The sequence below is a fragment of the Haemaphysalis longicornis genome, unplaced genomic scaffold (assembly GCF_048455015.1).
Source record: "Haemaphysalis longicornis isolate Haplotype H1 unplaced genomic scaffold, Haemaphysalis longicornis Haplotype H1 scaffold_4, whole genome shotgun sequence".
Classification (NCBI taxonomy): domain Eukaryota; kingdom Metazoa; phylum Arthropoda; class Arachnida; order Ixodida; family Ixodidae; genus Haemaphysalis; species Haemaphysalis longicornis.
In genome coordinates, this window is record NW_027526361.1 from 142073698 (window position 1) to 142145786 (window position 72089).

A 72089-nucleotide genomic window follows, 5' to 3' on the forward strand; every position below is an offset into this window, starting at 1 on the left:
GAAAAAAATTGCCACCCATTTGTGCATCCAAGTTGGTTTGATCGTATAATCGTAATTTGTGCTTTACAACAACCGATATACTATACGTACCGTGTTCAGAAAATTTATAAGGTTAATAGTCGCAGAAAAAACATTGATTGTAAGAGTTGCAGACACCTCAGCGGCATTGTGGTCTGTGGCAAATTTCGTCCTGTGTGTATTTACTTCTGAGTGAGTGAGTATTGAGAATCAGATGGCAAAGAAGTCGGACACAAAAGTCCAAAACAGCTTTTGAAAGATTTACCACTGATTCGTAAGGTTAACGAACTCGTCAAGAAACTTCGAAGTGATTGCTCTTCCAGCGGCAGGTAGAGGATGATGTCTAGACCAAAAAGCGTGAAGATATTGCTAATGGCAAGGCTCTGTCGGTGCCACTAGCACGAAATGAGGAATCCTTACGGCAACTAAAAAAAATCTGCGTTTTTGGAGCCGCCCTTTTCCTTTGGGGCGATTTCCAGTGCAAGCCGGGTGAACTTCCCAAGCGTTGTAGTCCCACGCAAGGGCCGAGTGCCAGGCCGGGGAGTCGCTTGCACCTATTTTACCGGTACGTGCCCGGCGCCACCAAGGCACACGAATGAACATGGTGCCTTCCACAGCCACGATGGACGCTCAACTCACAACCGCCTGTGGCAGGATATTTCCGCCAGAATCTTTCACCCCCGGCAATGGCGCAACGCGGCATGATGGCCGGGGGCCCCGCCAGACGGACAAGGGTCAGGGGACCCTCTCAAGGGTAAAGGCAGCTTTCCAGGCGTGGATTCCCCTTTCAATGGTCCGCACTCGACCAGGGACGCCTGTACCCATTAAAGAAACCGGTGGGTGTCCGGCGGTACCAGGATTCGAACCCAGTACCTCCCGCATACGAGGTGCGTGCTGCACCTCTGAGCCATCGCTGCGGTGCCAATTTGTTTCGCTCTGCATTGTGTAGTGTTACTTGAATTAGTTTTGTTTTGTGCACGCGCAATTTCTTACGCGTGAAATGTATTTAAATTACTGTATTAATCCCGAAATGTATGTACGTGTACAAATTTGTATGTCTGTAGAAATGTGTTAAGTATTTTGTTCTACATTGCTCGAGCCAGCTTGGTAATTTTTTTAAATACCTGCTTGTTTTCATGCTTTTTTACCCTTAAACACACACCCCTCTGTAATGTATTATCCTGAGGGTACCAATAAATAAATAAATAAATAACTGTTGAATACACCGCTGTGGCGATGTGCTGACCAGCGTCTAATGATAGCTTTTGGAGTCATTCGCATTAAAAGAAAGTTTCCATTGCTTGAAATTTACAATAGCACATAATCTATCTGGGGATAAATGACTCTTCACGTAAAAGCGTACCGTCTAGTTTCTGCCCTACCAATGAAAGTTGTTAGCATGCAACGCGGCATATTTTCTGGCATGCGAGAAAGAGTAAAACTTCGCATAACATATGCGAAAAGACCTCTGGGCTTACTTTGTGCTCGGAGCCTTCTAGCAGGCTTTGTTACACTCGGATGAACCGAACTAACAACGCCGTGGAGAGAGCTCCGAACAGCACTAACGAGATAAAACATTATGTCTATCGAAATTTTTATTCCACTGGAGACTTGCAACATTTACAGCGGCATGTGTCAGAAACTTGCAATCTTATTTCAAGAATTGGCGTGCTTAAGAAGCCACAAAGCCTTCGCAAAGAGCAACAAAGAAGCCCCGAGGGAGCCCCGAACACCACTAACAGGATAAAATGATATGTCAATAGAACTTTTTATTCCACTGAAGAGTTGCAACACTTGCAGCGACATGCGTCACAAATTTGCAATCTTATATCAAGAATTGGCGTGCTTAAGAAGCGGCAACATCTTCGCACAGAGCAACAAAGAAGGACTTCGGATGCATATATCGCAGAGCTGGAACGTTTGTGAGCCTGTAGGATTCTTGGAATTGCCTGATCGTTATTCCAAGAATATGGTGACGCTGTGAACAAACTTTTACGACCCCAGTCTATATAATGAAGGCCCAACTACCCGACATGCGGTTTTGCATATTTTCACAAGGTTGCGATTTTCACAAATCTTGCGAATCCAGACGCGTGATACGTCGTTGTCAACGCGTGTTTAATCATCACGGGTGACGAAGGTGTTACGTTATGTCGATGATTTCCTTGTGTTTCTGGATTGTAGTGAAGAATCATTTGACACGTGTGTCGCTGATACCCTTGGTCTGTTTAAGGAATGTTTAGCCCCTTTAGACATTACGCATGATGTTCTGGAGAATGGAGCGATTAGATTTTTGGACTTGTCTATTGCTTTGTGTGTGAGTCATGTGTGTTGGCAGTATGAGCAACCTGCTAACAAGCCGCTTCTTCCATATCACTCCGCACACTCAAAGCTGTTGAAGAGGGGAATTGTTAAATTGTGCATTTCGGACGCCTTGAGCAAGTCGTGCCCTCATGCGGTGCAAACCGCTTTCAAAAAACAAGTTAGTCGGTTCGACGCGGCTGGATACCCCCCACACCTGATCGTATCAGTGACTGAGGGCCTCCTCAGGAAACTGAAATCGTGCCATCGGAAAGATGGGCATGACGAGCCTCCCCGTGAGAGCGAAAAGAAAAAGGTAGCGGTTGTACCGTACATTCACGGCGTGTCGCACGGATTAAAGAAGATTGCTAACCGTGTGAAGGTGAGGGTAGCTCTTAATGCTGCCCACAAGTTTGTGAACATCGCTAAGGCGACTACTAAGACAGGTGTGAATAACTTGGGGTGCCACACAAACCACCGTGTGCCGTACGTTCCGTGCACTGAGCGTGTCGTATATCATATACCGCTAACTTGTGGATCATCCTACGTCGGTCAAACCGGCAGGTGTTTGAAAGACCGGTTGAGGGAGCACAATAACAATGTTCGAAATGGCAACGAGGGTTTTCTGGTCCTTCATTGCAAGGATTGCACACGTGAGTGCAAACCATAGCTTGATAAGTGTACAATAATAGGAAGAAGTGGCAATGAAACTACGCGGGAGATAATTGAAGCACTTGAAATTGGGCGGTTGGGCAGTAAATGTGTCAGCAAAACTTCAATTACGTTGTCACAAAAAGAAACTAGGTTCCTTTCCAACACACGTGGTACTTCGGGTGTGACATGAAGAAGTATCTGTATAGATTGGGGCACGTGCGTGATGTGTGTGAGGTGGCAGGTTGTTGTAACCTATTTATACATATTTGTATGTGTCCGATGTGAATGTTTCGGTTTTGTGGTGCTACATACAAAAGGTGCAAGTTTTCCGGATTAAAATTTCAGTTGGAAGTTAGCGCTCGTCCCGTCGTCTTTCTTGTCTTCGTTCCCGTTCGTGCGCTATAGCATTCTAATGCTGTCCAAGACGTTGAAGGTATTTAACAAGATGCAGGACAAGCACACGACGGTTGCATGAGATACGATGGGGAAAAGCACAACACAGTCTGCCGCTTCACCATATGCTCTGGCCGCTCGGAAGGTCCCAAGGCAATGCCCGTTAGCGATTGCGCTCACATTCCATCGGGGTGCGTTTCTGGCGGCTCTAAAGCAGGAAGGGCAGCGCCCAGCAGCCGGAACGGAGCGTCAGCAATTGGTGCACCAGTGCCGCGATGACGGTGCGTGGCCAGACGCGCTCTCGAGTCTTGGCGGAGGGTAGCAATGGTCTTATTTCGGGTGGCCCGTGGACCAGATGTCCCACGGGGTCTGGCCCACGTAACCGGGCCCTGTTCCGCCGCTTGCCTTACCGCCGTCGTCGTTCGAGCCCTCGCGATCACGGCTGCTGAGCACGAGGTCGCGGGTTCGATTCCCGGCCGCGGCGGCCGCTTTTCTGATGAAGGCGAAAAGCAAAAACGCCCGTGTGTTCGAGATTTTGGAACACGTTAAAGATTCCCTAGGTGGTCAAAATTAATCCGGAGCCCTCCACTACCGCGCGCCTCATCGCCTGCGTTGCGTCGGCGCGTTAAACTCTACAATCACTCAACCTCGCGATCACGACACGACGCGTCTCCTCTTCCTTGTAGTGTTGCTGCAGTTCCTGCTGGTTCAGTTGCGCGGTCAACCGCTAGTGTGGCCATTCATCACAGCTGACAAATATCTCAGGCCGCTATCGTTTTCGTATTATTATTCATACATACATACATGCATACATGCTTAGATGCAGACATACATACATGCAGACATGCATACACTCCCAAATACACACCTACATACATACATACATACGTACATACATACATACACATACGTACACAAATACAAACATGCATGCATATACATACATACTTACCTGCACACAAACATACCTACATACATACATACATATATACATACACACATAAATACACATACGTACACACATCCATACATGCATGCATATACATACATACATACATACATACATACATACATACATACATACATACATACATTAAAAACTAATGTGCTAGGACAGCTGCAGAAAAGCATCCAAACACAAATATCAAAAGAAAAAAAGAAAAAATGGGCGTTTCGCTGCTGTGAACAGTGGAGGTCATCACATTTACTTTGGTAACATATACGCTGCCCAAATGCCAAATAAATTAATCGTGAGCTGAGAATATGCGAAACTGCATGAAGGGGAGTTTAGCTTCCTTTATATATACTGTGGTCGTAAACTTGTGTTCAAACAGCGTCATCATATAGGTAGAAATAACGATCAGACGATTCCACGAATTCTAAACGCTCGCAAACTTTCCAGTCCGGCGAAATATGCTTCGGAAATACTTCTTTGTCGCTGCGTTCGAAGAAGTTGCGGCTTCTTAAGCACGCCAACTCTGAAATAAGATTGCAAGTTTGGGACACGAGTCGCAATGAGTGTTGCAAGTCTTTAGTGGGAGAAAAATTTATATTGACTTGTTACTTTATCCTGTAGGTGGTATTCGAGCTTTCTCCACGGCGTTGTTAGGTCGATTCATCCGAGGGTAACAAAGCCCGCTAGAAGGCACCGAGCCCAACGTAAGTCCAGTGGTCCACTCGCATCTGTTATCCGAAGTTTTATTCCTTCTCTCATGTCAGAAAACATGCAGGGTGACATGATTACAACACGGTGTCGTGAATTATTTTATTGGTAGGCCCCTCTGGTCGCTGTTACGTGAAGAGGTGTTTATGCCGGGATTTATTTTCTGCTATTGTAAATTTCAGGAATAGGAAACTTTGAATTGATGCGAATGACTCCAAAAGCTATCATTAGACGCAGGTCAGCCCATAGCCACAGCTGTTTATTGAACAGTTCCCGTCAGTACTTCTGATTTCAAGCTTGTGGCACAGACAGAGCGCTGCGATTAGCAATAACTTCATGCTTTTTCGCCTACACGTCATTCTCTACCAGTAGCTGGAAGACCAATCAGATGAAAGTTTCTTGAAGAGTTTGTTAGCGTTAACGATCGGTGGTCAATCTTTCAAAAGCTGTATTGGTCAGCAATTGCCGTCGTAGTATGGCTTTCTTGTCATCTGACTGGCAATACTCCCTCAGTGGTAAATACACCCAGGGCGAAATTTTCCTCACATCGCCACACCACTAAGATGTGTCCAACTCTTACAACAGGTTGTTTCTGCAGCGACTTTGAAACTCAATGAGCGTTCAGAACATGGTACGTAAAGTACATTGCTTGTTGTAAAGCACAAATTAGGAATAGGCGATCTAACTACCTTGGAGGCCCCATTTAGTGGCAATTTTCTTTTTCTTGCGTTTCCGAGAAGATCAGGTCAACACCAAATTTGACTTTTAATGAGGGCTCTGCAAGTAAGTGCAGTTGCATACCATTTGCCGACTGCGAACAAGGGCACAAATTTGGTTTACTTATCGTCGCCATGTGTTACATCGTTACTGTACGAGTTAAAGGGAACTTCACTTCTATCTCCAGTTAACCATATCGCTGTCTATGAGTAACGGGTGAGATTTTGCTAATAGATATTTAATGATCTATATTGTTGAGTGCCAAAATCGAAGATGGTGTGAAACCGGACACGATTTAATATGTCCGGTCTTTTCATCGACCACTGAAGTTTATTAGGAGCGGAGCTATTTAAGCTTGAGATCCAGCCTTGCCAGTCGTCGCAAAAAAATTGGCGAAGCAAAGTGAAAAGAGGTAAAATGCTTGACCAAGAGATTTGAGGGGAAGTGGCGAATAGGCAACGACCCGACGAGCAGGTGGGATGAGTGTGCGTCCAGTTTCAGATATTCGGGCAGGCCTTCCTGCGTATAGGATTATCTGCGAGTAGTGAAGTTGAGACTATATAAAAACCAACCTAAAGCCATAGAAAATGTAAAGACAAACCAACAGAAAACACCAAGGTTAAGCTAGTGAAGACGTCCAACTGTACTGTCACCAAGTCTTCGCCTCTCAGTTGCGAATGTGGCCGAATTTTTTTTTAACAGGACGCTCATGTTTATTTTTTACGCACACTGGCTTTCTGAGAGTTCAGAAATGTATTTTGTTGATTGCAGATTTCAGGTTTGTGAGAGCAATCTATGCAGGCACTACAAGTTGCGTAGCATAAAGCCGCTGCTGCCGTATATTTTGGGACCCTCTTAGGTGGTAATAAGAGCCATGGCACAGGGTAGGGTATTACTCTTACTAAATTATGTGTATATCCTATGAAAGGAACCTTTCACATGCAAAAGCAGCGGCTCGGGTTGGTTGGTTACGCAGCTGAGGCGGTAATTTCAGTCTTAAAATGTATTCATATGAAAAAAACACACACACTGCTGGTTAACGGCAGCAGAACGAGGGCACCAGGCAACGAAGCACATTTGCTGTTGTTCACCAATTTATTAAAATACCACAAAACCAAAACATTCAGAACATGGAAATGAGGGCCAGAGTTGACGGTATCTTTTCGGGTACCCACAAGCTAATAAAATGTGCCAGTCAGCAGTCTATTCCTACTACAGACGACGCAGTTCACCACCAAGCACCAAAAGAAATATCTTATACTTGTTGATGGCGTTGTTTATCACACTATTCTGCCATGTGAGTTCCCGTGCATGGACGACACTCAAGGAGCCGTTTAGGTTGTTTTGCGCGAACATGCAAATTATGTATGCTGCAGCATTGTGGGCCACCCAGGTGGCCGGGCAAGAGTTGAGGTTTGCAGATGTAACTTGTCAAGTGTAATCTGCTGTGGAAATCTGCAGACTGGCTTAGCAGGGAGACACTAGGAGCTAATTGTATTCAGCGTGCAAAAAAAACTTTTCTGACAGTGCCACTACAATACGAATCATTACGCACTAAGGAATCATATCACAAGCGCGAGAAGCTCTTCTATTGGGGTGGAAGGTATAAAGCTACTGCGGAAACTTACGTAATTCAAACAAAGTGGAAGGTCCCGCCTTAGTCGGGTTACCCATTTGTTAAATATATATGGACCACAGTAAGGGCTTTAAGATAACTGTTTCGAAGCTGAAAACAGGGCAAGAAGGTGGACGCAGACGAAAGTATATTCCGAAGTAACGAAAAAAAAAACAGAAGTGAATTCGCAGCTCTGAGGAAAGCTATAAAAATTATGGAAGCTCACACTAGCGCGCAAGACTTGAAGGTAGCGAAGCTGCACGCAACCTTCACGACAATCACGAATGTTTAATTTCATGATAGCAGCCGATTTGCTACTTATTCGCCGCCGCAACTTTTTCTACTGCGAACCAAAGTATAATATCTACATGAATGCAGCCGTACGCAAAACATAATTTACCTTGGAGATTTCCCCTAAATCTGGCCGAGTTACGACTCTTACTCAATAAGTGTGCAATAAGTGTGAGCTTCCTTCGTTTTTTAAATGCGGAGCATTTCTTAGGCTCGCCTTGTCCTGCGTCATTGATGGCGACGCCGTCCATACGCTCACTACGCATGCGCTACTCTCCTCCCTACACCCACAGCTCCGCGATAATACACTATAAAAAAAAGAAATAGTTAGCGGCGCCCGGTTTCGATCCCACGACTCTCAGGCCGCAACGGGAGGCACGCGGTGCTCTTCCCACTACGCTACGAATCCGAGATAGGAGCAAGTGCTACGAACGCGCCTTATGTCCTTGATTCATTCAAACTACGTGAAGAAGCTACTGATACAACAAAGGCAAGCAAAGCTGAACGTCAACGGAAACGACGAACTGAAAACTTTAGAGGGGGATGCTGAATTTCCCGTGGGAAAGCTGTGGCGGGAAGCGCCACGCGCCTTGCAGCTCCACCAGCCCCGTCCGCAGCGCCTCTGATGCTGATTGTGGTAGAATGCCGCTGGAGATTGGTCAACCAAAGAATCCATCACGAGATAGGTTCGCGTTCAACCACCTTCGTCATCTTCCCGTAGGGGAACCACCGAAGAAGAAGAAGAACGAGAAGACAAAGCTGCGAAGAGGAGGGCGTGTACATTGCTCTCAGCCGGTGCACCAATGTCAACAAGCTTTACCTCACCAAAGCTGACGGAGACTACCGATTCTACCACAGAGACAACATCGACAAGAACATGATGGACGAGTTTCGGCGCCTCGAGAACCACCGCCTACTCACCGTAACACAACAGCACTTTCGTGTCTTTGCCACCTGTGTGGAACCGGACGCCGAATTCCCTCTGGCGCTAGTAAAAACCAGATCACTCAACATAACGGCAACACAATGAAACCACACGGACCCGCCACGATGCTTCGCATCCTCATCAGGGTTCCCCACGGGAAGATGGTGTAATTTTTTTTGTAACTGATAACAATTGGAAATCACCTTGGAGGGGCGTATTACGGTGAACACTGGAGTTTTTTTTTGCAAATCTTGGTCGTTCATCTAAAGTGATTTTGCGTGGCTTGACAAACATGCGCCGGAGACGCTGGGCGGTTGTCGTGAGGTACACTCACAAGAGCGCTAGGCGTTTTTTTGGTTTTGTTAGCTCCGCGGCGGGAGCCGCGATTCTCGCGCTCACTAGCGCGCGTTGGGCAATTGCTTGAAACGTTTAACTGCGCACACAAAAACTATCGACTTGCTAAACAGCTTCGCTGTTAAAACTAGGAAATCAAATGTGATTCCGACAGAATATTTGAGATCACGTGGTTTTTTTTGCGGTACCATGAAGTGATGCACCACGTTCGCTAAGTATGAAGTGGGTGACATTGCAAAGGCGGAAAATAGGCAGAAAATGAACCTAACAACGTAGGCAAAAGAAACGAGATGCTAGCGAAGTCGATTTCAATTACATGTTTTTGAGCATTGCCAACTCTTAAAACTAACCTTGCAAAAGGATCTATTTTGTCTAACATGAGTTTTGGCTACAAGTCAAGTAGGGCGGAGAAAGAAATATTACTCAGTGACTAGTAATTATAGCGTACACTCTCGTTAACAATTCTGCGTGGCGCCACTTTCAGTCTTGTGTATTCACTATAGCTGGAGGAATACCTGAGGTCGCCTCGAATGAATGATTGCAGTGAGGGTTGTGATATGACCGTCGTATCTCAAATGTTTTTTGAAGCTTTATATCTGCAATAAAACCTGTCGTCCTGTAGTAAAATACACGTGACCAACGTACGGCTGTTGTAGAGAAAACAGCTCCATAGAAGTGCTGCAATACTTGTTGCTGCTTACTGTTCGAAGGGCCAGTATAAAGCCTGCAGTGTTTGCCTCCTTTCTCAGTTCCAGAAAAAGAATACAGCGATTCGTCGAGCACTATTATTCTGTCTGTTTTTCTGGTAATATGAACAGAAGATGGTTCCTGCGTGCTTTTTTGTACCGTTCTTTTCAAACGGGAAATCCCCTTCCAAGGAGTTCCGAAGCCGCCCTCCTACCAGGCCGTGAATCTTTTTTCAATAGACAAGCCAATTTCATGTGTTCCTCTCTTATCTTGTGACCTCGAAGGGAACGTGGGAATGACGGGAAGCCGCTTTACATTTGGAGTTGCGTTCTGGGAAAAGGAAGGGTCACGTAACTCAATACGCTTGTGCTCACGGCGCTTGGCTAGAAATATTCGTCATTGCCAAATATCAGATCTCGTATGTAGCAGCCTACTCGATTTTAAGCTCCTCATTTAATTGGCTTTTTTATTTACCTGCCCAAGCTACCATTGGGTGCTTGCAGTGTTCTAAGACTACCGCGCACTTGGAGAAGTAGCACCAACGTCGGGAAACAAGCAATAGATAGGTGGGTGCTGCCTCTGCTACTGGTTTCCTACCTAATAGATTATCCTTGAGTGGGGTTTTCTAGGGCATTGTAGAACTTGCTTATTCCTGAGAATTGATGGTAAGTACAGCTCTGATTCTCCGTGCTCTTCCTCCAAACTTTAGGCCGAACATAAAAAGTGCCACAATGCGTGTTTTTTTATTACTCCATCGCAGAGAATGCCTCAGTAGTTGTCTGCTTAAGTGCTGGCGTCTTCTACGTATTTATGTTGTTTGTATATGTGGGGATTACAATTCATCTCACTTTTATTGCAATACAAGGAGGGTGTCACATTTCAAGGAAAAAGTATTTTTCTTTCTGCTCCTACGCGTCATTTTAGACCGTTTTTATTGCGTGACTTTGCGTGCATTTAGAATAATGATTGTTAGGAACAGAAGTTGAAGTTATTCATTGAGTATAGTCGACAGCTTATTAGCCACTTGCGCAGTTGAACAAGATTGTCCAAAACAACAAAGATGAACACCAGGAAGAGGTTTGCACGAGGAGTTCCTTTCGCTCGCGTAATGATGTTTTTCTCCGAACAAAATTTGCACCCTTCTACTGAAACTGTGATGCGTCCGTTTATAGCCATGCATTGATAGCGGAGGCTAATTTTTGAATGATTGCAAGTTTTCTGTATACTGGCTATTCACGAGAAGGTAAAGAAACTTGGAGTAATAGCACAGTCCTAGGGGCGTATTTTATTATAATGTTTCGAGATGCTTACCATACATGGAAGGCTTCACAGCGTTCACCAGAAAGTTGTCTTTCCCGCAAGGCTCAAAAATGTATTTCCGCAACCTTCTTCGCAAGCAAAAGAATTTTCACAAACTAGCCAAACGCAGCTTCGCAGTAAAACCTTCATTTCGCATGTGACTCTACGAAAAAAATTTGCCTGAGCAAAAACGTGTGGCTCAATTTCATGTAGGAGCGTGCCGCATAATTTCCTGCGCGTATGTGCGCATGCGCCTTGCAAGGTAATAGGCCGCATTGGCGCGTGAGGAGTAATTATGGTTAACCAGAGCTTGAAATGGGGCTAGTTAGTTTTTTACTCGGAACATTGCTGGCGCTAGGTGGGACAAGGACGACGAATTACACACAAATAAAGCGCACATTTGTGCGCGCTTCATTTGTGTGTAATTCGTCGTCCTTGTCCCGCCTAGGGCCAGCAATGTTCCGAGTAATTATGGTTTCCAGCGCACTCACAAAACACGGCAGAGAACCCGTGCCGCGAGTGCGTAAGATAAATATAGAACAGAGCGCCGTTAGACTATCCGGGGACCGCGATGGAATAATTTTCTCGTCGTAGAAACCGGGGTGCTTAGTCGGTGAAGGAGACGGGAATGTAGTGAGCGGAGAGGCGGGATTAGGAAGCAGAGTGAATTCGAATCTGACACCTCCGGAAGCCTCGCCAATGAACTGGCAAAAATGTGGCTGCAGAAAAAGTAGGAGGTTATAACAATCATTTTATTCCTTTACCGGAAGTTGAAGAGGAAACGAGAGGAGTGCGAAGGCGCCAAAGAAACATAAACCTGGCTATGCAGACCCGTGTTCCTGTTTTGTAATAGAAAAGTAAGGACTCTTCGAGTAGCCCTACGAATGAGAAATCAATGGTGCTCCAATAGAAACAAATAGTAAATTCCATTTTCTGCCCGATTTGGTTAAAATGGTATTTTAAACTCTTAAACCCAAGAGACGTAGTTCTGTAGTGGTGTTCCCTCTCGTGCAACGCTTCGCCCTTTAATGTGAATGCACACTACTTGCACCCACAGACTTATCCTCTTGCTCCGACCCTACCGGTGCGGTGAGCAAAAAAGGAAACGTGGGTGTTTTTCCTCCCGTTCACGACTATTTGATCAATATTTCCAATAAAAAGATGAGACTAATGCTGTTGACACCATTTACGTTGCTTAAATCATTTTCTTTCAGGGACAACACATAGTATGGGTAATTGTTGCAGGATAATGTTTTTTTTTTCGTCTGCGATTCCGTTAATTTATACAGGGCTCCACTACAAAGTGGAGAAATTGATCTCGTATATGAGGAGCTGCCGCCATCAGACGGTGAGGATCTCCCATCATTGACCTGTGACATTAGGAAGCGATGTTAGATGCGCGTTTTCTATTTTCTATTTCAGGGCACGCATTATCTTTACATTAACTTCTACACAAGACGACGCTTTTCCTGAACTCAGGCAGATAAGAAGTTTGGCGTTTTAACCAACTAACGTTATCGCAGAGACGGAAAATGAGAGCTGTTCGGGACTGCAGTGTCATAGCTAAGATTGTCATAGTTACGATTGTTACGGCTGTTGTCATAGCTACCATTCGTTCTGGATAAACTGAAACTCTTAGTATGTAACGGGAACCATTTAAAGCCTAATTATGATTCAGTCTCTACAAAGGTTTGAACGACAAAAATAATAAAGTTGCGCTAGGCATCTCTGCTGATTCTCAGGCTTCTAAGCTTTATAGATTGGTGCCTTGGGTAAATTGCAACAAACATGCTGCTTCCGAGCCGTATTCATTACAAATGTGCCTAAGCTGAGCTTGACCTCATGCACGTGCACTTGGTCGTGTATGAGTGATAATTGTGGAGGCTCCACCATTACAAAATGCTCTATTAAAATCGTGGTAATATTTTGAAATATATTTGACTGCCTGATCTGAGGTCTAGCGTGTTTTTGTAGAATGCAGGAAAACAGCATGAGAATGTTTCGCAACTTTTAACTTAGTAAGCTGATTCATACTCTTGAAGAGATACTAAAAACGCGGCGAATTCCACGCGATCGATACAAGCTTCCATTACTTTTTTTTGAGCCTTCATGCGTTTGAGCAGGCACGTTTTCACAACTGCATAGTTGCAACGAAACACGGCTTTTATTACGGTGGTAATAATGACGCCCAATTCGGGCGCCTATGTGGCGGCGTCTATTTTCTGACGTAGAACAATTTAATAAGAAAGAATGGCAGGGCACGTGTTGAGAGAATTGACGGCAAGCAGAATCTGTATTCTCGCTGCTTCCAGCACTAGCAGCGATTCCTGACAACATCCTGCGCATCACCCGGCGTCCCAGCGGGAGATGGAGTGTAGAACGAGTACAGCTCCGAGTGAACGTAAATAAGAAGGCTTGTAACAAAATACCAGTATCGGTAAACAACAAAGAACAAAATGCAGCCAATTCATGCCACAGTATAGCGAGTAAATGTTACCACTGAAAACGTTTTAATACAGAGCAGAATTCAGACGGTTTCCGAAGGGGAAACCAGAAACGCTGTGTTTCAGGCTTATAAAACGGGATCCTGGCGTGCGCATCGAGTCGAATCTGAAATTCACGAGGACGACGGAATGAGGTACAAACGCATCGTTCAAGATGTTCTAATAAATCTACCACTACTCTTTAAACACTGTCTACGTTATCATACTGGCAGTAGCTAGATAAATACATTTCTGCCAAGGAACTGCCTCCTATGTGAACGCTTGGAGGCCGCCTGAAAGCGCAAACTTTCTAAGGAGCAAACGAGCGCTGCTTGTCACGAAAATCAGCACGCATCGCGCTGTAGTACGCTGTGTTCAGAATGTGAAAGAAGTCATGACTTGCACTGTGAATTGACCGCGCTTGGTTTTGAGAAATAATGAACGAGGTTACTTACGCCAGAGTGGGAATAATTCGAAGTGATATTTTGTACTTTCGTATCGTTAGAACAATATTCGAAGTTTCCGCTGGCCACTTATTGTTTCGCAGCTCCTAAAAGCCGCCTATTATTAACTCCGTAATTAGCGTAATTTGTACTTTATTTGTTTAAGCGAAAAATAGTTGACTCTTTATCGACTATGCGCCACAGATCCCGTTTATATACGACTTAAACATACGCAACTTTAAAATTGAGCCAATCAAGTTTTCACCAAAGAAATTCTCTATGACAAGGAACCAGAGCACACAAACAAGGACAAAAAGAGAAAGGTATCAGTCCTCTCCACAACATGACCAACTTACCATTTTGGTGTACGAAGAATACGCTTTGATAGTAAACGAAGGTTTCAAATGAAGCAACAGCCTATTGGTGACATTACGTATTGTGCTTCTAAAAATTCTTAGGCGTACTCAGTATTAAAAGGATATTCGTATTTACACATTTATTATTCATGAACTCCTTTTTTGGCGTAACTATATTGTTTAAAATGAAAAACATCGGACATTTTGATACCCCTCTCTTTTTGTGAAAGAAAATTTGACATCCACAACAATGCAGCTGTACGAGTACGAAGGAAATCAGAAACGTCATATTTGAAGAACAAATCATGCTGGACAGGATTCGAACCCGGGGCCACCGCCTGTCTAGGGCAGTCGCTCTACCAACTGAGCTAACCAGGAGGCTAGTCACTGGTAGCTCGAGAGGGAGTTAATCGACAACTCCACCTTGCGGATTTCCCCGAGATCTGGTCTAATAACACCTGTCTATCACTTCTAGATGTCGATCAATTCACTCAAGCGCTACAAAAGACTAGCATCCTGATTAAATCAGTTAGTAGAGTGACTTCCGTGGATAGGTGAAGATTGCGTGTTTGAATCCTCGGCTAGGACAAATTGTTCTGGGAGTACAGACTTTCCGATGAAGCTATACAGATTTCCTTTGTAGCCATACGGCTGCATGGATGTGTTCCGTGATGCATTGGGGTGTTACACGTCTGTAACACCATAATAATAACATGGCACAGCAGCCAAAACACTTATGGGCTTCCTGCAAATTTTTAAAGTATCAGGCAGAAACGCCAACACTTGTTTGCCGTACACATGTATAATTTTCTAGCGCGGTCTTAGTGTACCCGTTTTTTGTCACTATATCGCCACCGTTGGTGCAAATCTGTTTCACTGGAGCAGTCACAAAAGCAGGCGCTAAAAATTTGGTGACAGAAAACTTTCTTGTGTTAATACAGGATTTTGTTAGTTTAAAAACATTACCACACAAATATTGACGCTTGTATGCAAATTTCTATAGCAGGTTTCCAAGATTTTTAAAGGACTAAGGATAGGAGACAATCAATTTCTTCGCCTCAAGAGAAAAGACGAAGGATAAACAGTTCCCGCTAGAATGAGAGCCACATGACCAATATATATGGTACAATCAGTAAACTAATTCCTGTAGTGCATGCCAAAAGAGTTTCCTTTGTTAATGTACTTATGCTCTATGAATCTCCTGCAGCTTATACTGTGATTTTTTACGCTACCGATTAAGACTTATTTATGGTTACAAATTACGACTGGAGCAGAGCAATTCAGATCTCAACCGCGTTTAGTCCAAATTGAAGCTGGAAAAACTTATATTTTTTCATGACCGAAATCCCAAATTTGGACATTCCTCACAAACGCATTCTAATAAAAATATACAGTAAAGTCGTGTAGACATTGCACGCATTGAATGAATTGAGTGGCGGATGGATCACTGACCGTATTTTTAAATGTTGGCCATGCATTCAGGTAGCCGTTGTTTATAGGAGAGTTGGAGCCGAACAAATGCGGAAATATCAGGAAGAAAACAATTTCGGGTTAAAATATTACGTGTGAGAAGAGTACGCAGTGACAAACGAAACATTAGTTTTGATCAGCCGGTCTTTTGCAATGCTGGAAATTGAGTGTTGGCAAAAATGCCCGTTCTCTGGGTGGTGGCCTTCTAGTAAAAATTCTTCACGGTACTATAAATAACTTCCCGGTATTGCATACTATGTGGAAGAGGCCAGGCCATATTTTTTTCGGGGTGTGGAACAAAATCAGCATAGATATATAGAGTTCTGGAAACGCCGTGCTTTTGGAGTCGGAGGCCGGCCGCATTTCGTTTAGGATTAACTGTACAAGTACCCTGAAAAGATAAGTCGCGTCTAGAAGTTTTTAGTTGTAAACACTGCGATTCTGTTCAGCAAACAGTACCCACTTTTTTTCTTCCAGAGGCTATATTGTCGTGATGACCACGACTATAGCGCCGCTGCACACTTCCAGTTACTGCAGATACTGAATCCAGAATAGCGAGGGATGAGGGCAAATAAGGAAGCCACTCTTAACGGGAGGCATGAGGCCAGCGTCGACGATGTGATGACGTGGATGCCATCGACGTACTCTTGGAGCATTCCTTAGGAAATATCGACGATAATCAACGGGGCCTGGTTGTCGAGGATTAGCTGATTATCATGCGTACTGCTGCTAAAACAATTTCCAATCCAATCTAATCCAATCAAATTTAATCGAATGCTACCCAATTCAATGCAATCCAATTCAATCCAGTCCAGTCCAGACCAGCCCAGTTCAGTCCAGTCCAATCCTGTCCAGTCCCAGCGGCGGCGGTTCCGGCGCGCCTGCTGTGGGCCGTGAGACGACACTGGTCCTCGCGCATGCCCAGCACGGCTCTCTAGGAGCCACGTGAGACTACTCAACCTCGGCCAGTGTATCGCATGCTACAAAACCCTTGCAGCCGAACGAAATTTAGGTCTTAGAGCTGCCTGAACTAGGCCTCAGTACTTATAGCCAAAATATCGTATGTGCCCCATACCTCCCTGTATGTACAAATCGAGCATATCATTTGCTTTCGTTAAAGACATTTTGTGGAATATGATTCTATGAATGCATGCGAAATAAACACTCTGTCTACATTTCTAAATGTTTCTCTAGTATACTGGTAGCAGAACTGCATTTGGAAAATGCATCTGTAGATAATAAAGTTTGGACAATACCAAAGGTTTGTCACGTGTCGGGATGCAAACGAACTTTATTTTTATTCCAAGATTTGGCATACGCTATATTGAACTCTGTAAAAAGTATATCATATTTCGTTAAGGAATGACTAAGCCATCAAACGGAAATATATCTCGCGTGTAATGTTCGCGTTCTAATTGTTACCGTGGTGTTGTTGGGGGGTTGTTTTATCTGTACCTAGAGCCGGTGTCCTTAGTTCTTCGCTCCATTTTTGTGTTTCCGGAAACTGATGCGTACTTCCGTCTGCGACCACGTGCCTCAAGCTTCCCCACAGCTGGACGCTTGTGTAGTGTGCAGTGATGCAACTGTCTCCTCCATTACCCTCGTCGTGATGTTTTCCCCTTAGAGTTGTTTGGTTCCGTCTGGTGCCTTCACTGAAAAGCTTGGCTCTGTTGTCCTTGAGAGAGGTTTTGCAATAAGGAGTTCTGTTCAGGTGGAAATAAAAGAAGTTACTGGCACCACCAGGAGTCGAGCGTTGGAACTAATATAGTAACGAAGCGTGAGCCGATTCAGCTACGAGTTCACGTGGAAACGGGGTACACAGGCGGTGCACTCACCCAGCACAACTGCGGGTTTACCCCCTGCGTTCTCGCTGAATGCCACGTGATAGCATCAAGCGACCTCTCGTGCCGCTGTGCGCGCCGCCCACGTCACGTGTAGCGGCCGTGTGCGCACCTTGAGCATGCGCTAGGACTTACAAAAATAAAAGGAAGCTCTCAACAACGCATGTAATCTCAGTTCTAGTACGCCAATATGCTAAAGCCTGTGGCCTCCAGTGTTCACCTCAAAATCAAAATTCCTTGTCGTCCGCCCTCACGCCAAACGACACCGAGGAATACACACAAATACTCCTTGATGACCAGGCCATCACTCCAAGCCCCCTCATCAAGTTGCTGCGCCTGCAGATCCAGTACAGTACCAACAATGACGATCCTTGCCGCATCTCAAACACGGCATCAATCAAATCATACAGATTACGAGGCGAGTAGCCAAAGAAGTGAGGCTTCAAGGAAATTAATACCCTGCGATTGTTTCAATGTTTTGTCCTCTCGAGGGTCCCTTACGTCAACCCGCTTTCTTCACAGCGAGGAAATGAAGATGCTTGATATAATGATTATGAATGCGGTTAAGCGGGCCATTGGTCTTCTATTGGTCTTTGGGCTAGTTGAGTATACATGACACCTTAAAAAACAGCGCCAGAAAGCTCGGACATAGAGAAGGTCAACAGACACGAGTTTTCTTCTAGAGAAAAAACTACCCTACGGCTCATACAATCCGGCTCGTTCGCACACCCGACGCGTCCTCAGTTAATGCACCCGAATCGCTACGACGCTGCATGTAAATGTTGCTCAGAAGTAAAACACTTCGCCACATAATTGGGCTATGCGACGTAAGCCCTGAGCACACTGCTCTCTACCCGTCAACTACCAAACAGCAGCGATGGGGGATGTTGCTGTCCAGCCCCTCTCTGCCTACCCAGCTTCAGTTGGTGGACAGAGCACCGACGTGCACTGCATATGGGCTGCAGTGAAAAAGTGACCACTCCCATGGGCCGCCCTCTGGGTAGTTCAGAAATCTGAATAAAAGTATTTCCTCCTCAAGCTCCTCCTCCTCCATCGGTTGCCGATTTTGTCGCCTCTGTTGGCGGCGGCAGAAATGGAGAAGTGACATCGTCTAACACTGGTTTTGAGCCTCCTTTAATTTTATAAAAAAAGGGTTCCCGTTCCTGTGTTTCCCCAATGCAACTTAACCAAATACCGTTCATGAATTATGCAAAGAATATCGCGTTGAAGTAATAAAGGTTGTGGTTAAGTGCATGTTTCACTGTATGTAGAGCCACGTGAGTGAATTTAAGTGATGTCGCATGGGTAATCATTCTGGGTGCAGCTTACAGCTTTCCTTTCCAAGCACATTCACAGGGTGGACTGGCGCGCATTTTTTTTTTTTTTTTGTAGCGCGAAGGCTTTACTCATTCGGACTATGCTGCTTGAAAATATGAAGGGGGTGCCGAAGGCCCGTACGGGTATACACCCAAGGGTTAAGAGTTTGCAGCTTTGGACTTTACGATTTAATTTCTTTGCTGTCTGGGGCTTCAGCGCTTAAAGCGTAGAATCGCGCTTCCGTTTGACATCAAAATACGCGTAGCAGGAGCTGTCTTGGAAACTGTGCACCCCCGGGGTGCCTTTGATAAAGGATGCCACGTGGTTAAAAGCATACATCGAAAGATGATCGTGACGCTGAGAAGGCGACACAATCTTGGAGAGCTCCTGGCACCTCGACTGTAGTTTAGGCTGTTCCACTCTACAACCCCTTTACTACCGTACTCTTGCAGACCACCATCACCTGTAAACAACACACCTTGCAATTGCTGCAGCGTGCGTGTTCCAGTTATCATCGTAGCCTGTAGTTGCGAAGCAGAAGGCGCTGTCCGCGGTTCTTGTAATGAACCTCTGGAAAAGGCGTTTTTTTGCCATTCCCCATTGTCTGCTTCCGTATATTTCTCCAGCGACAACCAGCGATTTTCAGTGGTAGTGGCGACCACGACGTCGAGGATTGGTTGTCGTATGAAAGGGTCAGTGCTGACAACACGTGCAATGGCGCGATGAACCTTACCAATGTAATATTCTACCATACGGACGATACCAACCGCTCGTATCGCAACCACGAAGCCAGTCTACAGTCCCTGTCCACCCTCAACAAGTGTTTTACGGAAATAGGCGGACACCCAGCCACTGAAAATCTCGCCGACCAACAATTGCGAGAGTGGGGAGACCACGTTGGCGAACTCTTATTATTCATATACAAGACGTCATGGACGTATGAAAACGTGTCCCCCCTACTATGAGCGGCGACTCTCCCACGGTCAACAGCTTCGTGAAGGATATCGAAGATGAGGCCTTTCAGATGTTGCTGAGTAGGAATGTCAGAGTGTGCGAGATGGCATAACCCTGTTCTAGAGCTTCGAACCCTACACAAACAGCACCTCTTCAGGCGGCGCTCAACTTCACAGCAGGGAGAGCCACTGACTTGATTTGTCGTCAGCAGAGAACAGCGATGACTAATCGGTCAACTATTTCTTGTATCGTGCGCACTTGCAGCAGTGTCTTAGTAGCCTTTATCTCCTGGACTTCAACGAGTCATCCGGGAACAATCTCCGAAGCTCTTCCTTTAGTCCGACCCTCGGTCCCTGTGGCTGCTTTATTAAGCCGCCTCTGACCAACATGGAAGCATTGCTACGACCTAGATAGATAGCCCCGCCGTCCGCCCCCCAATTTGTCCTCCCCATTCACCGTACCCCACTCCGGCAGCAGCTCATGTGCCAAATATATCATGCGTTTTTCCCGAAATGAGCCAGATCAATAAACCGAAACTGAGTCGGATTAAGTTGCACTGAGAAGAAAAACTTGGCAACTTTCCACTAAAAAAAGGGGTCGCTAGAAAATAGTCGAGATGACGCCCTCAATACATGTGCGGGGACCGTAGTTCATTTAGAAAATTAGCCAGATCCTGCTGTTTCATGGATCAAAATGAGCGAAGTGCATTTGGCAATGGGATTTTGCTTTTGGCATTAGTATTGAGAGTGTTTCGTGGGTGTTTACGGATATTTTTGCTGGCTTATTATGAATTCCATTAGGAGAGCGGCGCAATATCTGTCCTCAGGTGTCAACGCCGAAGTGAACGAAAAAAGCGAATGAAATGAAACATAGATAGGAAACAATAAATTCATTTCGTCTGTCCCGTTCCTACGAAATACCTCTGTTTTTTTTTCTTTAAAACTTATATAGGCGCCGCTTTCAAGCTTTGGAAAATCCCTCCTCTCGCCCTCCTCCCCCCCGCTCCTCCGCTCCGAGAGTACGAACCACGTCATCAAGGTGAAGAATAAGATATGAGCAGCCTCCTTGTATAGGGCTTTTGGAATTTTATGGCAAAGCAATAAAGAGCTTGCTTACTTCTGTAGTGCGTTGAGGCGTGCCCAAAAAAATTATTCTGGGAAAAAACTCGAAAAGAGCAGCTAATGGTGCCAAGAGGACTCACCTGCTCTCCTGGTATATTTTCTAGGGTTCTTGAAGGCCTGTTGCATACTTTTGGTGCCTTTGCCATCAAAACTCAATCGCACAATGTTTGAAAGTCAATTTATGTAACCTTTCCATAAGAATGCAGCATCGAATTGAGGGATTTAATTCAATATCAGCCAAATTCAAACTTATCACCCCAATAGTGCTCAAATTGGCGGCATAGTTGTTCATTACTTGAGGCCATAAACATTTCCTGGCTGTCGTGTAAAATATATCATAAAATAATTTTGACAGCGCTGCATTTATGTTTGGTAACAAATTTTAGCTTGCTTCTGAAATTCTCATTAAGTGGATCGGGCTCATTTCGAAACAAACGCCTCATATGACGAAGGTCTGATAACCGCCTCGCATGGCCACACGGCACGTTGCTGTCCCCGCCGCATTGCTTCATACCGTCAGTCCTTTCGGCCACGGGCACACGGGAGGAATGAGTAGCCAATTCATCAGTAGTCTACCTTTCCGCCCTCGAGCTCGCTACCTGATGACATGCAGACTTTAGGTAGCCGCAGGTCGCTCCTCGCGTCGCCCATCTGCCTCGCCCGTGCGTTCTCGCTTTAACCTAACGCAGGATGAAATATATTTTTGCCGTTGGGAAGGTGAGAACTGCGTCCTCCTCATATCCATAAGACCTAGATTTTTCGCTCGTAGCAACAATACACGCAATGTTAAGGCATCACCCCACCCACACTTGTCGATAACGGAACTTAAGATTCTGTAATCAACAAAAACGTTTCCGCGGAACAAGCAAAGTGTCTACGCCCGCCACTTTGCTCTTGCTTATGGCGCAGACAGCGCGTAACACTTTGATGGGACAGACAACCGGTTTTCGTCGCGTATATGTTCTCTAGCTCATGTGAAAGCCAGCGTTTTATATAGCCCTGGAACCACAAGCAAATTCTAAACAAATCGGCGGAAATAATTTTAATTTGCCACCAAACTTCCTGAAATCAGAAGGTTGGCAGTTCGTAGTGTCGAAACTTGATACTACAATATGTGTCCCTGTAAAGTGACCTGCAAGCCTAGCAGCTACTGTAACTGATGAAACGTTTATTTACGTATTGAAAACATCTTGTAACTCAAGTATTTTTACTAGGTTAAATTGTATATGTATTTCTAAACATTATTTTGAAAATTTTAAAGACACGCCACCCGCCGTCGCTGGGTTGCACTCAGTGTTGCTAACTGAGCCTCCATGCCCACAATCAATGGCAGCGTTCAGTAAACAGACCCAGTGAAAGAGCTTTGACGATTCTGCCTGAGTCAGTGGCGTTTGTTCTGCCAAAATGTATGATTTCAGTTTCCAAATACGCCAACGGCAGCTTAAAAAATGTCGCGCCCAGGAAGAATCGAACTTCCCACCTCTACAACGTGAAGCGACATTCTACCTATCGTCTTTCCCAACCAATGGCGCAGTCGTGCAAAATAAACCGTTGCAATCAAAAAAGACATAAAGGTACAGGAAAGCCGGCAATTCAGACATTTTTAGCTGCGGAGAAGTTTTTAAATATTGTTTTTCATTTCGCAACGCATACAAAAGTATGTTGTCGAGCAACTCTATGTCATGGTTGCTAGCATTATTTTTGGGAGGGACACATACGTCTCGTAGATCTAAAAATTTCGACTTAAAAAGTTCTAGGCCGTTATCAGCAAAACCTTTTCTCGTCAAAGTGCTTTAATTGATGCCCTTTCATTTGGGATAGAGAATTTATACTGGACAAAAATCGGTTGTCTGTCCCTTTAGGCACCTTGCTGCGTACATGGCTCAGGATACCATTCAACTCACCACGTACCTCATTGAAGTTTCGTGCGTCCTTCATGCTCCGCGACGTGATTTTAAGTTTTGGGCTTTTTTGTCAACCCATCATGCCGTCATCGATTCCGCACGAGCTCACTTCCATTTATTTCCTCTGCAGTAAGCCCGTTGCACGTGTAAATCTGCTGTGCTTGTATCAGTTTTCTGCGACTCAGTTACCGACGCCATAGTGATGTGTAGCCCCTCCGATATATTTTACCGTACAAAATGCTTCCAGGTGTCATTCGAATTTCTTGAATTAGAGCATATTTCCAGTTTAATGCGTATTTGTAACGCCGATTTCACTTCGTCTACACTGTTTCATGGTCAGTACCTGTGTCTCACTGATGTGATCAACGCCATGCTCATTACCGCCGTTTCCAGTGACTCAATTGACGTCCACTGGCAGCCTCAGGCCTTTCCATCCGCCCTCTGATGCATCTGTGTTCCTTGTGAGTGACAATCTTAGTACCTATCAACGGAGCCAACTTCTCGTCCTGTTCCCACGTATTCTTGTCGTCTTTTGACTGCCAGGAATCCTCTAGGCCACTCTCCTACTCTTACCGGCCACAGTATTACACGTACTCCTGATGCATTAGACAACGATCCTATCGTGTGTAGGCCAAAAGAACGTCGCCTTATTGATACCCACGTGAACAAAAAACTTCAACGTGGTTTCATACAGCTTTCCAGGAACCCATTGGCGTCGGCGCTGTTCTTTTAACAAAATTGGATCGATTAGCTTCTACGTTGCTAAATCCATGACTCAACATATACAGTAAGGACCTTTACCCTCGCCAAAGGATGGCGATGCACTACGAGTTTTGCAAGCAGCCCAGTTTCCTTCTTTGTATGTGAGATCTGGCTATTAGCAGGTATCTAAATGGAGACGCTGAAGGTAAAAAACGTACTTTTTAATAAGAGAGGGCGCTTCCACGAGTTCAACGTAATGTCGTTTGATATCTGCAATGACCCTGCGCCGCTCGAACGAATGATGGACTGTAGTCGGCGTGACTTGACATGAGAATGCTGCTTTCATTAACTTAACAATAATGTCAAATATACGCAAGAAGAACTAAGAAATGCTTTGAAAGAAATGCAAGGGGCAAACCACCCGCTGAAGATGAGATAACACCAGATCTCTTGAAGCATGGCCGGGAACTTGTACTAGTAAAACTTGCAAACCTCTACACGCAAAGCCTAACGCCCGCAAGTGTACCGGAATATTGTAAGAACGCGAACATCATCCCAATCCATAAGAAAGGCGACATGGAGGACTTCAAAAATTACAGGCCGATCAGCTTCTTGTCAGATATGCACATGGTACTTACTAAGGTAATCGATAACAATCTCTACCACCTGATTTAAGTCAACCTAGTCAACATGCAGGGCTTCGGAAACGCTATTCAACAATGAACCATATTCACATGTTAAATCAAGTGATAGAGAAGTGCGCGCGCTATACTCAACCCCTAAACAAGGCCTTCATAGATTATGAGAAAGCAGTTCACTCGATCGAAACGTTCGCAGTCATTCAGGCATTTCCAAACCTGGGTGTAGACGAACATTAGGCAAGAATACCACAGGGTATCTACGATGGGCCCACAGCTACCAGCGTCCAGAATAAGGCAAGAAGTAAAATACCTATAAAAAGGAGTTCAGACAAGGAGACACAACCTCTACAATGTTATTCACAGCATGTTTACATGAGGTATTCATAACAATTGACGGGGAAAAGGTGCGAGTAAGGGTTTATGTAGAATAGTTCACTAACCTCAGATTTGCTGATGATGTTGCCTTTCTAAGTAAGTCGGGAAAGAATCGCAACGCATGCTTACCACATTGGACAAACATAATAGAATCCTGGGGCTGAAAAGTATAATGCACAAAACTAAAGCAATGATAAATAAACTCGAGAAAGCACAACGGTTTGAGATAGGTGGCGAGGCAGTTGAAGTGGTAAGCAAATATATCAAGTTAGGCTAATTTGTGACCCCAGAAACCAACCACGAGGCAGAGACAATTAGAAGGATAAGAATGGGGTGCAGTGAATTCGGCCGCATTCTCAGATAATAAATAGCAGCCTATCATTATCCCTTAACAAGAAAGTGTATGACAGCTGCATCTTACCGGTACTAACCTACGGGGCAGAAACTTGGAGGCTCACTAGGAAGGTTAAACTTAAATTGAGAACGACTCAGAGGGCAATGGAGCGAAAAATGATAGGTGTAACATTAAGGGGCAAGAAGTTAGCGTTGTAGGTCGGGGAACAAACGCGTGTTAAGGACATATTACTAGAAATTAAGAAGCAAAAATGTACGTGGGCAGGGCATGTCATGTGAAAGCAACATATCCGTTTGTCAATAAGGGTAACACAGTAGATTCCTAGAGAAGGCAAGCATGGCAGGGGGAAGCAGAGCGTTAAATAAGCAAATGAGATCAAGAAGTTTGCGAGGATAAATTGGTCGCACTTAGCCCAGGGCCGGCATATTTGGAAATCCATGGAAATGGCCTGTGCCCTTCAGCGGGCATAAATAGGCTAAAGTTGAATGTCACATGTTCTTTGAATATATTGAGGTCACCAGTTTATTATTAGTTTTGAAATGCCTCTTTTTGACCGCACTTCTTTTTAGGCAATTCAAGTGCCGCTTCGCTTCCCGCAAACTAACCATTTTAGGCCACGTTATATCAAAGCGGGGAGTCAGCCTTCATGCCGACGATCATGCCGTACTCAGCAACGTTCAGAAGATCACAAAAAGAAGTCAACTGAGAAGTTTCATTGGGCTCTGTTCGTACTTTCGAAAGCTCGTCAGATACAGTATTTCAATAACAACATGTTACATACATCTTCGGAACGAACTTAGTAAAACCTCTGATTGTTTTTTATAGTTTCACGCGGTGCCTTCACAAAGAATCGTTCTGTGCGCACCTGTCTGGGAATCCGCCGCCATTCTTACCTGTCGGGATATACAGAACTTCACATTGACGCCAGCGGTGTTGGCATCGGCACCATACTTTCCGAATAGAACCCTGCCTTCAGCGAATACGTCGTTGCTTGACAAACACGACTCTCGAAGAAGTGGAATCAAACTACTAAGTTTTGAAAAATAGTGATTGGCTATTATGTTGGCGTTAACCAAGTTTGACCCCACGTGCACGTCAAATCCTCCGACGTATAGCCGACTGCCACTAAATGTGTTGGCTGTCTTCCACTGAAGGATCCATTTGGCCGTCTAGAAAGGTGCACCTTCGCCTACAAGAGTACAAAATGCGAGTGCTCTAGCGATCTGGCCATAAGCGCAGTGATGCAGGCGCTCTCTCAGGCTCCCCTGTAACCACCGACAGCGCCCTTTTGTAATCCGTTAATATAACTCTCCCATTCCTAACCCTTGAAGGGATACCTGGCAAGAACTGAAAGTATTTCTGATTCAATTGTATTTAAACGTTCTCGCCCACCATGCTCCACCACACGCCCTTCAAGCACTGTGATGACAAGCTGCTCCCATCGCTGCTCGCGACAGGCACCTGTACCGCCGAAAGTACAACGCTGGAGGTCGAAACTGGCACATCGTTTAGTCCCGCCATCTCGTCTGAGCACTGTGGACATGTATATATACGCCGAAGCGAAAAGCGGACATGCTCGTGTTCTCAAGACCTACACACGCCTGTGCATGCAATATTAATGGCGTGGCATGTACACTTCTCTCAATAAGTTTGTCCATTCTCACGGAGAATGTCAACGCCGCTAGTCTCCGTCGCACAAATAGGCGAATAAATTGTAGCCGCTGCTGTGTGCGACATAACCTTTCGACCATGTCGTTACACACCTGCACGGGCTCTCTTTATACGACTCGTGGAAAGCGGTGGGCTATGGTCGCGGTTAAACATCTAACCAGGCACGCCAAAACCGGCACGCTTCCTGTCGGCAATACCCGTCAGCTCACCTCGTTTCTACGAGGCCGTTTCGCCTGTGAAAATATTTCATTACCCCGAATTTGTCACGCACATTTTCCAGAATATTGTCCCGGAATATACGCTGGCGTCAAGTGACCAAATGCACTACAGCAATACCGCACCACAACAAAACTGGCGATAGCGACACCTTCGCTGCCTTCCATCTTCACAAAGTGGAAGAGCTTTCGTTTTGTTTTTTTCTCCTTATGATTTCTTCTTGTTCGACATGTATTGTTTGCGTACACGTCTTTAATGTGTACCAACCACAGGTAACGTGCACTGTATACATTGACAAAGTGTGCGGGAAGATTGTTTACAATACATGGGCGGCCTGACATATAGGATTTTTTCTATGATATTGAAGAGTTTTGCTGGGATACTTTTATTGTCGATTCGCCTACCGTTTTTGTGTTTTTTTGTCAAAGAAATGCTCATCTTGACTACAGGAAATGCTTGAATTGCACAGTGTAGAGTTTAATGTGGCAAAAACAAAAAAATGTCTAACATCATTTAAAATGATTTTGCATATTTCCTTTAAAGTTTAACAATACTGTGTTACTGATACATTTCGCCGGCAGCCGAGTGATGCCATTAAGTTATGATGTGTTTGGTAACGCACTTCCAATATTTTTTTGGCAGGACGTTTACTGCTTGATGTGAAGGGCGAGAGATTGTGTACAACTTATGCCATCTCGAGAATGTTTCCATCGCATTGTTCAAATAACTTATATTGGAAGGGCCGGTTGGTAGAAAGTAGGAAAAATCAGTAACATTCACGAATAGAGTGTTGGCAGCTTCGCAAAAATATCGAGACGTGAAGATGGCATCACAAATTCTTTAAATGAGGTGTTTCTATAAAATATGAACCTTCAAAATTCTGATACAAAACAAACTTTTTTGAAAAGCACAGTTTATATTTGGAAGTAAAAAAACATGACCGCCTCTAATATAATAAGCATGCACGTACTTGTTCATGCAGACGAAGTTAAAGAATTCCATGGATGTTATAATTCTTACTGGAAACGTGGCTTTTACGAAATCCACATTTAAAATGAGAAACCGAGATAAAAGCTGAGGAGGGATTATCGGGGCATAGCAAAATATTACCAGCCCTCGATTTGGCCATCTCATAGCGCTCTGACCCAGCGTGACCTAGATTGTAGACCATGCGAACAGGCAAAAATATCTGCGGCATCTCGGACTCAGAATGGGTCTTAAGCTTGTCCACGCACACTAAAATGAACCGGAGGTAGTTAGGGGCCTCGTAAAGCCAATGGGCAGGGGAGCACTTCCAGCACGGTGGTGAAGGAGCAGGGTTGGGACTAATTAGAAGAGACGACCACCATTTGAGCACCAGCTAATGTTCTGAGCACTAATCTCACTATTTGCTACACTTTTCTTTCAGCAACAGTTCTTTTCGTTGTGAGCCAGGAGCACTACTTTCTTACTTTGTGAAACAAAATTAGCCACCGTAACACTAGCTGGTACACGAACCTACTTGTGGGAGACAATGCATCAGCACAGATGCATGGCCAAGTTATTGTCGGCGTGTAGAAGGCTATACAAGAATCATAAAACTTGTTCGTCTAAGGCTTTGAGAAGAGGCTTTGTTTAAAAGGTTAATTTTGAAAGAAACCCCTAGTAGAAAAATAGGGGTATATCTAAGGGAATGAATACTGCTGCGGCCGTGAGAACACTAAAATACGCGACAAATCGTCCAATCCGTAAAAAAAATGTTATTTTTTAGAGCAAAAAAAAAAACAGGGAGGAAAAACCGTGAACGATATTTCAAAACTACGACGTGCGTGCAAGTCGGATGAACCCAAGCACTCTGCTCAGGCGAAAAATATTAGCCCCTACAGGCAACAATGCATGGTCTTGAATATTCTGATTACGACGGCAACCACACAGCGATGAATGATTTATTTGGTATCTCTTATACTCTATAGCGGAGCCTTTTGTGCCTCGTTGATGGCTGCCGCCGTCGCTCCGAAATACTCTGCAGAAAAGCCAACTTTTTAAAACGAACATGATGATAAGCGAAGGCACACCAAGCACCACAACCGAGAACACGCTTCCTGTGGTTTGAGTCGAACGTGTGAACTTCGCGTTATAAAGCTTCCGTCTATCTCATTACGCCATTTCGACAAGGTTGAAGCAGTTTGGAGCTTAAGCGAAGCTTTTTTGGTCTGACTGAGGGCGACTGCCCAGTCACAAAGCTCTGTGTACCCATACTACCGGAACGACGGTTAGCGAATACCTCAAGAAAACGCTGAGCGATAAAACCATCCTTGTCGTCGGACGAAGGGGAGTTTGCTTTTGTTCACCTTAAACTCCATTTTCTTCTAGTATACATGCCGTTCCAACCAAGATAATTTTTATATCAACTTCTGTCGAGCAAGTATTATTTACTGAGCATATTTTCGCAGATTTTTCAAGCTACAATTCTGCAGTCGTTTGTCCTATTGCCACTGCTGCCAGTTGGAAAAGTGTGATTGTTTATATAAGTTCACGACAAAAGTTTCGAGGATGCGTGAACTTAGCGCGACGATTTTACATACATGATTTACACTTCCCCGGGAAGGTAAAAAATACCGTCCATAAATGTGGGCTCTCACATAACCAAAAAATGCACATCTATTGAGGGGTCCTGTCAGCTATATGGGAAAAGAATTAAACTATTTACCGAATGTTTTTGGTTCGTATGCCACCTGAAGCCAAAGTATTCTTTTGTTTTTTTTGTTTGTTTTTTGTTCAAAAATCCACGCGATTATCCTTACTACTAAGCCACGGCGTAGTTTCGTACTCACTTTTTCGTGGCTTTGACTGTTCGCTTTATGTATGTGTAAATTAACTAAGTCTGATGTTCTTAGTTTTGAACTGATCTGAATACAAAAATTGCTTCATAAGGTTTTAGTGATAATATCAACAATATTGCAAATATCGCTGCTGAAATATTGTTACTTATACGACCCCACACAGCACTATAATGGTGAACGAAGCTGTTTTTTGGCAGGAATTTATTTTGATCACGCTTTCGCTTTTGGATTCTAAACGCCGCTTTTTTAGGGCTATTTTTGGTCACGGATTCTCAACAACGAAAGAAATGCCTTTTCAAAAAGATTTCTATGCAGGCATATTTAGGAATATGTCAAGCAAAGAAATATGTTAAATTGTATCAAGGGCGACTCCGTTGGCTCATGTCCCTGATCGCATTCAGCGCGAGGTGCGAGCACATAACCGCGACCAACAGGGGTTTTTGAAATAAACACAAAGTACGTACTTGCAGATGTCGCTGTTGAAGGGTGGGTGAATTCTCGAGACCCGTGTGTAATCTTTGACAGAGCAATTCTTTTGAATGCATAATGGTAGCTGAAGCAAATTTTATGCCCATAGGGTTTCCACTATGGAGGTACGTTTTGGAGCACCCAGGCAAATTGACGGTATTTGAACCCTCGAAATAATCAACCACTCAATGAATTATTTAATCAATCAATCTATCAATCAATGAGACCGCTCTACGTATTTTGGGAAAAAACAGTATGGGACTGAAAGCTCGAGCAGCTAGACGAGGTCGCTACAACGTTACAAGTTGTCAAACAGCAGTATTACGGTCAATCACGAACAATGAGTACAAAGTAAACTGTCAAGTGTTACATATCATCGAGCAATACAAAATTTTGTAACGTAACGCTGAGCAGTGGGGAGACGTCCACAGGCATACTTATAAAGGCACATGAACATAAAAATCAGCAATCTACAAAAAACAGGAATAAAGAAAGAGGAATAAAGCGAATAAAGCTAGAAGCTTGTAGAACCCTCTGGATCGACCTGGAAGTGGCGGCCTTGCAGGCAGTTTTAATGTATTTTCTTACCGGCTGTTTTTATGCACTGAGAACTTCCGGCCGATTGGATGCGCACGGGTTTGCCTAAGGACTTTCATTCAAGCCAGGGCATTTCTTTTCATGGATTCTCTGCAGCACCCAGATGAATTACATCATTGTTGAAATAAAGGATCAGCTCCGCTAAGAAAATCCAATATTACCAGAAGCAGTTAAAATGCATTTTCAAGGAGACGTGAGAACCCTCGCAAAACAATATCGGGATGGATCGCACAGCGTGGATCACCTCAAATACGTATTTGAGGATAGAGACCTTTTTTTTCACGCCTCATTTTTGGTAGCTGCCATTTTGTCAATTTGCCGTGCTGGGGACCCTACGATTAGCCCAGTCGGAACAGAGATGCAGCTGCGTATGCACAACTAAGCCTGGAAAATTTCGGGATATTATTTTAAAATGCGGATAAGAAGGTTTACAAGTAGAGAGTCTGCTGCTGTCAAGTTTCAAAACGAGGCGCTGAAAGAAGAAAGCAACCGCCTTCACGAATGCCGTGGAGGGTTGCAAAAATGAATTGACATGCGTCTACTGGCCTCGAGGCAATACTCGAGACACGGTAACATCGCAATAAAGGTGGTAACGGGGATAAATGAAAAGGATGTGACCCAAATTGTGCACAAATTCTTGTTTGTCGCGCACGAGCAAGTGACTTAGAAGCTTATCATCTACTCCTCGCTAAAGCAATTCAAGCTGTACAGCCGTACAGCTCGCTTAACAACAACAGTCAGAAGCTCTCCTTCAAAAGGCAAGAAAACGTGCCATAACGGCAGCGACGTTGGATGCGCCTTAAAAAGCCGAATTTGTTTTACGACTGCCCTCTTTCAAACGCCATCGTAGAACGACTGTCTCGAAAAGGCGTCCCTGTAGCGGGTTCTGGAACCGTAACAGGAATATATAGAAATACATTTACGCCCATATTCCCGCGAGGGGAACCCTGATGTGATGCGACGCATCAGGGTGTCCAATTGGCGTTTCCATTGGTTGATTATCTATGGTCGTAACGTTGCCTTGAACGTTTGGGGTGACACTAGTATTGGATTGCGTCAATCCACTCTCTCAAAGGACCGTCGCGTTCATCACGTCTTCATCGGAAGAATCAAGCCAAGCACGAAGTCATCAATCGAAGTCACGCGGAGTCGAAAGAGAGCGAGTACTGACTGAACCGCCGCAGCGCGCTACCCGCTTTATAGTCACAGCGCCTGATGGAGAGGAGACAGCGGAGGGGAGTCGCGAATGCGCACAGATGCGCGACGGGAGCGGAGCGAAGCGAGCCAAGCGCGCGCACGCAGCTGTTGTTTATGATAATGAGACGGAGTGAGAGGGTTGCGCACAGCTGTCGGAGAGAAGAGCGGAGGAGTGTCGCGCATGCGCAGGTGGCGTGCGGACGCCGCCGACGCCGACGCAGGAGGGACATGCCTCAAAGCAAGAGATGCGTCGCATCTAATAATCAGACGAACGTGCTGCTGCTGTTTTTTTGTTAGAATATCCCTGTAAAATATGTGGTATGAGCGGTAGCTGTCCGCCGATAGAGCGAATAGAGTCTCATGGTCAGTGGCCAGTCAGCCCGGCCTCGCGCATACAAGGATACATCCCCACCGCTTAGGGGCACAGCACTGCCGACACTACGCTGTGGCCGTCGTCATTTCGCTGCGGCGCGTTCGGCCGACGGCTTGTCTGGGTAAAAGAATGCGGCGGGAATAATGCCATTTACGAAGGTAGACGCCCACGCCAAGTTCCGAAGATTGTGCGCGTAGCTGAAAACGAAGGGGTAATTGTCGCGGTCTGACCGAACTGCAGCGGCGGCTTTCCCGCGAGATCCGTTTTTCGCGTGCAACCGAAGGGACGGCTGCCTTTTGGTAGCCGGCACTTTTCGGGTAATGTCTACTCCGCGCCGCGTGCTTGCTCGCCTGAGCACAGGCTTTTGACCCGAATGTGGCGGTGCCTAATGAAATATTCGGCAAATGGCTGAGTGACAGCTGTCTACGTGACTTTGGGCACTCTCTTACGCATGTAAGAAAGCTAGAGGGGCGTTCTCAAGAGAGAGTAATACCGAGGTGTTATAAAGCTGAACTTGGTCGTTAAAAACCGTTCGTATCTGAGCTCTCAGCTGGGCAGTTCCCGGTAAGACAAAGAGTCTCGACTGCTGAAGCTAAGTTTGGATTTGTGAGCACCCTAAGCAAGAGGAAGACTGGAGGATGGGGTCAGATGTTTAGGGTTCAGCTGTGCAATGGGCAATTAGGCGGGTCCTGCGGCGGGAAAAGGGTCCTGGCCGCCGTTTCTCGAGTGGTTTGTGTACCCTCCGAGCTTAGCATAGTTAGACGGAGTTGAGGCTCTCGACTTATTTGTGCACACTTGGAGCTATAGCGTCTAACTGCAGTTTGAAGTTTTTCCTTTTTGTCACTCATGCATCAAGTTACCCTGATATAAATAGCTGTTTTTAAACCCTTCGTTTCCCTTAATCAAATAGAAACGCCACGAGTTTCTCAATTCAGCCACTCTCCCCAAGAACTTCAACACGAATCACCCTGCAAGCCTCCGGCCAAATCAACTGGAGCTCGAGCGATTGGGTTCCTTATCGGCACCTGACTTCGGGGAAACGAACATCATCAAACTTTACTGGCGCAGCCTACAGTATTTGGCATAATAAATCACCAGGCCACCTTCAGAGACAGAAAGCGGACGCAAGTCCACTGTCATCGGCACCAACAGAGTTTTGCGCGGAGTGGTGCCTTCAAGCCAAGCAAGCGAAAGCAAATCAGCGGCACGAAGTCAACGACGCAGCAGCCAACTACTGATTTTGCGGGTTGATGATATTTTTTGCGCTTCGTTCTGGCGGTGTAGGCTGAGTAGTAGGGTGTATGGTAGTCCCGAGGAGCATGTTGGCAGACATGGGGCAAGGTGAAGGAGATGGTCAGACACAGAAAGCGCCAACTCAAGGAGTTACGGCTGCAGGAGTGGTACTCCAAGTAGAATCTCAAGCCATAATGCTTAAACGAATAAAACTAGAGTTTTAGTTCTAAAAACGGAAGCTTGATAATGAGGAGCGAATCGCAATGTACAAACTTCAGCTCGGAGAGCGCCAGCGTTTGCACAGACTGGAGTTGAAGCGGGAGTGTAGCGTACGAAACCCATCTTGGTGGGGCACAGGTGAGCGGAGGAGATCTAGCTTGGACCCAGCTACCTCGATGACGACAGCCAAGTTGAATGGTTCCACCAAGTGTTTTGAAGTGAAACTACAGGACGAAAAAATAGGCGTGTGTGAGCCAACACACGAGGCAAGCGATTCGGCCGGGGTCATTTGCGTAGCAACGGAAGGGGGCATGAGGAGCATTGAGTTAAGCGCGTACTGTGAAACCGGAGAGTCAAAGGGTACCCCTTGTTACATTTCGTTCATCGGATAAATAGGAATTTTCCAGAATAGAGAAGGAAGACGCGGACACGATGTACATTCATAGCGGTCTCATGTAAATACAGATATTCTTTCCTCTACGGCAGCTTCGGACTTCTTTCATCTACGTCTCATGGCACGGAAACCAGGGAACGAATGAGTCGGGGCCACCAAGCTGTCGGAACGGGTACCAATCCAAGTGAATGCGGTGTAGTCGGTGTCCATAGGGTGGAAGAGATCTCGGCAAAGATGGCAAGTCTTAGGACCATCGGTCTCTTATAAGGACCCCACGATGCGGACGGCGGACGGATGCACTCGGTAGAGCAAGGGTGGTGCAGCCCAAAGGCGACAGACGGGATGGACATACGAGGGCGCAACTATGCATCTTACCTCTTACGCTTGCCCTCGGTGGGTCCAGACAGTGACTTCGCGAATGGTGAGGTGAGAGTCGCAATTTATCGCACAACGAAAAACAGTACCTCGACATCACGAGTGAAGATCCACACGGCCTAATTTGCTGCTTGAAGAGCTAAAGGCGAAATGGGACCAAGAAACGATAATGGCTCGAAAAACTGTGCAGCAACGCAAATGGACATTAGGCTTGAATGTATATTCCAGTGTTCGGTGTGTTAGGGTGAGGAGTTGCATGCGCCAGTTACGAAAAACTGAAGTTTCCTTGAGATGGTTCAATACGAAAATTCAACCGTTTATAGACGTGGACTATTTCAAGCAGGAAGTCAATATAAACATTGAATATGAAGCCATATTAACTGACATACTGAGCCCATTGTACCATAGGCTGAATGACAAGGCAGACACCGATGAACACTGCAACATCATAATTACGTTCGAGGTATCGGCAAATTTTGAATAGTTTTTTACACTGACTAAGATGTGCTGCGAACCACCCGATACGCTGCTGAAGGAATGTACTCGCCCGCCACTTCGCTTCCATTTCATTTTTATCACAAGGGAAAGGGGACACTGTCATGTTCGCCTGCTAAACTGGATCTCCAAACTGTAGATGCCTTCCTCTCAAGTTCACCTGAAGAATCCCCACAAAAGACTGCAAGTAACATAGTCTGCTCATCAAGCCCGGAATCATCCTCGCAAGCCCCATGTAGCAGAGGTGCCGAGCATGTAAATACAACTGATGGTCCTGCGGAAGTACAACGTACAGATGGCGTACTTGTAGTGGACGACCACAGACTCTTCGAAGGTCCTCAGACGGCCGCTGCACATAATGTACGTCGCAAGTTGATTAAAACCGGTCCCAACAGGCGTTGTTGGAAGGTTGGAAAGAATGAGTCACACATGTACAGTCCAATTACCAAAACCTCGAGAAAGACTCGCAAGGCGCTAAACAACTCTCCTGAGGCACCTGTGAATATATTTGAAAAATTCACAACAGAGTTCAAGACAGCAGAAGAGGGAATGCGAATTGCAGCAAGGATACGGCGTCTGCACCAAAACTCCCGTCGTGGGCACAGAAGACGGGCTTTTGCGGCAATCTAGCCGTGTGATGGCTTCAGCGGATTTGAAAGGACTGGTTTCAATGTATATGGTGCTCTGAGCCTGTGCAGAATATTATCTGACAGATACACACTCGTGGGACCTTGGGGTTCGGATATTGAAGGGTTATTAGTTGATTTAATTTATCTGTGGGGAAGGGCAGAATGTTACATTTCATTCAATCGGAGGAACGGGATTTTCCAATAACTGAGAAGAAAGACGAGGACGATCGCAAACAATATACATTCATAGCAGTATCATTTAAATACAGATATTATTTCCTTTACGGCGGCTTCAGACTCTTGTCTTCCACACCCCTGTTGCTGCCAGTGTACGGCCGCAAGTTACATTTGCACCAGCGACTGAGCTAATATACGCAGAACTTGCTGGCACGAGCAGAACCCCAATTGGAATCGGGGGACCGGAGGAGATGGGTGGCGCGCAGGAAGGTCTTGGGGCCAGCCGCGGTCCTAATTTTGCCCATAAGCTGCTCGACAAAGTGAACTCCGTGTCGGTCGTTGAGGATCTCGCCCAGAATAGAAAGGAGAGAGAAGAAGACGAGAAAGCATGCGACGAGACGGAGTGAAAAAGAGACAAAGTTCGCGATGGGGCTGAGGACCGGCAGGAGCTAGGAGTGGATAAAGAAGCTCAGAGGGTATAGTGGGGAGAACATGCAAAAAAAGGGAGCAGAAAGTAATGGAGAACACGACAAGGCCAATAAAAGGGAGCTCAGAGCACTGGAAGAGAGTAGGGAAGATAGGGAGAGCGTGTGTGGGTCAGGTAATCTTGAAGGTAAGAGCTTACCCGAGGAGGCTAATGGACAAGAACAAAACGCATACGTTGAGGCTGCGAAACAAAGAGTAAGAGCTTCTGAAAAGGGTGTGAAGGAGAGAGAAAAACCGTATGAGGAGGCAGATAAAGAGAAAACAGGAAAACGATACGCAATCAGTGATATCGCAAAACCGGTGTCTGAGATCGAGCTTCGTAGCTTTAGTGTCCGTTGCAGTCATTGCCGAGATTTGGACGGGAGGCGCGCGGGGAGGTTTGACGCACTAAGTCTTGCCACCAGGAATGGTGTCACAGACCTGAGTCCTGGGTTACGCCGGTATGAGTGCGTGCTGGGAAGCCTTTAAATGTCTCTTGGTCAGGCCGCTGTACAGAATGAACATAGAGTGTACGAGTGGTTTTTGCTAATAACAGCTGCTTGTGAGGTTGCTGCGGCCGAGCACCCGGTACGTGAGGGGAAGAATGATGCCGAGAAGGTCGTCGCTTTCGCGGGCCGCTATTCCATTCCAACACCAATCCTTCGCTCACGCTGCCAGCAGGAAGCATTTGCCTTATGTTGGGGAATTGGGGAGGCATGGTCACTTTGCCTATGGGACACAAATCGAAGTCGCATTTCACGATACCTCTCCGTCTTTCCTGAAGTCGCGTGCAACTCTTGATGCGAAATTGTCGAGATGTGCGTTGGCATTGCAGCGATGCTAGATCGGGGTCATATGCAGAGGGGGTCGGCAATGTGCGAATGCACTGCTCGGTTTCCGGAATATCACTAGGGGAGGCTAGAATTGAACTGCCTTCCACCCTTAACACCGCCACAGCGGACATGAAGGTTCCCGTTCACCCGTTCTTTTTACAGTGGTGGGCGCGTGCGTGTGTGTGGTGTTTCTGCGCGATGCGCTGCCGTGGTTGTTTAATAGGAGCAGCAAACTTACCTTTCAGGGCACAGCAAAGGAGCAGACGAATGCTCAACTTCTAGAACGAACGCTATCAGGCTACGCCGTCCGGGAGAGCAGTTGCGCGCGTGCGCATAGTGACGATGCAAACTTTTGTAACGTTTCTTTTGCTGGCCACAAAATTGGTTGGATTGTTCGCCAGTGTGTATTTTTTGGTGGTTTAGTGCCAGAATGGTTATGTTTGTTTGTTTACCGTTGTAGCGTTATGGGTTGAGTTGTCGTTTTGTTGTTGGCGGAATTTAAGTGCTACGGAGACACGACCCGACTTCTTTCTCCCTCGCCTTTAGTGTTTTTATCATTTTTGTGTTTTCGAGTTGCTAAAGACTCCTGTCCTTTTTGATGGGGCTAGCGAATTTGTCGTGTTTTGTAGCTTAGGTGAGATAGATTTCGCATTACCCGAATTGCGGAACCGATAGGGGGCTCCTCTGTGGTCACACCTAGCTCCTCTTTTGAGTTTTTGTAATTGTTGTTGAAGGGTAGACGAACCTAGTGGCACTTCTAAATTGTTTTCGGATTGACTGACCCAAGAGATCAGGTAACTCTCCTAAAGGGGGATTTGAAAGGTCCACGCATAAGATCAGTGGCCAGGCACCCCGGTCTCGCACGTAAAAGGATACATCCCCGCCGCTTAGCGGCCCAGCACTGCCGACACTATGATGCTGTGACCGTCGTCAATTCACTGCGGCGCGTTCGGAAGATGGCTTGTCCGGGTAGAGGAATGCCGCGGGAATAATCCCCTTTATGAAGGCAGGGGGCCCCTCGAAGTTTCGAGGATTGCGCGTGTAGCTGACAACGAAGGCGTAATTGTCGTCGTCTGACTGAACGGGAGCGGTGGCTTTCCCGCGGGATCCCTTTGTCGCGCGCCACCGAAGGAACGGCTGCCTTTCGGTAGCCGGCACTTTTCGATGCCACAACTTCCGGGTAATGTCTACTCCCCGCCGCGTGCTTGCTCGCCTGCGCACAAGCTTTTGACCCGAAGGTGGTGGCGCCTAATGAAATATTCGGCAAATGGCTGAGTGACAGCTGTCTACGTGAATTTGGGCCCTTTCTTACTCGTGTACGAACGCTAGAGGGCCGTTCCCGAGAGAGAGTAATACCAAGCTGCTGAAAGGCCAAAATTTGCGTTAAAGAGCGTTTTTGTCTTAGCTCTTAGCTAGGCAGTTACAGGTAAGACAAGGAGTCTCGACCGCTGAAGCTAGGTTAGGATTTGTCAGCCCCCTAAGCGAGAGGTGGACTTGAGGATCGCATCGACAGTTTAGGGTACAGCTGTGCAATGGGCAACTAGACGGGTCCTGCGGCAGGAACAGAGTCCCAGCCGTCGTTTCTCGAGCGGTTTGTGTATGCTCCGAGCAATGGTTAGTTAGAAAGACTTGGGGCTCTCGAGTGACGTGTGCGCACTTCGAGTTATAGCGTCTAATCGAAGTTTGAAGTTTTTTCTTTTTGTTTATTGTAAATAGTTGTATATAAATACTTCGTTTCTGTTCATGAAATACAAACGACTCTAGTTCGTCAATTCCGCCACCCTTTTCGAGAACTTCAACATCATCTCCCTGCGAGCCTTCTGCCAATAAACCGGATCCCGGGCGTTTGGGTTCGTGATCGGCACCGGACTTTGGGAGAATGAACATCAACAATCTTTACTGAGCCCCTTATGGAGCAGAATAAAAAAGATGACACTGTATCGTTACGGGGGATTTTAGTTGTTGAATTTCTTTCGAACAGAAAAATGCACCACGAAACGCTCAATCTTCCGCTGTAATATTTCCCCAGCACATGCGTAGAAGTAGCTATGATAAAGGCAGTCCGAAATATTTTAACGATGCAACATCAATCGTGATGTGTGCTGTCATAACTATGCATTAGCGTCTTTTTATTCATTTTTGTCGATATTGCATCAGGCTTATGAAAACATGACGCCTTCGGCGAATCTCTACAGCCTGCAGAAATTGTACTCGTAATGCTGAAATAAAAATAGCCAAAATGTAGCACTGCATAACTCAACCATTAGGCGCATGCTGTAATCGCCGATCTGTTTTGAAAGCGTTATTGTATCTATCTCTAATCCTAGTTGTCCATTATAAAAATTGTTTTAATTTGTCTGCTATGCGCAGGGGAAGCTGCCGTCAGCGTGGTTCCCGCCACCTAACACAGCCCGCTAAGCATCGGCAATTAGCTAGAGAGGAAAAAGGTGTTTCAAATATAAATCATGTTTTTATAAGATGGCACGGAAATGCAGATATTTGACACATTTGACAAACGACGAAAGCATGTTAACGCCAGTAATAGAGCTCCTAATACAAAACATGATGGCTGCAACTAAAAGCCAATGTTTTTTAACTTTTACTGCCTGTGTTGCAAGCTACATCGAAGCAAAACTGTACATTTTAGCGGTATTGTTAGGAATTGACGAAGACCAAAACCAATTTATTAACGCAATCAAGCGCAGATGCAAAGATCGAAATAATGGAGGCATGGTTGAAGCCTGACTGGGATGAACAAAATCTTCAGGTGAGCTGCGACCCCTCATTACAATTGCGGTTATTCAATGCCTTGACACCATCCATGAAACAATTTCGGCAAAAGTATAATTTTCAAAACACCTTCGTAGCTGTAGGGCACTGTTGAGGAAAACTGCCTTCTCATCTTCCTCTGGCAAACCCCTATTTGATATTCTCGTGCTCAAGCTACGAAGTCAGAAGAAACGCTGAGCGTCTCACATGAAGTCCAAACAAAAAGTACTCTTCCCTATTTCGGGTATAGGTTATGGTAAAACCAATCGAACTTGGTCTGTCCTGTAACTTTTGAAAGCTTTGGATTAGGAGCAATGGCTACGCAAAGAAAGAAAAAAAAATGCACTGATACCAATTCTAGCACGCACAGTGCAACAAGACGTCTTTGTCGAATCTCCCGGAAACCGGTCCACTCAAACAATTAAATACGTTGGTTTGAAATGCACTGCGCACCATCGTGTGGGCCTTGTTTCGGTTGACTCAACTGCGGCAAGCAAAAATGTAAAGCCAAAATATACGATTTACAATACTTCAGCAGCCAATAATGACGATGCCTCAGGAATCTGTTGTAGAGTTCACACAGAGTTTACAAGAAAAGTCGGATTTAGGTTCATGGACAATAAATAAAGTGCTAACGGCGTGCGTAGATAACTGTGAGATATTTATCCCAGTCAAAATCCGACAGCAACGCATGCTTGCGGTTGCACAGCTCTTGCTTGATCACAAATGATTGTTCGCCCGTAAGAAAAAAGCCGTTTTCGGTCGGCTTCCAAATTTTATATAGAAATAAAAAAAGACCCGTACTCTGCAACGCAGGTGCCTAACATTTTTCCCCTTCCCTAAGAGAAATTGACTGCGAGTGGTCTGCTGTTCTAAGGGGGTGAACTTTACGGCCCTTGTTTGTTCTGGAATCCCCTGCTACTTCAAGACGGCCGGTCTTCCGCTGCTCTGCGGTTCAAGGCCTGACATTTTTCTTGCGCAGGGCACCAAAAGAACAGGAAAATCAGCCAGCTTTGAGAAAATTGAGTAGGGCACAATTTATTCTTTCAAATCCCAGGAAGCCAACCACAAAGCTTGGTGGGGCCGGTATTTAAAGGGCAAGACAACCCCAAAACGCAACATCGCTCCACGTAAAATAGGACGGTTTATAGTCGATGGAAGTTAATTATACCTTTTTACTGTTTAGCCCTGTCCAGGAAAACTTGAGTGTTTATGTCTTGCCACGGCTTGTACTTCTAACAGGTAGCAAAGACCGAGCAACAGTAAGTTTCTCAAAGAAAATAAACCGACACTTATTGTAGATATAATTTACAAGCTAGTGGATATAAATTACAGCTGATTTCTTGCTTCGTTCCCTTGCAGTTTCTTAATCCGTGTGTTCTTTAAGAGTAACGACAAGACAAAAAAAAGCCATTCCTTGTGAAAAACCAATTCCGCGCAAAAAACGCTTTTCAAAACAACCTACTCACTCCTGGAATGGACAGAAGCTTCTTTTGATGAATTTATCATGACGTTCATTAGAGTTTTCACATCATTACAAAATGTGTCTCACTCTTATGTTGCAGGGTTGTCCATGGAATTTAGACGGGCCACCTTATTATAGTAATGATATTTAACAGTTTCTCATTTAAGTGCGTCATTATATTCATTGGGGTGTGCTTAGGAAACACAATCGAAATAAGCTTTCACTGTTACCAAGATAGGGATCATAAGAGATGCCCTACAGAAGGAGAATATTTATTTGTATATTGAAACAAGCCACAAATTCAAGGATAAAAATTGCAGGAAATCTTTGATGCATTTGTGACACAGCTAGCCATCTCAACCGATTGAGCGGGGGCGCTGCAATCACAGAAGCGTTCGGCCGCAGTTCATGTGAGCACCGCGCCTTTGTCACTCTCATGGCCGAACAGAATGCCTGAATTACCGCGCTCAAGTTCTGTAGCGGACATTTTGAAGTTGCAGGAATCGCTGGTATAATATTTATCCCGCTGAATGCCCAGCGGTTTGCGAAATTGGACTGAACTTTTCGTAGTAGAGCTAGGCCTATAAAAGCTTAGCACGACTACAGCGACGGCATCTCACAGCGATGACAGTTCGGAGGGTCAGTTGGGCGTAGTGCCAGGACTAGCCCCGCCAGAGAGTTAGGGTTGCCCTAGAACAGGATGGAGCCTTCTGAAATATTCGTAACAAGGGGATAGGAGCCGGCGGCGATGGAATATAGCTACTTGGACGCCACACTGCAGCGCCCGCCGACACAACGCCATGGCACCACCGAGGAAGACACGGGATAGAGCACTCAGCTACACCGATGTCAAGGAGCACTCAAGTCTTGCCAGTTGAAGAAACAAACGAAACCCGTTATGCACAGGCGGGAGAAAAACCGAGATTTCCTAAAATGGCCTGTCGGCGCAACTTTACGTACAAGATTGTCATCAAGCACAAGAGAATGATAAGCATCAAAAGCTCTGAACGGGAAATAGTGAGAAGCATTATGGAGGCCGTAAGCGCGGCACTGCGAGAAGTACCACTAATAGGAATAAATGAACAACGGAACACAAGTATCGCACCTACCTGCAACGAACAGGCCGCAGTCGAACTATCGGAAATATAACTCATCCGCCTATCTTGACAGGTGGTGGAAGTCGCCGCATACCCCACGCTTGCGACCGACGTGTGCAAGTGAATTATCCTTGGCGTCAGTCCCAAAGCTTGAAACTACGAGATTGAGAGAAAACATTCAAGCTCCGGGATTCAACTTCTTAGTCCCCAGGAGCCTGGAAAAAACTAATTTCGCCATGATCCTCTTCTTCGAGAAGAAGGTCCCCTACAGAGTGGCATACGAATGGCTTGAAAAGGATGCTATACCTACAGGAAAACCAGACTAGTGTGCTTCAATTGCGGGAAACCTGGGCACAGGGCAGATGTATGCCCAAAACCCAGATGTTGTGCCTGCGCTATATCCCACGACGGAACACCCATGTACTGCCGTATGCGCGCTATGCAAGGAACCCCATCAAATCTACACAAAGGAATGACAACTTAAATTCTTCCACCCGGACAAGCCATCGAAGATTGCGGACGGTGAACACAAGAACGAAAAGAATGGCGAAGGAAGAAGCCAATCGAGGGGAAGGCAACAGAAGCGGTTGAGGACTTCCTCGTCGACGTAAACGACGCGTGGACGCTCGCGATCACGTGGCCGCTCTACGTCACGCCACCGGCAATCCGCCCGGAAAGCAAGGAACACAAGCTCCGAACGGGAAGGTCACGCCTGGAGCGACCAATTATGGAGTCACTCTTGGGCTAGGCAAACCAGCGCAACGAAGCAGACGTCCTCGGGTCACCTTCTGCCAGGGGCGGAACAGACATCGAGTAAGGTGAGCTGTATAGATTTGCCTCCTTGTCCACACACGCACAACACACTCAACAAAATGTCGTTTCAGGCACTCCAAAAAGTGAAAAATACTCCGAGCTTAGTATTCATTCAAGCACGCATTGAGGAAATCACAAAAAACACTCAGCAGCACGGTATGATTGAGACCATCACGAACTCTTCCCCCTGCAAGCCCAGCGCAGCAACATGGGCAAGTGCAACTACCCCCGTCATCTTCCCTGGGTGACATCTACCAGCAAATGAACACAGATCGCGTTCAGTTGAAGATAATTGGGCCATTTCTAAAAATGCACTTACTGAGTTGATCAACAGGTTCATCCCAACGATCACCATAAAAACAGAAAACACTGCTCATTGGTATAACCAGTGACTTTGACGCCTCAATAACAAAAAGAAACGTCTTTATCGCCGCGCCATTAAAAAGACCACTTTTCCGATAGCTGGCTGCGTTACAAACGATGCGATAAAGAATATCAGTCACTGCTTGCATCAACTCGTCATCATTTTTTTAAACATGACTTATCATCTATGTTAAAAAATAACCCTCGGAACTTTTGGCGTGTTATCAATCCTCTTAGCCATCCCGACATCATCCTCACTGGCAGTAATAACGATGCCATTCCCATGTCTCAGTGCGCACAGGTTTTAAACAATGCGTTCATATCAGTATTCACGTCTGTAGACACCACCTCATGCCCTAAAGTTAACTCAATTCAAGACTTCAGCATGCCAGAAATAATAATCAGTAAAGCTGGAATATTTTCATTGCTCAACCGACTCAACATTTGTACTGCTTCGGGTCATGCAGGCTTCAATAACAAAATACGCAAACATTTACCAGCTAGGATTTGTCCCATACTGTGTGCTCTTTTTTACCAATCCTTATCATCAAGTAGCATCCCCCATGACTGGCGAATTGCAAAAGTAATTTCAATCTTCAAATCTGGTGAACACTCGTCACCCCTAAACTATCGTCCTATTTCTTTAACCACTAACATTTGTAAACTCTTCGAACATATAATACACACACAAATTATCAACTACCTGGAGGATCATAACATCATACATAAATACCAACACGGATTTCGCAGAGGAGATTCTTGGGACACACAGCTCGCAGGTTTCATTCATGACATTCATTAATCTCTCGACGGTGGATCCAAAGTTGACGCCATCTTTCTTGACTTTTTAAAAGATTTCGACCGTGTTCCTCATCACAGGCTCCTCACAAAATTTTGTCGGCTTAACATTCACTCTAAAATTTTATTATGGGCAAAAGATTTCCTTTCACCACGCCTACAGCTCACGCCTGCTAACACTTGCACCTCTTCTTTCAAACCTGTCACTTCCTGAGTCCCCCAGGGCAACGTATTAGGACCGCTAGTGTTTTTAATCTATAATAATGACTTACCATCCTGTGTCTCTTCCCCAATAAGAATTTTTGCTGATGACTGTGCGATTTACCGAATAATTTCTTGCGATAATGACCGTGAAGGATTGCAAACTGATATTAACGCTATCACGCAAGGTGCTCATCTTGGCTAATGACCCTAAACCATTCTAAAACTAAGTATATGTCCTTCACTAATCACGCCTCCCGCTTTCCTACCTCCTACGTGCTCAATAACCGTGTATTGACCTCGTATCCACTTATAACAATCTGTTTATTCACCTACAACCCGATCTGCAAAGGCATTATCACATAATACACACCCTGGCTTACGCTAATTGCTCTTTCGGTTTTCTAAAGCGTAACCTTAGACCTGCTCCATCTGACATTCGAAAACTTGCCTTTACTACACTAATACGTCCTAAAATTGAGTATGCATCAGTCATTTGGGATCCCCATCAGGCATATATCGTAACTAATATTGAATCTCTGCAAAGCCGGGCTGCTCGCTTCATATATTCAGACTACTCACCTCATTCTAGCGTCACACAACACTAAAACGTCGTGCCGAACTACCTGATGTAGCACATCGCCATCAACTTTCCCGCCTATCACTGTTCCATAAGCTATATCACCACGCGTCACTTCACGATGATTTCTTCGAGGCACCTCAAGTCATTTTCCCTCGCCGAGACCACTCCTACAAAGTTAAACGCACATATTGCCACTCATCTGCATTTGCCCGGCCTTTCATTCTACGTACCATAGTCGAATGGAATAATCTACCATCTCATATCGCTTCTCAAAAAGACAACACGAAATTCCAGGAACTAATTCAATAGCTAACCTAGCACTTTCCTCTTCTTTTTGGGTTTTTCTTTTCCGTAAATCAAAATAGGCACTGAACACTTTTATTTTTGCAATGTATTTTATTTTTGTTGTTGTTCTGATAGGTTATACATCGTGTCGTGCTTGAATTGGAACCATATGCATTATAATAATGTCCTTTTTGTTGCTATAATGATTTGATTACGGCGTGATTAATTTTTCAAGTTTACAATGTGTATTTATTTGCATTTACATTGTGAACATTCCTGCTTCTTTCTGTTTATTTTTTCCGCTTTACTGCGATAATACAACACGTGTGCTATGTAACCCCCCTATGTAATACTCCCTCACGGGGGCCTTTAGGGGTACTGCGAATAAATAAATAAATAAATAAATAAATAAATAAATAAATAAATAAGTGTTAGAGCCCTCCGAGAAGAAAAACAAGCTCAGCTCCAAAAGGCAAAGCAAAAATTCACAAATATCTGAGAGCAAATGGCAGGAAAAAATATGCCTCCAAACGGCCATCACTGCGACGCGCAGAGAAATAAAGGAAAGGAGAAAAAGCCGCAAGAAGACAAGATCTATGCCAAGAGCCTGGTACTCTAATACAGAATCGATATGCCACACGCCTTTAAGTTAAGCGTACGGCAGTGGACCTGCTGGGGATACGGGTGCAAACAATCTGCCCTAAGCATCTATATCTCTCGACAAGACCGACCCCCAGCAGCCATTTTCCCTAAAGAACGTACCAAGATCCGTACACGGCCACACTGGTGCACAAGCAATACACGGCCATTTTACAAGACCCATTGGACATGGACACCTCACACTGGAATGCGACAATCGTTCCCATCAAAAGAGGCGGAGCAGGAATACACATCCTTCATGTGTACAGCCGTCCTAATGGCCGTCATACGAAATTTGCTCAACTCACCACAGGTTTTTGGGGCGAGCTAAGAGGGAACCGGCCTTTGTTTGGGTGCGACATCAACGCCCCTGAGGCGTCATGAGGATAACCAAGGTGAGAAAATTGAAGAGGTGATCATCCACGAACGCCTGAGTCTCCTGACAGGCATTGAGTTTCCCACCAGGGTGGGCAAAAGTGTAAGTGCAGATACATGTCCAGACCTTATGATGGTAAGAAAGGTCAGAAACCCAAACTGGAAAAACGTCCACAAATACCTAGGCAGCGATCAATATATAATGATGACCGAATTCGACAGTATTAGAAGCAAACGAAAAACTGGAAAGCCACAGTCACTGACTGGGACAAATGGAGAAAAAGTAGAGTCACACGAAGCATCGAAGAATGGAAGAGACACGTACTTGAACACTAAAGTGTTAAACTAAAGTTAAGCAAGTTGAAGTATGTGAACCATTTGAAAAGTTTAACAAGTTGAATAAAGTAAATCATACTCTAAAATTGTAAATACTACGGAGGATACCCCGGCTGTATATTCCCGTCTCCTGCACATATGAGAAGCTAGAAGATCCCTCACAGCGTCGTGAAAAAGACCGAAACACAATAAGAAGATCAAGAGGAGAAAAGAAGTGCTCAATGGACAAGCGGAGAGCTAGGCTATCAGCCTAATAAAACAAAACGGATTAGAACTGGGCGATAAAGTTCCAGGAAAATTAGGCGTGTCAAAAAATATGAAAGTGTTAACGGCCTTCATAGACCCGGTCGGGACGAGAGCAGCCAGGCCGGACCGCCTCATCAAACTCATACATCTAACAGAAAAGTCAGACGAAAAGGTTCTAAAGCACTTAGCAGACAAATACCTCTGTGCTGATCCCCCACACGATCAACCCAAATACGAAGACGAGCCGAACAAGGAACTAGACACACCCATAGCCACTGAAGAATTAAGAGCGGAACTAACACTCATGAATAAAACGGCAGCTCGTGGACAGGACTGTATTACAGCTCGACAGTTATTCAACCTTGACGACGACACGATCTCTAAACTCGTGGAAAACTTTATGAGGCCATTTTGGGATCTGGTAATCACACTACCGAGCTGGAAGAAAGCCGAAATCAGATTTATCCCTAAACTTAACAAGCCACTAAAGCTAGAAAACCTGAGACCAAAATCGCTTACCTCGTGTCTAGGGAAGATATTCCAAATGGTAATAAACACGTGGCTCACAACTTTATTATGCACTCGCTATTGGCAAGCAGACAATTCCGATTCCGGCCACACAAGTGCATCCAGGACATACTGCGGTGGGTGTACAAATATCACCTGGAGAAGCCAACCAGGGCATAGAGTAGGTGCACCCTAGCTCTCGATTTAATGGGAGCGTTCGATAATGCGCTGCACACGTATATTCAACGGGCTAATGAATATTTGATGCTGGCAGAAGTCTTGCTGGATGCGGACAGAAGACGCAGAAGCTTTCTCACAATGCGACAAGCTACTGCATTCCTGGGAAACATCAAATCGGAGCCGATAATTCTAGGTTGCAGGGGTACTCCGCAAGGAGCGGTGCTCTCACCCCTTCAACATTGCGGTGGGAGATAACCCCGCTGTACTGGACAGAATCCCGATATTCGTCACGCCATATATGCTGACGATATCACAGTATTGTGAAGAACAGAGAGCGACGCAGAAGTGGAGAAGAACGTGCCAAGCACAGCCGATGTAATTGATGCCTAAGTTAAACGCAGGAGATATGAATGCGCCTCGGGTAAGTCTGTTGTAGTAATCCTAAAGAACCCCAGAACAGGAACAAGCCATACCATCAAAGTTCACATCAATGGCGAGGTGGTCCCTCGAACCAACTTTATTAAAATTCTGGGACAACACATTCCACAAGGCATACGAAATGGGGCTACACGAAAAAAAATTAGTGCCCTCCCACTCTGTGAAGAAGGATGGCCTTCGAAGAAGGAAGCGGTCCACACAGTTTACGAAAGGAAACACGTTTGTTCGTCGTTTGCGATTAAGCAGAATTCCTATCCAATTAGCTGAAGGAAACTTAGAATGAAACGAGCTTCACTATCGTTGACAAATATGGAACAGACTCCTCTCCTCCCGCGGGGTAGGCATCTTACTGTTTATGCAACACACCAATCCAATCCCCTCGACCACTGAGAGGACACCGAACAAGTCGCAATGGGCCATTCGATGTCCACGTTTTAACCTCCTGCCAGCACAACGGACATGTCATCCGTAAGAGCATAAAACCTATAGCTTCGCGTGCACCCACCCCACGCCCTCCGAACCTGTGCATGCCGGCAACCCGTTATGTGCGCGAGCTTAGAAGTGTAATAAACCGTCAAAATGCCGCTCTAAAGTCCCTTAAAGCTGAAAAAATATGTATGTATAACTGTTTATTAAGAAAATAGGTGGCTAGTGGCCTAAGAAGGGGGGGGGGTGTTTGACCATCTGTAGGTCGCGATATGGCGTTTCCATTCAGGCGTGCTAAAAAGTAAAATTGCCCCACGTCGGCGTTCCAAGCAGGCAAGTTGCTGTTCATCTGTGAGGGATTACAGCTACTCGATGAGCTGGAACTGGTGGACGATATGGCAGCGGCAGTGGCTTTGAATGTCTTTCGCGCCTATTCGCTCTTCTGTTCGGGCCGACGATTCTTCATTTCCCGCTCTTCCTACAAGCGGACGACATGCGTCCGTCCTATAGCGAGTAAAGCTGGAAGGTCTCAAGCTTCATTCTAGCGGACAAACATATGACTGTCCGTTTTCCTCCCCGGTCGTAGGAATCTTACTGTCTCTGAAACAAACCAACCCAAACCGAAACCGAAACGCGGTGAGTCACGAAACATGCCTTTTTAAATCTCGAATCAGCACAGCAGGCATGTCATCGGTAGCGGGATGGAGCCCAGGTGTGCGTGCACGCTGGGCTCACGCCGGCTTTGCATCCGGGCAAGACGCTCTTTAATTCACACTACTCGTCCAGGTGGAATTACAGGTTTTCATGGCGGCGGCGGCTTTCAGTCATTTTAAATGCAGAGCATTTCAGTAACTCACGATGTCACCCGCGTTGGCGTCCGTAGTCCGCGTCCGCATCGCTCCCCCTACACTATATAAAAAAATAACACTTGTGGGCGCCAGGTTTCGATCCTACGACTCTGCGGGCGGAACGCAAGGTGCACGGTACTCTACCAACTGAGCCACAAAGCCGACACAGAACGGAAGGTTACGAACGTGCCTTATATCCTTGACTCATTCAACCGTCGGCCAGAGGTGCGCCCTCTCCCCCGCGTCCTCCTCGCCTTGTCTCCGCTCGCAACGCCCTCTCTCGCCGCGTTCGGTTCGGGCGCACAACCGGTGGGGACGTGCGCAACACCCTCTCTCGCCGCGTTGGGTTCGCGCGCAAGAACAGGTGGGGCGCTCGCATCGCGCTCTCTCGCCGCGGTCGGTTCGCGCGCGCTGCGGTCGCTAACATCTGTGGCGTGATCGTGGCGTCAGCATCACGCGTTCGCGTGGTGGCGATTTCGGCGCTATAACACTCTCTCGCGAGGGGCATTGGATTGGATTCGATTGGATTGGCTTGGATTGGCTTGGATTTGGATTGGATTGGATTAAAGTGGATTGTGTTGGATTGTGTTGCGTCATAGCCGCGGCAGGGGGTTCACAGTACGTTTCATCATCGACTTCATCGACAATGTCTACGCTGGAAGACAACAATTACAACAACAACAACCAATACGTAATCCATACGACTTGCAGGCGCGCCCCCCCCCCCCGCAGAAATGCTCTGCATTTGATCGTGCCCCTCGCGAGGGGGATGTTTCTTCATGTAGTTAGTTTGAAACACAGAAGCTGTATCGCTAACCACATGGAGCGATTTCGCAGGCGATTTGGGGAGCGACGGCAATAGGAGAGCCGTAAAGACAGCGACTTTTTAAGCCTATTCGAGCTTGTATGTGTTCTTCGTGATCATCTTATAACGCCGCTACCGCCGTTTTCAGCCGATAGCGCGAGTTGAGGATGGGACATACGTGGTGGCGAGGGCAATACCAGCCGTAATAGAGCAGTAGGTGGCGGCGAGGAGGGGCTCTAGAGGTGTGCCGAGCAAATGGGCTTCCCCGAAACGAAAACTGGGGGGTTAGACCTACACTGTTTCACAGTTAAACTCGGGGCAGCAACGAACAAGTCCTCATGATAAGAAGAATCAGGAATAAACACCACGCACTTGGAGAACGGGAAGCTACACGGCTAGTAAAAGCGTTTTGTTGTATCGTGTATCTAATATACGATGGCGTAGCTCGGACTCACCAAGAGCGAGGCAAACAAAATTAAACAGTCAAATTAGAAAATCGTACAAAACGGCCATGGGGATTCCAAACTCGAAATCTACCATCAGACTTCTGGAGCTCAGGGTTGATACCCCAGTGAAGGAGGTGCGGGAATCTCAGAAGATAGCCGAAATTTAGCGTCTAAACCAAACATTCAATGAAAGTGGCTGTTAGAGCAGCTAGGTATCACAACGCCTAGAAGTCAGCCAGAGCCGCTAGAAGGTCTTGCTCTAGACATGAGAGCAAAAATTACAATCAGTCGGATACCTAGAAATGTGCACCCCTTACTCAACGCCGAGACAAGCAGAGCCAGTGGCGAGTCCCTGGACCGACTATGGGATAGCAATCAGAACACCCTATATGTGGACGCCACGGCACCTCAAAAGGGGAAGCTGGTAGCGGCTGGTACGACACCGCACGGAAGAGTTGTAAATTCGGCCACCCTAAAGACAAAAGTAGCCACCCAGGGGAAAGAACCCGCCATCGCCCTAGCCATCGCTTCCAATCCCAGAGCAATAATTTTAGCTGATTCGCAAGAGGCCTGCAAAAACAAACTTCCTACAGGGAAATGTCTTCAAAATCTATCCCCAAATTTTACTTTAGCAGCCACTGGAAAATGTGCTCATTATTTGGACGACAAGACATAAAGGGCAAAGAGGGAACGAGGGCGCCCATGCCACAGACCGAGCGTAACCTTCACCAAATATTTAAGCAAATTGAGACTTAACAGAGGAGAATGAATTTTCACCACCGAAGAAAAGCCTCAATAAGGAAGAAGAGCGCACTCTCGGGCGATTACAGACAGACACACTACGACACTGACTAAGATTACAGTGCTGGTACCCCGTTATATTCTCTTTTATTCCCGCACTGCCGGGAGAGGGCGGACGCGCACCACACGGTATAGGCATGAGTACACACTCACAAACATGTCAAGGAAAGGGGTGAGAGGCCACCTTGCGGAGCAATGACCTTGCTTGCCAGCGATTGCTGGTTGAGATAGAAATACCCGTGTCTTAGGGCAGAGGAATTCTGTTATTGGGGCAGCCACCTTCTTTCTTCTCTTATTTTTTCTTTTGAATAAAGATATTTTCAATCAATCAACCAATCAATCAATCAATCAATCAATCAATCAATCGATCAAAACTGCAAAAATAAAAATTGAAATTTCCAAATGTCTGTCACTAAGTGCCGCTCTATTCTGTAGTATTCATTACTGCAGGGTGTACACGACGCTGCCCAATTACCACAGCTACTGGGGAAAAGCACTAAAGCCAATTGACATTAAAAAATCAAATACTATTGAAAATTCGATAGCACTCGCGCATGCTTTGCGTTGCTAGACACCCATGTTGAAAATCGGCCTTGCGAACCTGAGTATAAAGTATTTAGTACCAAGCGTTCACACGCGATATCATAAGCGTGGCGGCTGCATTAAAAACGTCGTATTCGCTTTTATTGTAATTTATTTTATGTGGATTTAAAGTTAAAGATTGCTAGAAAATGTTATCATCAGCGTGTCGGTTGCCATTGTGAGTACATAGGTATAAGCATTTGATTACCGTAATGGTAAGCGCTAAAGCCGACAGGAAGAGATAGCAAGAGTTTGTAGATACAGATATAAACTGAAAATTTATGTTGGCTTGTTTTTCATGTTATGGCTGCACGGTAACAAAGCGAGTACTCTAGAATGGTCTGCATCGTGTCTGCGGAGATTGGACAGATTATGGTGAACGCTCCGTGGCCGATGAACGGGCAGTATGAGTTCGATAAGCCATGTTTCCGGAAGGGGAAAATAGCAGTTTACAGTTTCAATAGGCTAACTAAAAAATCACGTACATCTCCGTCTGGTTGAACGATGGCTGAGCGATGATTGAACTTGAAGGTTTCTTGTGGCGCATTGTTTAGTAATCATCTGAGTTTGTACGGAGTTTCAGCCATGTCGAAATTGAGCAACTCGATAGACGCCCACTTCAAACCGCGAGCGAACCAGGTAAGATTCCGGCCGCTAAATTGCTTGATTTTATTTATTTCACCAGCAATTATTTATCATCCTCGCCAGAAATCGTTGGCTTCCTGCAAGACGTATTGGCATAACAGACGCTGCCAGTGAGAACACTAAACAATACTAAAGAGAAGACACAAAGCATTATCGGTGCAACAATGTTCCAAAAATGTTGACGCCTGAAGGGTATTCATATATAGCCTAATATACATTCAGGAGGATCGGCAAAAGCAGCCTTATATGAACGTCTATCATCTTCTGTTGCCTTTCAGCAGCCGTACTGAACCTTTTACTCGCCTTCTTACGGCCATCTTTTGAAACGCTACCGGGGGTTCCCCCTTTTCTTCAAAATCCGGACATACTAAGCAGAGATAAAATTCAGATCCTGTTATAATAAGTGGCGTTCCGGCTGGAAGGGGTGTGACACTTTTTGTCGATTTGTGCTGCGACTTTGTGATCGAAATAAATCATGTTCGCACTACCCACTTTTCGTCGTTCCTCCGGTCGTTGGCCGCAATTATTTGTTCGTTCCATGCCTTCGTTTGCCCTCCGAAGGCGAGCCGCCAAGCACATCAGAAAAAAGAAACAGTTTTGCGGGGCTGAAATTGCGTTCATACGGCACGCCATTTTTCGGAGCGAGTTATTTTCGTCACTTTTGCCTTTTTTGTATTGCTCCCTCTTTTCCGGAAATACCGATTCCTCCTACTCTTTTTTTTGTGTTCCTATCTTACCTATTTCAGCTAAATTTTATTCTTTCCGGCTATCATTAGTTCTTTTCTTTTGATTTTCCTTTCCTCTCCCTTTCGTCGTTTTCCCTCTCCAACTTTGTTATTTCTCCTTTTTTCTTCTATTGCAAATAGTGTAACCATTTCTTCACTGATTGTTCCCATTGTGCCAACTTTACACTTCTTTATGCCTAGAGAGTTGTTCTTCTGTCGTGCTTTACTACTTTTTGTCTTCATAGTTTTCGTTATTTCTTTTGCCTTCACATTTAGAGCAACAAATATAGGAATAGCAATAGCAATAGCAACATATATAGCAACAGTTCACATTTATAGCAACAATTATCTAGTAACGGTAATTGCGGCAGCGAAAAAGAAGCAAATCCGGGGCAATTGTAGGCTTTAACCTTCACGATCGTCGTGAAGGTTGCGTACAGATTCTCAGCATTCACGCTTTACGCGTTAATGTGAGCTTCCTTGATTTTTTGACACCAAGTTTTCTTAGTTGTCTTTTGGTAGAATCCCTCCAAATCCTCATTTTTGTTACCCTTCATTGGTTCCTATTATGGTAAACAAATGTTGTGCCTACTGTCATTTATTCGTATTACATCACATGCTCAACTATACTGAAAGGGACAAAAATGCTCAAGCAAATTTTCTCTACATGAAAATGACGAGAACGATTTTCGTAAAGCCCCTGGAAAGGCCACGGCGGCCACAGATGTTTACTGAGCTCCTGGAGACTCCGTCTCCCACTCAGGATCGGGACAGCCTATCCAGTGCGTGTTTGATATTATGACATAGCGAGAAATCGTGCTTTTCGACATCGCGTGGCTGCAAGCGCATTCCGGGTTCGGTGCACCTTCAAATTCACCATGGCCTGCTTTGCTTGTAGGTTTCGCCGTGACTGGAAATTAAAACTAAAATGTTTTCCATTTAATGCAGCACCCCATGCCTAAGCAGCGACACTCCGTTCTTGACAAGTTAACAGGTGCGACGTTACCAGTCCAAAACTCCAAATGACTGAATTTTAACACTCTTTTTTATTGAACACCACCATGCAGGCCCCCGCTGTAAGGTATCAAGTAGGCACATGAGTGGGATTCCTGCTCTCACCAACGACACCAACTGGGAAGTAGCATCTACGGACGTTTCTCGGAACGGCGGCAGGATTCTCACGTATCGGGAAGTTCTCAAATACTATAGGGACGGAAGACGACCATATCCCGGCCTCCACCAGTAACTCGATAGAAAACAGGCTGTACAAATACGACCATTGCAGACGAAGTCGTTTCCGAACCCACTGCTGTATCATTAATTGTATCCCGACCTAAATGAACTGAAATGGCAATTTTGTTCACTGTGGGCGACACCCTCACACATGATGTGGAAGTTCCTTTCATCGCTACAAACCCAAAGGAACACAGCACATATTTCTAGACACAACCAACAATGTGCACTGGTAGGCCGCACTGCCCACATCTACCGCTGAAGGTCAACAGGCCCCGGTCAGACTAGCAAGAAATGCCGCTGACTTTCATGGCGTCGGCCGAACTCTCGGAAGAAAGAGGACATAAGACGAGTCTTCTCATTTGGACCCAATAAGGTGTTTTCTCTCTCTCTGTCGAATATCGTTCCATAAGGTAGAGCCGCTGATCCCTACTCTGAAGGCCCGGGATTAAATCTGACGAGTTCGAAATTATTTTTGCCAATTATTTTCGTATTTGTTAGAAATTGTTGTTTCACACCAATTCTAGCCATCTATTATGCTTACTTATTTATTATTTTAGGTATTTTATCTTCGAAATAAGAGTATTACTAAGACATCATAAACCAGCCAAATTATTTTTCCAGCCGCCAGTGATAAAACTCCACTGTCAGACATGACTATGAGAAATTAATGAAACCTCATTTAGCACTAATGAGCTTTAGCATGTGGATATCTTTTCCAAGTGCAGTCAAATATAACGGCGGCATTTCCCAGTTGGGCTCTAACAAATGTAATATTAGCCGAAATCCTAACTTAAAAAGATTTTAGTTAACGACTGAAAAACAGTAAATTGCAGATGTAGTTAAAGAAATATTCGATAAATGAAACCACTAAGGTGCAGTAAATGTTAATGTGAGGTGCGGTATGTATACTTTGCAACTACTAAAATCCAAATTTTCTGCAGCAAATACCTAGAAAAAATGTTTGTACGTCTTATTCTCAGTAACACTAATTTTTTATCACCTAAGGTAATTTGCAAGCGCTCACATACCTTTGCATTCCAATCGGGGACACTTGCAGCACCATGTAGTTATCAAGCCAGCGAATTCTTCCAAATCAAATACAATATGGCAATGACATACACGAAATCACTTAATCAGTGGTAGCACTACACTACCGTTGGGAACAACATAGGTTACAGCAAGAATTCAGATGAAAACTAGTATTGTTATCAACATAGCTTTTTCGGTTTTTAAGGTAAGCTTTAACAAATTCAAAAAGATAAACATAACGGCTCATAAACTCAAGCTTATAGAAACGTTTATCCTGTGGCACTTTGTCAAAGGTCTTACTGTACTTTACCAACACAAATCAATTTCTCCAGACTCATCAACACTGCAGAAAAAGGAGGAACTCTTGTGAATAACTCCAAAACACTAGATTTTTTCGGTGCTGATATATAAAATAAATGTTCCCTAATTTATTTAATAATTTATTTATTTCAGATACTGTTAGCCCTTACGGGCTGTTACAGGAGTGGGCAAGTACATCATAAACAACACTCACACGCACAAAAACTGCTCAAGTCACAGTGCAAATGAAGGACAAGAAAAGAACTCATATTGTTTTAGAAATATTTCCAAGTGTTTCACAAAGCTATCAGTGCTATTTGGTTCCACAAACACTCGCGGGTCAAGGTTATTCCAGTCTACAATAGTTTTGACAAGAAAGGAATGCTTAAAAATATCAACCCTTGGAGAATAAGGCAAAACAGCATACGGATGATTGATGCGAGGAGAGACTCGTGTGGGAATTTGCAGATGTAACTCAGGACGTAAGTTTAGTTTGCCGTTGAACAGTTCATGAAAGAATTTAAGTCTTGCAATTTTTCTACGCGAGGCCAGTAACGGAAGTTCTGCCTTGGCAAGTAAGGCCGTCACCGACTGATTTCTGCGATATTCTGCATAAATAAACCTGGCAGCTATTCGTTGAACTCGCTCAAGCTTATTTATTTGATACTGCTGATACGGGTCCCAAATTATACTTCCATATTCGAGAGTTGGCCGCACGAACGTTTTCTATGACATCAGCTTAACCTCCGCAGTTGCATCTCTGAGCCTTCGTCTCAGAAAACCTAGCTTTTTTTGGGCAGTACCACATATATTGTCAATATGTTCATTCCAATTCAAATTTGCAGCAATTGTGAGACCAAGGTATTTTAGCTTACTCGTTCGCTTAATATCTGTATCATTCATGGAATAGTTAAAATTCAAAGGGGACTTCTTCTTTGTAACTGTTATACAAGCACTTTTTCCATAATTTATCTGCATATTCCACCGCACACACCAATCATGCACAACTTTCAAAGAATCATTCAACAGTTCCTGATCCCGAACGCTCCTTACACGATAAAACAGCAAACAGTCGTCAGCGAATAATCTCACTTCAATAGATGGATGCACAGAGTCCGCGATGTCGTTGACATACAAAAGAAATAAAATAGGCCCCAAGACAGACCCTTGAGGTACTCCGGATGTTACGGGTAAACTGGATGACCGTTCGCCAGCAATTTCAACAAACTGTTGCCTGTTATGTAAGTAGGCCTGAATCCAACGAAAAATCCCCGGATTAATACCGAAATCATACAACTTTTTAATAAGTTTCACATGGCAAACTCTGTCAAAGGCTTTCGAAAGATCAATCGAAACTGCGTCAATCTGCTCTTTCGAGTTGATGGCTTCGGCGAAGTAATGCGAAATTTCAAATAATTGTGTTACAGTTGAGAGCCGCCTGCGAAACCCGTGCTGTTTCGAATAAAAAAGGTTGTTGTTTTCAATGTATTCGACTAAATATTTACTGATTATGTGCTCTAACACTTAGCATACTGCACACGTAATCGAAATGGGGCGGTAATTTTCCACATGCAGTCGTTCTCCTGTTTTAAATATCGGCACGATTCTCGCCAGAAGCCAGTCACTCGGCACAACGGCTTTCTGCAACGACACGTTCAAAATTCTAACAAGAAAATAGGACACCCATTCACAATATCGCTTCAGAAATGCATTTGGTATCATATCAGGCCCGCATGATTTCTTTACATCCAAGTTTAACAGCAACGCAAGCACACCTTCTTGCGACACAACAACACTATTACTTAAATCCCCGGTTGGCTCTTCCACGAAATTCATAGTCGTCTGCGCAGTGAAAACGGACCCGAAAAAATTGTTGAAAGCCTGCGCAATGTCCGTCAGCTGACTACAAATGTTCCCATTCACAAAAACTGCGTTTAATGAGGGTGTATTACCAGATAGATACCGCCAAAATTTCTGAGGCGAATCTTTCATATATTTGGTCAATGTATTACGGAAGAATTGAGTTTTAGCCTCCTTCAACTCTTTTCGCACAACGGCACTGAGCTCTGCTATCAACGTGCAATTTTTCGTAGGTTTTTTTCGCGCGCGCTTTAGCCTTCTTTTTATATGGATGAGATTTCGCGTTATCCAGGGGTTGGCTTTTTTAACACGCTTACGTTTTAAGGGCACAAATCGGGAAAGGCAGTGACCAACGACAGATTTGAAGTACTCCCAGAGCGAATTTACATCATCTTCTTGGGGCATTCTGTCAAGAGCCAATTCAAGGTAATCCAGTATTGATATGTCATCGGCATTTTCGAAATCATAAACGTTCACAGTTGGAGTTTTGACTTTGTTTATTTTATTTTTAATTCTGAGTCTAGCTACTACAACTTTATGATCAGAAATTCCGTCTTTGATGTCGACTTCATACCCGAACGTTTCATCTGATAAGAATAATAAGTCAAGGGTAGTCTGGCATTGTCCCTGAATTCGAGTCTGCCCGTTTACAACTTGAATTAGGCTATGTTTGGCCATTATCTCTAGCATAGTGTCAGCGTGCATCTGATCTGCGGGCCCCGCAATCCTAGCCTCCCAGTTTACATCAGATATATTAATGTCCCCGGTAAGAATAATTCTGCTTCTGTCATTAGTTAGCTCTGATAAGTGGTCATCTAGCTGAGTAAGAAAATCTATGGTACTTCCCGGGGGCCGATACACTACTCCAATTACTAAGATGACATCGCCCACAAAAAGCTTGCACCACATACTTTCAGGCGTGTCGATTAACGGCAAGGGCTCGTATCTAAGTGTATCTTTTATTAGCAATGCCACACCCCCACCCCGCGCCGCTCGGTCTTTACGAAGAACGTTAAACGATTTAGGAAAAACTTCATCACTGCTTATATCTTTATTTAGCCAGGTTTCTGTCACCGCAATCAAGCGTGGGTCATGTAGCAAAGATAAGCATTCCAGCGGTTCAGTTTTATTAACAACGCTTCGGGCATTTACGTTGATTATCCTTAGTTCGGATGGTTTTGAGTGTCAGTCGTGACGGTCAGATTTACTAGGGGCAGTGTCTTGGCGAGGTGGAAGTTGTACACGAACATTAGACTGAATGTCTCACGTGTAGGCATGGTCGTTGATGAACAGCTTATCGTAACGAGTCTAACTTTCGCGCCGTTTTGCTTGTCAGTTTGGGCGGAGAGCCAAAGAAGCTTTCTTTTCTTCAGTGTTTCTTGCGAGTAATCATCCGATATACTTATATTCGTTCCCTTCAGCTTCTTACAATTCTTAAAGACTTCCACCTTTTCGTTGAAATTAAAAATTCGTAAGATGACAGGTCGTTCTCGATCTGCGAGCATTTTGCCCAGCCTATGTATACGTTCCACTGACGAAACCTGGACGCCAAGGCGATGAGAAAATACAGCTTTAAGTACCTTCTGTTCAATGACCTCTCTAGTTTCATCGGCGCTTTCTGTAATGCCAAAAACTATTAGATTGTTTCTTCTAGCTCTATCCTCCATTGCAGTCAATCTGTCTTGCTGACGCTGAATTACATTCTCAAGGTTTCGCACAGTGCCCTCTAAGGAAACCAACTTGGCGGAGTGATCAGAGATCAAAGCCAATTTTTCTTCAATATCGCCAAGTCTCTTTTCTATGGTGGTCTGTTTTGCTAGAATTGATTCAAGTAATTCTTCTACCGTGGGACCAGGATTGGTCTCGATGTCCCCAGAAAGCAAAATTGCGAAACCAGACCAAAGCATACTCAAAAGTTCTGAACAGCCTTTTGGGAGCGGCAGCACGATAAGACAGAGGCAGTTCGAATGAAACTGCGAGGTAGGCGAGTAAAAACCGACCTGCAAAGCGATCCCGGCATGGTTAGGCGACATGGTTGCGTCCGTGCCGCCACTCCCACTGAAGGCGCTCCCGTCCAGGAAGGGCTTTATATGTCGTGAGTCTGCTGATGACGTGCATCCCCTTGAAGGAGTCCATAGGTCGGTTCCGATAGCGTCACCCATTTCAACCCACGATGGCGACGGCAGAAATCCAGGGCATCTCGTTGATAGCGCGTAGCTTGCAAAAAGTGGCAAAACCTGCAAAGCGATCCAGGCATGGTTAGGCGACATGGTTGCGTCCGTGCCGCCACTCCCACTGAAGGCGCTCCCGTCCAGGAAGGGCTTTTTATGTCGTGAGTCTGCTGATGACGTGCATCCCCTTGAAGGAGTCCATTGGTCGGTTCCGATAGCGTCACCCATTTCAACCTACGATGACGACGGCAGGAATCCAGGGCATCTCGTTGATAGCGCGTAGCTTGCAAAAAGTGGCAAAACCTGCAAAGCGATCCAGGCATGGTTAGGCGACATTGTTGAGTCCGTGCCGCCACTCCCACTGCCGCCATTCAGACAGAAATCTCCAAATGTATCCTGAAAAAGTCTGTTTTATCAGCTTACAAAAGGTACTCGCTATACAAACCGGTCTGTAACTTAAAATAAAAAGTTTATCTTCCATCTCAAAATCGTGTTCCGACCTTGAGAGTAAGGAGATAATGCAGGGATCCATCGGTCGTCATAGAGATTTGAAAAATATCTAAGGAATGTTGATAGCCGATTAGCATAGCTTTTCAAGAGTGCTTTAGACAGACCATTAGGGTAAGAGCTTTGTATTGAATGAAGCTTTTGTATCCTTCAGTGAACTTCATAATCCAAAATAACAGGTATAGTTGAATCAGTTGTTACGTGTTCTCGAGTTAGGCTGCCTCGTTTAAAAACTGGTTTGATGTAATGAATAATAAAATCGCTTTGCGTTAATATAATCATCTCTAAGAATAACGGGGCTATCACAGTGAGGCTATGCGTATAACAAAAATCCGCAAACAAAAATGTCAGTTGCATCGGGGACTGAATAGACAGCCCAAAGTAAGAATTTTAGGCCATTACCACACACATTAAATATTTTAGTTAAAACGTAGACCTCCGTGTCTTTCCTATTAGCACCGCCGCCACCCCATCCTACGCCAGAGCCACATTCACGCTTATATAACAGATAACCAAGTTAAACAATATCGCCGTCGCTAATCTAGTCACTAATGGGAGCTTCAGTTATTACAACTACCGTAAAGCTCAAAATAAACTATTACACAGACTACAAAGTCATCAAGGGAAAAATACAGGATGGGTGAAATTTCAGGTTAGGTGCGAAGAACAGCAAAAAACGTTGCCGCACGGGCAACCAAATCTGCCGAGATATCAGGTAAATAAGAAAACAGAGACGTGAGCAAGCGCACGCGCGCATTACTGGCACATACCCGAAATGGAAACGAAAGGGACTAGATCAGGTTCTAGGTTGTAAAGTGGGTGATTACACGCTTTCTTTTGTGAAAGACACTTCTTTGTCACTTTACAATAGTGACGGCGTGCTAACGGACTTATCGCCTGCTCTTTTCAGTACTCCTTTATGTAAAGGCGTACTTTATGAAAGAGGACATATGAAAAACATCCCCCTCGCGAGGGGCGCGATCAAATGCAGAGCATTTCTGCGGGGGGGCGCGCCTGCAAGTCGTATGGATTACGTATTGGTTGTTGTTGTTGTAATTGTTGTCTTCCAGCGTAGACATTGTCGATGAAGTCGATGGTGAAACGTGCCGTGAACCCCCTGCCGCGGCTATGACGCAACGTGGAGCGGCTATGACGCAACGTGGCGCGGCTATGACGCAACACAATCCAACACAATCCACTTTAATCCAATCCAATCCAAATCCAAGCCAATCCAATCGAATCCAATCCAATGCCCCTCGCGAGAGAGTGTTATAGCGCCGAAATCGCCACCACGCGAACGCGTGATGCTGACGTCACGATCACGCCACAGATGTTAGCGACCGCAGCGCGCGCGAACGACATATGTGGTTTAAGCGCGAACCGACCGCGCCGAGAGAGCGCGATGCGAGCGCCCCACCTGTTCTTGCGCGCGAACCTAACGTGGCGAGAGAGGGTGTTGCGCACGTCCCCACCTGTTGTGCGCCCGAACCGAACGCGGCGAGAGAGGGCGTTGCGAGCGGAGAGAAGTCGAGGAGGACGCGGGGGAGAGGGCGTACCTCTGGCCGACGGTTGAATGAGTCAAGGATATAAGGCACGTTCGTAACCTTCCGTTCTGTGTCGGCTTTGTGGCTCAGTTGGTAGAGTACCGTGCACCTTGCGTTCCGCCCGCAGAGTCGTAGGATCGCAACCTGGCGCCGGCAAGTATAATTTTTTTATATAGTGTAGGGGGAGCGATGCGGACGCGGACTACGGACGCCAACGCGGGTGACATTGTGAGTTACTGAAATGCTCTGCATTTAAAACGAGCGAAGTATATTGATACAGTAACGCAAGAAGCTACATCTGCCGACCCCTCGGCATTCTTCGTTATCAACGTTCAATGGACAATATACTAAAACATGTGGTTGTTCTAATCGAGACACACACTTCAATCGCCAAGGTTGAAAACAATTGAGCAATTCATTACAGAACCAAGGGGAACTTTATCCCAGCATCATTAGCAGCTTTGCAGAGTTCCAACCGATCGTATGGGCTGGAATCATTGCGGGCGACTTTCTTCTTTATGTGGTTCAGCAGAGCGGCTAATTGCCACTGCGTAAGCGAAGCGGCTGGAGACCCTAACGATCTACCCTATCTTGATTACTTTCTCCAGACATTCAGAGGTAGCCCTTCCAAGCACTCGTAATAAAAGTAAGAACCGCAATGCTCTCTGTGGGATACTGCCCACTTTTTCTTCGCGAAAAAATTGTTTTAGTTTATTTTTATTTTCCTAACGGCAGTGGCTTGGAGAATGTAGCTTGTGTTTTGTGCGAAACACATGAAAATATCATGCGCATAGTTGCAAGCGTCACTGAAACAACATTTTGTACGTGCGGACATGAGGGTTAAGAAGCAATTCCCAAATCATTTCAAGAGCATAAACGAGTGATAAACGCTGACAAAAAGGGGATAAACCGGATAAACAAATTGCACTAATGTAAAGTTTCTCTGCGTGGTTGCTTTTTACAGAATCAAGCATTCTGACAGGAGATGTAGTACGAGCAGAAATGCGTATGTACAGGTGCCGTCATAGGTAATTGGAGCACGGGAGCTGTGGGCCGAACCGTATCGGAGCGCCGTGTAGCTGCACCGGCGGTAAATGAAAGGACGAGAACACGCATGCGCGCCTGCCGACGGCGATAGCCCATCTATACCTCTCAAACCAATTTTAAACTTGGCTTCGAGCATTGCTCGCAGCATAGTGCTCTCGGTGACGGCGCTGATAGCAGAGACGATTCTGGCAGCGTCTCTGGCGCACTTCCAGCTGCCGGAGAAGCGGCCCGCTGTCACAGGAATTTGTAGCGAGTTTACCGTCCAAATATGTTTACGTGTGTACGCTATCAGCGCCGCCGCTTAGACCAGTATGCTGCGAATAATGCTTGAAGCCAGGTTAAAACAAAGTGGTTTGAGGAGTATAGATGGGCTACCGCCGTCGGCTGGCGCGCATGCGTGTTCTTGTCCTTTCATTTACCGCCGGTGCAGCTACACGGCACTCCGGTAAGGTTCGGCAACAGCTCCCGTGCTCTAATTACTTATGACGGCACCTGTACATTTGCGGGCGGCTGTGTCTGTATTGCACTTATTAAACCATAGACAGACATTTGAAGCCGCTATCCAAACAACTTAATGCTATGGTGTCATGTAAAACCTGCGCGCTATGAACGACATTTGCGGCCTTTCTTACGTTGGTGGCTTACTATACCTTTCATCGTCAGCACTCTACAATAAATAGCGCTAAAGCCAGCGTTTACGACGTCAGACGTGAGCTGAAGTGAACGGACCATGGGAGCGGTGGCGAAAACTACTCGCGGTGAAGTCTGGTTGCGTGGTTCCTACTGTCGAGACCGCGCTCGGCGCAGGCGCGGCCTAGCAGTACAGCGCACATGCCGCTATCGCTCGTTTCTTCGCGATTGTATCACGCTGCGATAAATTGACGCCAGGGGAATCGCGCTGCCCTTTTTTTTTTGTCTCTTTGGAAACGGTGCGCTGGCGCAATTGGCGGCAACGCAGCTCCGCTGGCAAAGTTGGCGCGCTTGTGATTATTTCGGGCTTCTAGCTTTTTTTTGCCCCCACCGCCACCTCCGCTGTATATATTGAATCAGAAAATGGCGCTGAAAAAAATCACTCAGGTCGAAGAAATAGGACAAAACACCATCGTTGTCGGTTCTGAGGATGTAAGCTATAGCCTCCCGAGAATATAAGTAAACTCGAAAAACTGTGGATGCTAACCTTACATGCTAAGGTTTTGACAAATACTGCTGTGATTAGGCATGTACTGCACTGCTTTATGAAACTTCGTTTCGCGTATGCGGAATATCTGCTATTTCGCAATTGTTTGGGAAAATACAGTTTCGCCATTTTTTCAAGCTTTGCAATTTTTTTTATAAACTATCTTGCGATATGAGATATGATTCAATCATGCCTTGTATTCCCAGCGACTTTAGAAACGTATGAAAACTACATTTTTCGATTTCATTTGCACTTGAAAACATTATTGACATTTCTTGCGCACTTCTGTGACACGAGTTGAAATTGAAGGATTTGATCCAAAGGCGGGGTCGTTCAGTCGAAGACTGAAGATATTATTATTACTAGCATGCGGCAAGGAAACCATGGTATACTTCAAAAAATCCAAGTTTACTTACACGTATTATTTTACAAAGCATTGCACAGGGCGTTCGTTTTCAGGTGGGTGTCTGTAGACTAAAAGAAGAAGGTGAAGGCACCTCGGACTCCGTGGGTCCCTCTGCGATACTCCCAAATTCCTTTTTTCCATACCCTGCCTCGAATTAAAAAAAGCGGATTTGCCGCATGACATGTTAAAGTAAGGTCTCCGCACAGGACAAAGTTTAAAGCTGGCTTTTTTCACAACCTTACAATTATGAAGAAAAGCCACACTCAAAAGGCGGGCATAGAAATATGTGTGGGCCACTTCGGCTGCAAGGGCTAATTGTGCGACAATAGGACACGTATCACCATATTTCATCGTGGTGTCCCCCAGAACTTTTGCAAGCACAGAAGGAGTCCTCGTCACGCTACCGGCCGAGTACCACTGGCATAAAAAAAGCTGCGGTCGGGCCAATCCCAAGTCCTGTAAGCAGCCTTGTTTCCTTCCCAACGCCATACACTTAAGTTTAATTACAATAGTCACGCCTCCCAAAGAGACGTTACAACAGACAGTAAGGAGGACCTATTAATTAGCCAATACTAGGCCACTGAGCAGCCACAAAAATAGTCGAATATTATATACACAAATATCCATGGGACCGAACTGTGTCACTGTCATGAGGAAACCCTAAGGTGTTTATCAAAAACACGCTACCGAACAAACAACAAGAGAACGGATCTCAACTGAGAAACTTCATCACTTGACAAAAAAACCTCGGGTGCTCTGTATGAATCGCCAGCCATGCAATGCACGCCAAAAATTAAGCTGCGCACAGAGCTCTCTCTTCTTTGGTAGCCGGCACCGGTATTCTAAGAATACGGGCTGCGGACGCATTACACAAGAGCCATCACTCACTGCTTCGTCAACATGTATGTGTGGTAGTGGCTACAGCCATACATTCGCGAGGAATCGAAACGCGGCTGCGTAGTTTCAACAAAATGATCCCCATGGACACCATTTCGCGTTTAGCCCGTTTAAAATCCGTGACCCCACTAATGACCTCGTAGTTCTGATATGCTTACTGGGAGCTTCTATCTACCATGACAGTTATAACACCCTCAAAAACAATTATAGTCGGCGCCCCAACACCGACAGAAATGATGCCACTCAGGAGACAATAAAAACACTGGTAAAAATTTATACACTTTGCCAGCTCACCTTCACCCGTTTCGGGCATAACACGCGACATTGAGACTTTCCTAGACGCGGCGGAAGGCAGAAAACGTTCCCACACGTGTGCTCCGCACCCCCAAACGCACATCAGCCCAGCCTGGATGAAAACAAATAAACCAAAAAGCAAAGCAGCTAAACGACACATATAGATGAACTGGTGCCGGTTTTCATGATTTAAGTGAGGCACTCGCACATAACAGAAGGTTCGTGCAACATTGCGTTTGTCTCTGCAAAAATGACAATTTAGAGGTGATGATTTTCCCTACAGCATAGACATAGAAAAATACTGCAGGTAACTTGAGCTTTAAACAAAAAGTAGGAGCCTTAGCTTTCTACTTAGAAGAAATAAGAGAATATCGACCGGTGTAGTTTCTGTCAACGGCAATAACATCGTGAATCCGACCTGGCATGGACTCGTAAAGGGCACCTACCACATCGATGCGTCCCTGGAGGCGCTCCCACTCCTAATTAACTGCATCCCACAAAGCGTCTACCGTAGCATTGGCAATGTTGGTGCGGGCTAAGTTTGATTTCATGAGGCCCCAAAAGTTTTCTTTGGGCTTAAGGTCGGCGCCATTCGGTGGCCATTTCAAATGGGGCACTTTTCTGCAATCCAAAAGCTGGATGACACAGCGCGCCTTTTAAGTGCGAAGCACTTCTTAGTCGGGCCTACTCCTGCTTCCACCGCCGTCCTCCGTCCGCAGCCTAGCAACGGAGCTAGCTACCGTGCCTAGCAACGGCGCCGGATTTCCGACGCGTGAGAGCGCTCGCATAGCGCCTCCTCTCCCCCCTCGCCTACTTTCCTAAAGCCCCTTTACTACTCTCCAGCTCGCAACACCCTCTCTCGGCGCGCCAGCCAGGCCACTACACTATATAAAAAAAAACAGCATCCGGCGCCAGGTTTCGATCCGACGACTTTGCGGCCGCAACGCGACGCTCTACCGACTAAGCCACGTCCTTATATCTTTAACGCATTCAAACTACGTCGTCAGCGGCGTGCGTTGGCGACTCAGCGGCGTTATAGCGGCTGCAACAACCCTTAACGGTCCACTTTAGCGACCACAAGGCGGTCGTAATGACCGTCGCATACAACGACAACACAAACAAGTGCTGAAATAAATACTGTCGTTTCACTTTACTTTGCGTGTGTGTGTGTGTGTGTGTGCGTGATTACATTCCCTCTCGAACATCTCTCGAACATACACGTTAATTCACCAAGATTTCCGCAGAGGGACAAACGAGGCGTGTTAAGCCGAACGTGATCACGAGGGGGTGTTAATGTAACTAACGGGCAAAATGCCACCAAACTTCAACAAACTCCCCCTCATAGCATCACCCCGTGCTTCGCACTTCCTCATACTCCCCTTCGGGGAAATGCGGGGGAATTTTTTAATGGGCTGCAGGAGTGCTGTAGCAGGAAGCAGACATATCTTGAATGGGCCGTCGAACACATACGGGAGAAGCACGTCAGCGACGATGCCGCAGTAGCCGGTCGCGTTGAAGCGCCCGTCCATCCGGACAAGGGGACCCAGACCATCTTTACTTATGGCTCCCCTGACGCTTACTGCACAGTGACCACTGGAGAGCACCTTTTTGGTGTATTCGGGCAGGTATGTGCGCAGAAAAAAACGCAACGCATCTAATAAGTAAAAAAAACTAATTCGGAGCCCCATGTTAATTACAGCCCCAGAGTAACCACTACAGTAATAAAATGCGTGCAAATTGTGTGGCGCGTCACAATACGTTCTCACAAAACAAGAAAATATAGCGCTGCGCACAAGACGTCGCAATAAAGCATTCCCGTCAATTATTGCAAGAAATGGCTACGATAACAATAGGTAACTGAACTCAATGGTTAGTTAACCAGCGCAATTTTACCTCTATATGGCGGGATGTAAACTGTTTCACGCAAAGGAAAATTTTGAGACGCTAAAGTATTTTGGTGAATTGCAGCTGTGTTCTTACCTCGAATTAGGAGGATGCCAGATCTTCTCCTGCTGCTTCATTCGGGTAGAAAACGTAGATTCGTCGGGGAAAGTGACTTGCTTCCACTCCGCGATCACCCAGTTTTCCACACTTTTGGCAAACTAAAGTCTCTGATACCGCTGGGACTTTTTGAGGTGGGGCTTTTGTGCGGCCTCACAGCCTTTTAGTCCAGCCTCCCGCAATCTCCTTCTAACGGTGCTGCTTGAAACATCTAGTTCTAGCTCGGCCCTTTATACTGGTGCACTTATGAACGGCTTATCAACGGAAGCAACAACTATTAACCTTTCTTCCATTCCTCCCGTAGCCCTTGGCCGCCCACTACAATGAGCGTCCCAGACCCGTCAGCCTTCATCACGGAAAGACTGAATTATTCGGCTCACCGCAAGTTCTAGATCGCCGGGTGTGGTAGCAGATTTCGCGTTGCAGAACGCCTTCCGTCGCAAGCTTTATAATATAAATCGTCTTTTCGAGCGGCACTCGTGAGAGCAGTTTTGCAGACGACAAAGCAAGAGCAGAGCAGAGCAAGCATGTTTCTGTCTAATCATACGACAGAAACCATATCACTGGCTTGCAGCGAGCGTTATACCACTTTAGAAATCACCACCATAAAAATTACAAAATTACATTACGTGCTGCGTCACTCGCTTTACGATAATGACCCAAAAAGTTCGACAAATTTACAATCTGCGTACGATTGACCATCGACAGTGCGCTGGGGCATGATAAGATGCTTGTCTGCGAAAACGTGATCACAACGGGAGGAATGGTTCAAGTCACTGCAGTGCATCATTGAAATTAATTAATAAGGGCCTCGCTTTAACGAAACAAACTTACTTTACAGCAAAGCTGTCAGTAGTACCTAATCTGAGGTATTTTGTGTCGCCATCGTCTGTAAGATATAACACGCATTGCATCCAAGGCACAGTTAAAGTGGCCCGATAACTCGCGTGTGAATGCGGATATCTAAAAAAAGAATGCACTAAATTTTACCTCAAAGGCCACCTGGAAGTGTGTAGCGTACTCCTTCTAGTTAGTTCACACTGAACTTACAAACATTTAGAAATGTTTACGACTATCAATACAGCGTTCCATCGAACAGTTCTCCCTCGTTAAGTGCATTCTTAAAAAACCATTACAAATCAAATGATACTATGGTTAACTGCTTCAACGACTACTCAATTGTGGGGAGATTTACCTCAGTCTGCCTGATAGTTATTTAGCAGTTGCAGTTTGAATACGTTAACATGAAGGTACTTCTTCCGAACCCTTTCCAGCAGCCTCACAATGCAGGTTTGCCGAAACCAGTGTGATATCGTCTTAAAGCATCCACAATTCTGACTGGTAGAATAATTTCATCGATCACACAAGAGTAGGATATTGGCCGACTAGAAATTATTTGGTTTAGTTTCATGGGGTAATTTTATTACTACCTTCGTAAAAATTGAAGAAAATCGCAAGCCATTTTTTTATATATTCTACATGTAATGACTTCAGTTAATTAGGCTGCGAAACAAAGCAACGTGGGAATGTCAGCTTCGCTCGATGCATTCTTTTTATCAATGAATTGGTGGGCCGCTATTTTTGCCTTTTGGTTTTGATAACTTAGAAGCCGTTAATAAATGCTCCAAAAGCAAGGAATACTGTGTTTCACCTAACCAATGCATGCACGGTGTGGTATTTCTTCTTGAGCCGTTGCATTCATGGGAAACATACGAAATACCCCAAGCATGCACACACACCGACCCATTGGTCACAAAAAAGCTGCTATGCTCGATTCCGTGGGTGTTCTTAGCGAAAACCTATGTGCCATAACCAGGTGTGATGTGAACAAATGCGGAATTTGGTGACGGGGTCGAAGAAGTTGTGGAAGCTAAATAGGATAGGTTTCACTTTGATATGATAGGAAGCCTGTTTCAGCAGGGAACAAGCTTTCCCTGCATCAGGAGCAAATAAATCAAAACAAGCAAAATAGCCCGTGCACCATCTTCAGCTAAGGGAAAGCACCCACGTTTGTTGACCTTTTTTTTCGGATGTACTTACTGCAATGCTTTCCTGCTGCGACCTTGTGATACCGAAGAATAAAAAAAGGCTACGGGCCCAACGCAGCCACAGCATTCTCTGTGGGGCAGCGTAGCACCCTTTCCGCATATCACGTGAGTCGCATAGTTTTCAATGATTGGGTGGTGTGCGGCAGTGCTCCTCTAACTGCGCGGCGCGATTCCCCTGGGGCTGATTTATAGAAGCAAGAAGCAGTAGCGAAGAAGCAAGCTATAGCGGCATGTGTGCTGTACTGGTCGTGCGCGCTTGCCCAGTGCGCGGTCTCGACAGCAGGCGCCGCCCAACCAGACGGTGTAGCGATTGGGTTTGCCACCGCTCCCGTGGACCGCTTAATTCAGCTCACGGCTGTAGTCGCATGCACTGGTGATAGGATGTCAAGAATTCCGACTGGTAGATTTCGAATACAAAGCAAATAACCAAAGAAAGCGCGGCTCCTGTTATTTTTGAAGAGAAACTGTGCTTCGACCTTCTCTCAATTTTATAGACCAGCTGCTTCCTGCTGCTATTCTTTCTCTTGCAGATGTTCTTTCTCTTGTACCAGATAACGCTCGCTTCCAAGTATTACGCCTTTGGGACAAGACAACTACTCGAGGGAAGGTGCTCGGCGAAGTTGAACCAGATAACGCTGTGAAGAGCGGCGGAACTAAGCCTTGAAGACGCGTAAGAGAAACGGGCAACACACACGCTGAGACTAGTAACAATTCATGAATGAAATGGCTAAGTAAAACCGAGGGCAGGGCATGCACTAATTAAAATTAAAAAATAACGACATTGTTATAACGTATATCAGTGTTGGCATTTTTACAAAATAGCCGGATTCTTTGCCTGATGTCGTCAGTGAGGGCACACCCGAGGACTGATTGTGACCGTGGCTTCGCATTTGATGTGGTTCAGTCACGTCCCTCTCGCACTTTGTGGCTACCCTACCAATGATCTCGGTTTTATGAAATAGGGGGTGGCGTGAATCCACAACCTCAGAAATGGGCACGCAAGTTTGCCCCTCCGCCTGACGTAACCGAAGTTTTCGTTTCTGTTAGGCGCACATTTACACAGCGACCTGTCGGCCCTATATACACTTCATCCAGAAACTTTAGATACACTTTGTCGAAGCGACACCAACTTTACACTTAGTGACGCTAGGCCGTGGTATGGACAGTCACGGAATTTCGCCCGTACTCATACACCAGGCCATTCCGAGTGACCAGCGACCTCCACTGTCTATGTTGGCATGCCAACCTAAAACATACGTTAGGACGTCTCACGCAGTAAGGCCGGCGGCTCCACGATTTTGCGGTGACGGTCATATAGAAGTCAGGAAGACGCCACACTGAAGCTGCCTGCCTATCACGAGCCCCCGTGGAGCGAGTTACTGTTGACCAGGAGGAAGATACACAATTTCTCGGAGCGTTGGGACCATCAGTCCCCTCTCAAGAATAGAAGAAGGACCCAGAACTTTTGCCGCTCGTTGAGTACATCGAAGGTCACAGCTCGCGTCCTCCACGGCTTTTCTAGAGCTCGGTGTCCTCATTTTTGCTGCACAGAGGGGTTCTTTACAAAAAACGGATTTGACCATACAGCAGCCACCCACGTTCTTGTAGCGTCAACAGCGCTACGAGACGACATCCTACGCACTTTACACGACAAACCTTCGTCAGGACATCCGGGGTTCACCCGCACACTGGTCCGGGTTCATCAGAAGCACTACTAGACAAAGCTGGCTCCGACAGTAAAGCGCTACGTCACTACATGCTTTGACTGTTAGCGGCGGAAGACACCGCCCAAAACAACAGCTGGCTTTCTGCAGCCTGTAGACACACCCAGCAGGCCATTTAAGGAGGTCGCCGTGGATATCCTAGAGCCATTTCCTACGTCATCAGCTGCGAATCGATGAATTGTAGTCTCTACTAACTACCTTACCGTTTATTGCAAAACCAATGCATTGCCAAAAGGAACATATGCTGAAATTGCCAGATATTTTGTCCACAACATTGTGCTTCGTCACGGCGCCGTAGCAGTCGTCATAACCGATTAAGGCAAAGCGTTCACATCAGCACTTTCCGAAGAGGTAACGAAACTGTGTCATGCCGATCATCGAAAAACCACTGCATATCCCTCCAGAACAAACGGGCTGACTGAGAGGCTGAAC